The following is a 72,089-nucleotide window of genomic DNA, read 5'->3' as shown; positions in this document are numbered from 1 at the left end:
CCTTGTTGCTCACACTTCTAAACTTAATCCAGAGACTCTCAGGTTTTTCTGCAGTTTCATACTGGAGCTCTGAGCAGTCATACTGCTCTCTTACATACAATGCAACTCCCCCACCTTTTCTGCCCTGCCTGTCCTTCCGAACAGTTTATATCCATCCATGACAGTACTCTAGTCAGGTGAGTTATCCCACCAAGTCTCTGTTATTCCAATTACATCATAATTCCATGACTGTGCCAGGACTTCCAGTTCTCCTTGCTTGTTTCCCAGGCTTCTTGCATTTGTGTATAGGCACTTAAGATAACTCGCTGATCGTCCTGCTTTCTCAGTATGAGGCAGGAGTCCTCCCATCTTGTGCTCTCCTGCTCATGCTTCCTCCTGGAATCCTACTTCCTCACTTACCTCAGGGCTTTGGTCTCCTTCCCCCGGTGAACTTAGTTTAAAGCCCTCCTCACTAGGTTAGCCAGCCTGCTTGCAAAGATTCTCTTCCCTCTCTTCATTTGGTGGAGCCCGTCTCTGCCTAGCAATCCTTCTTCTTGGAACACCATCCAATAGTCAAAGAATCCAAAGCCTTCTCTCCAACACCACCTGTGACATCCGTTGACTTCCACAATTCAATGGTCTCTACCCGGGCCTTTTCCTTCCACAGGGAGGATGGACAAGAACACCACTTGCGCCTCAAACTCCTTTATCCTTCTTCCCAGTCGTGATTTTATAGACCTCTATCATATCCTCCCTTAGTCGTGTCTTTTCCAAGCTGAAAAGTCCCAGTCTTTGTAATCTCTCCTCATATAGAAGCTGTTCAATAACGCTAATCATTTTTGTTGCCTTTTTCTGAATCTTTTCCAATTCTAATATACCTTTTTTGAGATGGAGTGACCAGATCTGCCTGCAGTATTCCAGATGTGGGCATACCATGGATTTATATAGAGGCAATATGATATTTTCTGTCTTATTATCTATCCATTTCTTAATGGTTCCTAATATTCAGAGCTTCTGGTGGAGAGTACAGAACAGGGCAATTGTGGAGTAATCCACTCCTTTTTTCCAATCCTTGCTTCTGATAGTCAGAAGTTTAGGGTTGCCCTGAGCATATGTTGCGTCCCTGGTCATCTTGGCTAATAGCCATTGATCAACCTATTCCCCATGAACTTATCCAGTTCTTTTTTTGAACCCAGTTATAGTTTTGGCCATCACAACATTGCATGGCAATGAGGTCCACAGTTTAATTCTTCACTGTGTGAAAAAGTACTTCCTCTTCTTTGTATTAAACCTGCTGCCTATTAATTTTGTAGGCTGACTTCTGGTTTTGTATAACATACAAGGGTAAATAACACTTCTCTATTTATGTTTTCCATACCAGTCATGATTGTATAGCCCTCTAATAGTTTTAGTCTCTCCTCATATGGAAGACATTCTATAGGCTTGATCATTTGTATTGTCTTTCGCTGTATCTTTTCCAATTTCAATATAACTTTTCTGAGATGCGGTGAATAATGCTACCAAGAATTCTCTAAATTCCCAAGTCATGACTGACTCTACACAGAGGGAAATAGAAAAGGGATACAAGGGTTCCATTATCTTATTCTTTCTGCAATATATAATAAAAAAGGAAGAACAACGTTCATATTTACAGAAGTTTGTTGAGAAAAATGTAAAATGTATACCTGATAAATAAAATGAAGCTTCCCAGCTGCTCCATTATGGACGGATTACATTAAACTGAAATATATAGTAAGAACATTTTAATCTTTTTTAGTGTAGTGTCTTATTTATTGTCATTAGACATGGAACTAGGGTGTTAGTTAAGATACTATAAGCAGGAAATTCCAGTGTGGGATTTACCTGTGACTGTCAAAGGAAAAAGAATAAGCCAGGGGTCTCAAACTCAATTTATCTTAGGGCCAGTGCCAGTCCTCAAATCCTCCCTGCAGGCCAATGTCACTGAAGATGGTGTTCAGAAAAGAAAATGCTTACATTGTATTTTTTATTTCAAATTTCTTAGAAATAATAAAACTATCATACAACTTTATACAATTCTTCTCCTACCAGAGAGTTTTCAGTGTTTGCCAGACACCTGGCAACACTTCAGTTCTGTCAGTTTGTTGATTTTTGGCCTCAGTGACTGAGCAGTTGAAACCTTCAGGATTGCAGCAAGGTGTGCATCAGATAGTTGTGTTCGGATTTTGACTTGTTTATATTCACTGTGGAAAAAAGTGATGCTGCCTCCATGGCTGACTCTGCCTGGTGACTAGTGATGGTGTCTTTGTTCCTCTTAGAGTGACCAGATGTCCCGATTTTATAGGGACAGTCCTGATTTTTGGGGTCTTCTTCTTATATAGGCTCCTATTACCCCCCACCCCTGTCCTGATTTTTCACATTTGCTGTCTGGTCACCCTAGTCCCTCTTCCCCAGCCAATGGGCGCTGCGGGGGGCAGTGCCTGCAGCAGACAGCCAGCAGCATGGCTGCATGCATCTCTCCTCCGCGAGCCACAATGGGGAGGTTCTCGGGCTGCAGATGGCCCACGGGCCGGGACTTTAAGACCCCTGGTGTAGGTATTTGGCCAATGAATTATTCCATAGGGAATTACCTGCTGGAGTTGGCTCATCCACCCGTTACACAATGTAGGCTTAGTTAACTAACACATTTCAGCACCAACAGTTACTGATAAATCCCGTACACTGAGGATGTGGCTACACTACAACTGGTACAGTGGCACAGCTACAGCACTGCAGCTGTGCCACAGTAGCGGTGTAGTGTAGATGCTTCCTATATCAAAGGAAGGGCTCTTTTGGTCAATGTAGGTAACCCATCTTTCTGAGAGGTGGTAACTATGTAGATGGAAGAATCCTGCTGTTGACCTAGCTGTGTCTATACAGGGTGTTATATCAACCTAAATACAGTGCTCAGGGTGTGATATTTTTCACAGCCCTGAGTGATGTAGTTAGGTCAACCTAAGTTTTAGATGTAGACAAGGCCCAAGAAAGGGGATGAAGGAAAAATAAGAAACAAATATGAACCCCAATGCTTCCTCTGTGAAAGGAACAGATAATATGGCATTGCCATCTTCTGTAATACAATATGTCAATCTAAGTTCTTTGGCGGGAGCATGTTTAACGTCTTAATTTTTTTGCGAGAATAACCACTGTATTGACAGCAACAAAGAAGCATGCAAGAAGCGGTGAAAGGCACAGAGAGACAGGCCAGCAGTACTAAGAACAGTATTCAAGTTTAATCTAGCAATGTACTCAAAAAATAGCCAAGCCAGTTTGCTGCTGTGTCAATGCATGAGAACTGCAAATAGTAGTCACAGGTGCTATGTTCCATTTATTAGTATTATTAGCAAAACCATGTTCTCGGTCACACCAGTGTAAATCTTGTGGAGATGCACATGAAAGTTATTTCTGCAGCATGATTATCATGCAGAGCCCCCCCCACCCCCCGGTTCAGCAAAAATAGATGATCTTTGGCATTTTAGGGCCTTTATGATTTGTCCCTAAGAAATTGAAGAGAAAACACCTGTAACAAACAGTGCGAATGGTGAGGGGAGACTGGTTCGTGCACATATGCACCAGTGCCCTACAAAGAAAATCATTGGTGCGTTATATTTTTATCTCTGGAGAAAAGGACATTAAAATAGCAATCCAATATTTGTGTAGGCGGAGGGATAGCAGAGGAAAGGCAGCTGCATACAAGGGAACGTCTGCTCACCACAGCATGCAAATAGACTTCTGGTATTTCGATAGGACACAAGTGGAAGGAGGGAGAAGCAGCAGCAGTGAGACTGGTAGCAAAACAACAAAGGACGGGTCTCTCTGAAATATTACTGCCATCGCTAGTGTCAGGAGAAGCAGTACCCAATAGCCATTTTTTCCCAACAGATGGTATAGCCAGCTATGCATTAGAAATTACACTAAATGAGAATCATCTTACAGACTGCACAGCAAGGCCAGAATTTTCCAACCACTGCATGGGTGCCAATGGCCTGTTGGAATGCCTGCTGGATCTTAGAGCAAATTTGGGTGCCCGGGGGATTTTCAGCACCAATCACAGTCGTGGTCAAGTCCTGTGGGTTCCCAGGGTGCCCAGAGAAAACTGTGCTGGAGCACAGCTAAATGCCTGGGCACTTGCATTTTCAAGGGTGCTCAGAGGCCCTCACATGTCCACTGGGTCATGACTAAGGGTATGACTATACTGCAATTGGGAAGTGTGATTGCAGCATGTGTAGGCATATACAAGCTAGCTTTGATCGATGTAGTTTGTTACAGCTAGCAATGGCGGCAAGGGCTAGCCACCTGAGTACAATCCTGCCTGAGATCCTGGGTGTGTACTTAGGCAGCTAACCTGTGCCATTGTGGTTACACTGATGTTTTTTTCTAGCTGGATCAGTCAGAGCAGCTAGCATGTCTAGACATGCTGCAATTGCACCTCCAGTGTGAACATAACTTCTAGGGTAAGCCACTTTGGTTGCTCTGCATACAACACAACTGGGAGCCCCACTCCAGATTAAACACAAGACAGTATGAATATGGGAGACAGAGAAAAGCATGCAAGCATGAGCAAGAGAGAACATGTGCAAGCAGCAGCTAGGGGGATTGAGGGACAGGGCAGGGCTGAGGGGGTAGCAGGAGTGTTGCAGAATAATGGATGGGGAGGGGTCACAGTTCCTCTCATTCCCTCATAAAAACAGAAGAAATTATCTTGGGTAGGGCCAGTAGCTTCTCTGGGAGGCTTTTTTGCACCTTTAGCAACTGCTGTTTTCTTTGAGGGCTCTGTATAGGCAATTTGGCTCTGGTAGACGCAGAACTGCTTATTTGCTCACCCTTTCCTGCAGAGGATGGGGAACCATGATGTTTTGTGGTGATGGTGAGTGGAGGTATGAGAACGTTTGGTTTTGGAGAGATCTTGCAGACTGAGTGTTATGGATATTCCCTGCCCCTTCTGAGGGTGGAGCAGAAAATAAGGGTTCAGTCTGGATTTTGACCACATACCTTGGTGGAGGTGGTAGAGTAGGAGCTGGAGAGAGAGAACGAAATAGAATCATAGAGTTTAAGGCCAGAAGGGAACACTAGATAATCTAATCTGACCTCCTGTATGTCACAGGCTGCTAAATACCTCCCAGCTCAACAACTGGTACTGAAATAAAATATTACAGGCCACAGGAGACTAAACTATTGTGTGTCACTGTCACAAGGCAAGAACAGGAGGAACTGAGGTTTACCAGTTGCCACATTCTGATGAAGCTAGCCGTGCATGGGCAGGAAATTATGGAAGATGGCATAGTTGCAGGGGCTGCCTTAGCAGTACCTGATCTAAGAAGGATGCAGTAGATTCTGCTATCATCCCTAGAGACATTGGCATAGAACACATTGCATGGCATATCCTTCACAGAATCACACTGCACGTTCGGTGCTCACTGAAACGAGCAAGTGCCAGAAGACTGGAACAGCAGTATATTTTCCTGACATACTGTTACAAAAACAGAAAAATAAGTAGCTTGTAAATACTCTCATAACTGTTAAAATTGTGTGATTTGATCCTTTCTCAATAATTATTTCTAATATCTAAAAAGGGAATAGTCTGCAGCTCAGCAAAAATGTCTGTGTGGATTAGTTATCCTTGCTGCTCAGACAGATAGTGATAATTCATACTTCACAAATCTTCCAGTAGCTAGTCTCTAATAACTTTGGTAAGGGTAATAATTATCCTATAAAAATTACCTGGCACTTGAACTGGCAACCAGTTTTACCACCTGGAGGTGACTGTTAAGCAATCTGTGTCTATTGGCAAGCAACACTGCAAGTATAGCTTTGACAACTCCTTCACCAGAATGGGCATGTGAAATTGCATGGCAAAATCATCAAATTGATTACCCGTTTCTTTCTCCTGCCTATGTTTATCATGTCAGATAATGGGATAAATATAAAGCGTTTCCTTTAAGGCAACATCTTCTCTAGGTACATGTTGCAAACAGCAGTGGGTCATCAGTATCTTGTGATTGACTGTGTTAAAGGCTACTGAGTGGTTGAATAGACTAAACACTGAGATCTGGCTTTGATCCATAGTCATAAGGAGGACATTTATCATTATTACTAGAGCCATCTCTATGCCCTGTCCTGGTCTAAAGCCTGATTGTGAGAGGTCCAAGATGTGAGCAGATGCCACATGTTATTAGATTCTTGATAATTTTGCCTAGGAAGGTGAGGTTAATGACAGTTGATGAGATTGTCTGCATCCAATCTTGGTTTCTTGAGGACCAGACAGACTATCATGTTCTTTAGGGAGGTTCAAACATTTTCCAAAAGAGGCACTGAGCATTTCCATTATTTAGTGGAGCAATTGGTCTTTCCTGGTTTCTACTAGCCAGGAGGGGCAAGGATCTGTTTTTCAAATACTGACCTGGATGCCCCCCATTGCTACCAGCAGCTCCACGTACATGAGAGGGATGAATTTCGTTGGGGTGGTTGGATGGTTATGTTTCTCCATCCTGTTATGAGGAACTCTGTCCCAGTGAGCTCCTCCATATTCAGCTTTTTATTTCTGAGCAGTAGGATGAGATCTCTCTGCAGCAGTTGGAGCTGACCTTTGGATTATGGAATCCAAGTTGATAAAACAGCTCAATACTAAGAACAATTCTAGCAGTTGTAACGGTCTTGCTGCATCTTCAGTTCCCATATTTAAGGGCATCATTCCAATTTACTTGGATGAACATGGAAAAAGAGGGTACAGTCCAGGTGGACCCAACCATCTATGCACTTCCAGTGGTGGAGACCTGCATGCAGGAGTAGTGTTAACTGACGCAATCTGAAAATTCTCATCTTTACTTCCAGGTCAAAAGGAAGATACAACCAGTTCTCAGAATACTTGATATATTTTATTATTCATATACATTTATTAAGAAGCACACATTTACTTGGCACTTTACAAACTTAGTCCCCAATCCTGAAATAAAATACACATTGGCACATGCTCGGCAGTAATCCTCCAGAAATGTATTATTGCCTGTCGCGTCTAACTACTTAATTAAAAGGAATGTCAGACATTTCTGAAAAGACACTAGTAAGTTGTCAAATTCAACAAAGAAAGAAAATAATTTTAGGTAAGAAATAAAGTCTATGTAAATTATAACACCCATCCCACCCCTTCCAAATCACAGCTATGATCATTTTAAGTGATTTTTGTCTGGCATTTTAAAATGAAATGTGATTCTCTTGTTCATTCCCTGGCAATATTCCCTGAAATATTCCATTAAGTGTTTTCAATTACATACCAGTCCCAATAGAATCTCAGTAAGAGGTTTTAAAAAGGTATCTTATCCAGTACATTATCTAATGCAATTTGAATGCTATCAATGTTGCAATAAATAAAGATAAATTAAGTAATATAGGACAAAAGTGTTATAGCTTTGAATCAATAGACTGGGTAGAATGTGGATCTGTTCACATCAGTACGGTTCTATCTAAAGAAAGGTTTCAGAGCTTGGCATTGGAGTGAGTCTTTTATTTATACCTCATTTCCATTGGCTTATTCCTGCACAAAGTCTAGTGCAGGAATAAAAACAAAATGAAGCCTAAACTACATGTTTTACGTGAAAGCTTAGATGATTATATTTTTAAAACATATGGCGGTCCATTAGCTGTATTATGATACCAATTACTGCTTAAAGGCTCAGTCCTACAGGCTGCTGAAAAAAGGCTGGAGAGGCAAAATGCTAGAGCTGAGCACTCTGCTTTTCTGCTCCACGTCAGTGCAGAGTAATGCATGTGTGCGTGTGTTTGTGCACAGGCAATGGTAATTTTTGTTATTACAGTTGTTCCGGTCAGATTTTTCATTCTGAACAATTTATTGGACAAATTCAGGCCTCAAACCTGCAAATGCTTGCTCACGCACACAACTTTATTTGTGAAGATTCCCATTGATTTCAACCGGGCTCACTGCAATGAAGTTAAGTTTCCAAGTGCAGGGCCTTAGCTTTTCCCGCCCCCTCCCCCTTTTCACACTCTCGCCACAAAGAGCTAACAATATTTGTGCTTGGGAACCGTTCATAGTGAATACTCATTTGACTGCTTGGATAACTGGCATTTGCTGTGGGAGGTGTGACGGCCCATCTAAATCATACAGCACTGCTTCTATTCCCTGACCTGTGACCTAACCTTTATACATTACTTGTGCTTTCTCTTCTAACTATTGGAGAACAGTGTTCACCAGCCTTACCAATGGCACTGTTCTTCTCTCTTACATCCCTCACTTGCATGCTGCATGCTGAAAATCCTTTAGCCTTCACAGTAAAAAGTTATAAAAACCACCATCATTTTCAAATTCAATGACAGCCTGGCTGTCCGGAAGGGAGGTAAACAGAGGAAAGCTCCATCACTGTCCAGTTTGCTTGGTTGCAAGCTTCTTAGTTTGTTTTAACAAAGATTTATAACATACTGACTGGTTAAGGCGCACGAGTTCAGAAAAGCAAAGGATGGGGGAGGAGGAAACAAAAGCTGCTAATAGAAATGTAACATTACATTATGATAATTAGCATGAAATGTGAAGATTTTTATAAATAGCTTATCTGTTTTAATTATTCCTGAGACGTCTGTAGTATTAACGCATGGATAAAGAATGTTTAATTGGAAAATAAAGAGAGATCTACATTTATTTTTTCCCTGTGTATATCAAGGGAAGCCTCGGTATTAAACCTTGAACTTCCAAACTCTTGTTATAATTTAGAAACAAATAAATTAACCAAACATCTATTATACAAACCAAGCCTTGTCAAATCCCAGTTCTGATGGAGTAACTAGCCAGGGAGTGTTAATGCTGTGGAAAATATACTGTTTGCTTCATTAAAAAAATTTTCTTTGTCACTACCATTACCATAAATGCTGTAATAAAAAAAATGTAAGTTGCAGCTTTTTGTAAATGACATTTTCCTCCTTTCCCCCCTGCATGTTTCACAAATTTGAATTTCCCCAAAAGACAATAGTATGTATTAAGCAAGAATAAGATGATTATAGGATGACAGAATTTTTTTCCTTAATCCTTCTTGGGAGCCATTACAAAGCAGCATTATATCTATATTTCATCTTGCAGAAGGAAGGGAAAAAACATTCAGCTAAATGGATGGACACAGACTTACAAATTAAAAAAAGAGTGAAGGAGTAAAAACAAAAACTGATAAATGTGGCAGATAGAGAGGTAAACAGTTTCAACTCAGAACTGGAGCTCAGAATTTCTGGTCTGCTGCAGTTTCATGTTTATTAAAAGGGATTTATCCTGGAACCATCAGGGCCGAGCCTACTAGCTGTTCAGTTCTCCTTCATTTATCTTATTGATTTCCAAGTTATAAGGATTAGAGCAATCTAGTCATGCAGACCGCCTCCTGTAGACTCTGTTAACTACACAATCTGCTGACAATATGGAGCTTTCCCTATCTTCTCCCCATTTTGGTTGCACTATAATGAGCACACAGCCAATGCTAATCAAGCTCTCTCTCTCTCTTACATTAATGTTATCATTTCTTCTTTGAATTTCTTTTATGGAAAAAATATTGTAGAGAAAATCCTCAGGAAAGCAGAGCTTCACGTACAGACTAATGTATATGCTAACATATGTGGAGCCTATTCACAACTGGATACATAACTGCTAATCACAGAAGGGCAAATTCTGTCATCAGAGCCTCATATTTCTGGGTTTTGTTTTAGAAGTTTGCCTCCCTTTTGGTCTGCTAGACATAAAGTAATTTACACTTTTAAAAAAACCACAGTGAATTTTAGTGCTCTTGAAAGAAGCCAAACGTACATCACCTTTTTATCCAAGAACAGAGACAGCATTGGCAGAGGAAGTGCAAGCTTCCCCCATGTTGCCCCATTCAAATAGCTCAGCACTGACTGGAGGGACTGCCTCTAGTGGGGAGAGCATAGTTCACTCTCCACAACCATTTTATTACTTGATCCTGCTTCACTGAAATCAATGGGAGTTTTTCTATTGGTTTTAATGGGTGTGGGATCAGGCTTCTAGTCTTTGACCTCTGCTGATACAGCCAGTATATACCAATTATGGCCCTGATTCTTCAGTGAGCACTGGAACCTTGTGGCTGTGCAAAGCCCCACTGAAATCAATTACATCAATGGGGCTCTGTGCAGGTGCAGAGATCCTTCTGTGTGGTGTTCATTGCAGGACCAGGCACTTCCATGGCAATGTTTGTTATGCAGACATCTGCTCACTAGGAAACAGACAGAAGTTACCAGCTCATTTCATTTAGGCTATCAAGGATCCCTTAGACATAAAAGCTATCAGGGGCTGCTTCTGTCCTGTTCAAATTTTCCAAGTATTCCAGGACCTACCGGTATGTTTTATAAGTAGTACAGTATTTGTACAGGCTTTTTCCTTCCTTACTGACTGCTCAGATTTCTTTTCTGTATTATTCTTGTTAAAAACTAAATTTTTAAAAAGGAATTCAAGGTCATGATTTTTTAAATCAAAATACTGACCTACAGTAACTAGTAGATCTCCAGACACCTCTGCCTGTTGAGTATGATGAGGTAGTCTCCACTTGTCAGGGTTTTGTCTTAATCCTAAATCTGTCCTCCCTCTCGTTAGACTTTTATATGCATTACAAACAGGTAGCTCTAGCAATATGCTGTCAAAAACTTTTTACACACAATCTCTGAATCCAACATTAATTAAGTAGAACATAACTGCTGAAGAAATAATCTCCCACATTCCGATGTAACTAAAAACAGTACTTTTGCATCAGGCCCTAACATCCTGCAGAACTTAGGATACAGAACTCACTATATTATATCATATCTTCCAGGAACAATTTGTGTCTTTTATTGGCCAAGCAATGCATTCTGTTATATGTATTATTCTCTTTCTCAATGCATTTGCTTGTATTATAAACCTACACCAGTGCTGCTTTGACTATGAGGTACTGAACATGCTTTTAATTTCAATTTAATAAGAGAGGTATTATATGCAATGAAGTAGAACATTAAAAACACATTTACTGAAGCTATGTAATAGATACATCTCTTACACAGCTGTTATACCTCAATAAATATATTTTCAGATACCTTATTTATGTAGTATGCTTTCCCAAACTGAAGTACTGTGAAAAGAAATACTAGGCCCTAGTTTTCCAACATGCTTGGACCCACACATTTCCACGGACTATGTAGGATTAAAGCAATATACATCCTAGGAAGGTAAGAATGATAGAGCTCTAGGTGGTTTAGAAGGACTTAAAGATTACAGAAAATGAATGAAAGGGAACCCAGGAGTTAATAGATTATTACTTTTCATTTCCCTGTGCATAAATCTAGTGACATGATCTGGCATGTTTCAATGAGAAGGGGAATAGAATTTGCGTGTATTACTCATGGAGAAATAGGACCCCCCAAATTCTGTTATACCTTGTTTTTAAATTTGTGCAAGATCATGCCCCCTATATATCAGGTAAACAGCAACGAGCACTTAGTTGTGGGGTGGGAGGCAGCCAATCCTGCACCATTCTCCTCCCTGATGAACCCCAGGGAGGGAGTCATACAGGTCTAGCAACCCACCCATCAGATGAGGATGTGCATCATTCACTCTATTCCCAGTCCATGTGATCAAGGGCTAACCTAGCCTGACAGTATGCCTTTTGCACGTGATTAATGAGGCCAGGGCTAGTTCAAAGAAATCTGGGATGCTTGGAAAGCCATTCAGTTGGGTCCCGGTCTGCAAGTGGGAAGATTCAATATGTGATCTTCTCTCCAACAACCTATATCCTTCTGCTCTACCATTCTGAGTGTGTGTATATAGAGGGGAAGACTTTAGATCCAGAGGGTGTGACCCAATAGAGAACAGTGGTGCATGTATTTTCACCCACGGACCCTTAGTTATCACTGCAGCAACTTGTACCCCACACTAAATGGGACATGGATAGGGCCATCGTGACCTGGGGGACACCCTGTAGCTGCAGGTTTGGCCCTATTGTCAGGCATGGCCCTGCAGGAAGCAGGAGTATGCCCAAGAGGGGGCCAACAGAGGCATCCTCCCGCAATCATCAGCCGGGGGCACAGAACTCCTCCGACCCCGGGGCCGTGGCGGTGGGAGCACAGAACATGCCATTCCAAAAGTGGTCTAATTTAAATTCCTGCACACATCCCTGGCAGGAAGGGTTCCAGGGTAGGGTTGTCAGTGGAGTCCCTAGCAACATGGCTCCATGAAAAGTGTGCTGCTGTGGAGCCAAAATGAAGAGCAGGATTGGTGGAGCCAGGGCAGTGGCATAGGGGCCTGTATATCTGCCCAATTTCAGGTGAGCTGAGAATTTCAGCACCAGATCCCAACTTCTCCCATACATGGACAAACCTCTGAATTCTTTCATTTAGAGGAACCTACACAAAGGGAACCTTCTAGAGTTCACCTCTGGGCTAGTTCCCTGTGCGGTCATTGGAAGAGGTGAGCTGAACCTTAGTCTTCATACTCAATATTTATAAGGACATATCTCTATCATATTAAATCTCAGTTGAATGTAATAAGAAAGTTACTGTATGCACAATGAATGCTACTTGATCATTAGGACCTGGTTCTGCAATTTGCTTAGCAACATGTTAGGTGTTCAGTACTGTCATCTTTTAAAATCAATGGAAGCTGAGGACCCTCAACACGCAGAAGTAGCCACTTAGTACTTTCCAGGATCCACCTTCCAATATGTAATTACCCTTTTACATAGTGCCTTATTAACATTATTCTAGATATTGATAGCACTCAAGGAGAATGTTAATAACCTATTGGAATAAATAGTCCTTAATACTCAGGGATTCATTTATACCCCACTGGGTGCATGTTGGATTGTGCAATTGAGAACTGAGCTCAGTGGCTCCTTCTGAGAGGCAGCATATTCCACTGGTGTCTCACCAGACAGTGCCTGATGGTAGAGTTTTTTGTTTAAAAAAATCCATCAACAAAACTCTGTTAGGATAACTTCAAGGCTCAGTGGTCAAACACTCAAAAGTAAGGACATGGCAGACTTAAGGCTGCCTGTGAAAACTTAAGTCTGCCCCCTTGTGCATATGCATAACTGGCTTTAGTGATAGGACCACATTAATTTCTGAAACAAAAATATCACGTCAGACAATGTATTTTCTTGTGTAGCTTCTAAAGTGGGCAGTGACTGAGGCAACGGATCCAAAGGAGAAGACCTCACTATGCATTTTGTACAATAATGGCTTTCACAGACTCTGTTTGGCTGGCATACACAAACTTAGTAGGTAGCGCAGAGTGGAAGATGCTACACATGTGTACCTAATGTGATAAAAATCTGTGTTATATTATTTAATTGTATTATATATGCATAAGGGAGTAAAGTGAGGATTGTGCATGTAACCTTCATGTTGTTGTTTCCTAATTATTGAGTGCTTAGCTGTGCAACCCTAACATTCTCTTAGCATATTTTAATGGAATAATTACATATCCATTATCTAGCTTCATATATAGGTTAAAAATATTTCCAATGACTAGTATTTTTTACCAGTGCTTTAGGAAATTATATCCCTTTTTACCTCTGGGCTACTCGTGGTCTGTGAGCTTTTTTTTTTTTTAAATTATCTTGTTTCCTTTTAGCACACGGAGAAGCTATATCGTCTGTGAATGTGAGTGTGTGTATGTATAAACAAATACACAGAGGCCATACAGCATGACATATATGTTTGCATGTGTACATATATGTATACCCACACATAAGTGTGTATGCCTTTTTATATGTATAGTGTGTGTGCTTACACACACCTAGACACACATATGTATACAAGGACAAAATATTTGAAGCTAGCAGCCATTTATTTTAAACACACGTGTTTTCAGCATGCTTCTTTCAGTTACCACCCACACTGGTAAATATGCCTCCCCTCCCTGCTCTGCCCTGATAAAACTGCCCAGCCATCACTGACCTGCAATCTCAGCAAGCTGATGGGCAGATCTTGTTTCCGATGTGCATTTTGATGAGCCCTCAATACAAATCCAATCTGAGTTGCAGACTAGCTGATGCATGGCTGGCCTCCTGTTTTATTTAACTCACCATATTTTCCTCATTCCACATACCAAATTCTGTTTATGGGTTCTGTTCAGTCTAAATTGGAAAACAAAATATACTTTGGCTTATTTGATAAAGCTGGACACAGAGCAAGCGAAAAGGAAGAGTTGCACAAATTTTCAGCCATAATTTAGTCTACAGATGGTAACGATAGGTGGTGTCGGCTGTAAGAAATGAGTTGATCAGGAAGATTTGCTTGACTGAATTTTGATTTTGTTTCCAGCAGACCTCCTCACATGGCATTGTTTATGCAAATATCCCCTCTTTTCAAAAAGCGTCTGGCTTCAGAAAACCCCTGGCAGTAGAGCACAAAAGCTAAGTTGTACAGCAGCTAGAAGACCTGAAAAGGCAGGCTGAATGAAGCAATGGATGCAATATGCAGGCAGTTGGACAAACAGAAGAGCCATTCTTCTCTGGGTACCAGTGGTGTGTGGAAAAGGCAGCCTACCCTGGAGGCAGAAGAAAATGACCCTGAATAGGGGATAACTGCCCTGCTCCTATAGAGAAAAGAAAAGGCTAAAGAGACTAGAGCCAAGGATTATAGACACAAGTATGCTAAAGCTAACTGCTTTAACCTGTTTTTAAGACATCTTTAGAGGTGGCTAAGTTTGGGAGGGTAAAATGAAAAAGCAGCTAGAAAATAAGAGCAAATCTACTTCTCCCACCATTTGTCCTGAGGTAGGAAAAAGGAGATGGAGGAAGGGAAAAGAGCCACTGCTGCCTTCCACTAACATTCCACTTCTACATTCTGACCTCTAGAACTAAATGGGAAGAATTGTATTTATACTATTTGCTGAAATAAACAAATAAATGGGAGATATTTCCCTAGGTAACAGACATTTAGTTTGGTGGCATTCTGGAAATATATTTTTCTTTGTACTATGCACATAGCATAGCTAGCTAGCTCTATAGACATATATGCACACACTAGATCTATATATAGGCAGATGTATGCATGCCCTGTACCACATATATAAGCAGGTAATGTTAAGTAAACAGAAATACTATATTAAGCATAATGATATTACAAAGCACATAGCAATGAACACATAATTTTGCAAATTCTGAACATGTTTATTTTTCACACAGAAAGTAGTATATTTCTACTGAAATTCTAAGAACTTTGAAGCATCCAGCCATTTGCTGATTAGTAATCAATTCTATAGCATCCTGTTATTAGTTTTGCATTATCAAATGGCTGATGCCGTGAGACAAATTATTTTGTCTCTTTCTAAATATATAGTGTTATAGTTCACTTAAAAATTAAGTCTCTTTAAAAATATGATTGGAATTATTTTCCTAATATATGAATACTAGTATATGTATTTTCATAAAAGATGCATGTCAGTGTATATGTTTTCCTCAAAGATGCATATCAGTGTATGTGTGTCTAGCACACATACAAATTCTGAAATGTACATTATCAAATTGCACACATAACTGCATATTCCATGTATACCTGTATTGAATCTATTTTGTTTTGTGCTTTCAAAGTCTTTCTTACATTATAAAGAGGATATCTATTCTGTTAAGTGAAAATGTTGCCACATTGAGTAAATGAATAATGTATTTTTAATTTCAGTAGTTCTGGATGCTCATCTTTTAAATGAAAGAACATGTCTGGAATGGGTTCTTTTAAAAGGCATTTGTAGACTGCACAAACAGCCTTCAGAAAGCTTCTTGAATGTGGAATTTTGCAAAATCCAATTCAACCTTAGATCCTCCTCTTTTTAAGACAGAAAATCTAAGAAAACCAAAGTACAAGAGACACTGGCATCATCTGCATTTCAGTGGCCTGGCTTCAGCATAAAAAAATCTATCTTCTTCTCCCTCTTTTTTTTGTCCCCCACAAGAACAGTAACAGAGCTTTTTTTGGAAGTGTAGGGTTCGGAGGGAGGGGTTATTTGGCATCTGCCATCAGCCTGTGTTTTGCATACCAATAAAAAAAATTAATAAACTAATTTCAGGCATATATGACACAGTTCATGTGGAAGGCCCATTGTTAGGAGAGGAATAGTGTATTCTTATCAGTGGCTTTAAACAGCTATTCATCATTTCTAAAGGGCAATTATTTGGAATCTATTAAACTGGAATTCATAATACTCCTGCATACTGAATTTTAAATAGAAATCTGTATTTAGATGAAGGAATACATTAGTATAAGTCATTAGAGCACTGAAAATCCATGACTTGCTCATTTTTCACTCACTTGTTTTTTTGGTTTTTGCGGATAATATGAAGTGCCAAGGATGTGAGCATTTAAATAAAACAAAAATATGTGCCCTTGCATGTGAATACAGTTATAGCTAATTTATTCCCTTCTTTTTTATCAGACTATTTCAGTTATTACTAATTATTGCTGAGAAAATAAACCATCCACAATGGCCACCTCAAAAATCAAAGACACAGACAGCTGCATCTGTATTCATATATTAGGATGAGCAGAAACAAAGTAGCTAGCTATCTCCGACATTTGCTTAAGGGAACCTAAAAGGCAGCAAATGATAGAAATGTACAGTGATTCCTTGTTAGATTTTGTAAAATATACTTGTAATTCTAATGTTCTGGTTATTCAGTATTATTTATTAGAGCAATCAGCTATCAATGGACAAAAATAATGAAGCAAAAAAATATCCATTGTACAAAATGAGGAGAGGGCAGATGGGTGAGGAAGTGTTGACCAACTCAGTAAGTTCTAATAAATTTTTTAGCAGGAGGCCCACAACCAAAAAGAAGCAAGCAATAATCCAAGCTCTATGAAAAATAAACAAACAAACTAAATATTGTCACATGCTGCTCATGTTTTGGCAGTAAATGTGGTTTAAGAAAAGGCACAGCACATGGATAACTTGCAATCTGGTTTGGAACTTTGTGAACACAGACCATTCCAGCACACACTGTTAAACATCATTTTGATTTACACACACATACACACACACACAAAAGCAAAGACTAAATAAACTAAGTTGATTTATAGTAAACAATTAACCAATAGCCATGAGAACACAAGCTCTATAGCTGCTGCTGCTGTTCAGGATCCTGGTACCCATTAATACATAGCCACACTAAAAATAACTACACTGAAGTAACGGCTGTGCCTTGGTTTTACAACCATGTTGCTTCTTTACATCTGCACTCATGCATCTTTCTTTGTTTCCTTATTTCAGCTGAAAAAAACTACACACACACATTCTCTATATATAAACTAACATGGCTCCTGTGTGGTTGCACAAGAGGGAAAAAGAGAGCCCAGATACTTCCCCCTACCTAAACTGTGAATGGAACAGTTTCCAGTGGACCAAGGGGATACAGAAAGAGCATGCATGCGTTTTTCCTCCCATGTAGTTATTTTTAAGTTGGGTCACAGTATAAATTTATTCAAAGTATTGTGATACTCATTTATGTCATAGTCTAGACCTTTTTGGCTTCCTCTCCACTTCACCCAGTTTCCTAAACAAATCACTGACCCCCGATCACATCACACAGAATACTCTAGTGAGGAGATGGGGGCGGAGGGGGGAGAAGGGCTGGACCCTAGCAACAGCAGCCCTGTGTTGAAGAGGCATCACATTTCCCATAACAGTGGTCCAATAGTGACCTCATTAGAAAGAACAAAATCACTTATGGGAATGTAAAAATCTCTCTGAAACCAGGGAAGGTATGTTTTACCTTGCACTCCTTCAAGTTAAAACATAGCCAAATGGATTGTCATGTGTGCCATGTTTTAGCTCTCCGATAACTTGAGTACTATCCCGGGAAAAGAGAAATGAAACTCTTTCAATAGAAATTGTGGCACAATTAGTGAATGGTAATAGTAGCAGATACCATTGTAATGATAAATAGGAGCATAAACTGGAATTAAAATATACCACTTCTAGACTTTTGTCACTGTACAGTTAAAATGAGCTGTTTTGCATAAGCTATATAGAAAGGGTAAAATAAACCTTACTAGAGTTTATGCTGTAGAACAGGGATCAGCAACCTTTGGCACACAGTCCACCAAGGTAAGCCCCCGGCGGGCCGGGCCGGTTTGTTTACCTGCCGCGTCCGCAGGTTTGGCCAATCGCGGCTCCCACTGGCTGCGCTTCGCCATCCCAAGCTAATGGGGGCTGTGGGAAGCGGCGCGGGCCGAGGGATGTGCTGGCCGCCGCTTCCCGCAGCCCCCATTGACCTGAAGCGGCGAACTGTGGCCAGTGGGAGCTGCGATCGGCCAAACCCGCGGACACGGCAGGTAAATAAACTGGCCCGGCCCGCCAGGGGACTTACCCTGGCAAGCTGAGTGCCAAAGGTTGCCGATCCCTACTGTAGAATATAGCTCAACATAACGTTTTTTTCAAGATAGTGCAGGTGTAAAACTATTAATATTCTTTACCTTAGTTCTGGAATGCACAGCAGTATTTACTATTTGCAGGTGGAGATATGTACCCTGATAGCAGAGGTTGTGTCAGTAATTCCCTTGTAAACACCTGCTTTTGGAGGTTTATAATAATGTAGCCACATACATTTGCTCTTTGCTGGGACTTTCCATATTTTATCAGAAAATTTGAAGAGGTAACAGAGATTCTGCTAATAAGAATGGCTGGTACACACAGATGTAATGGCTTGTATGTACGTGGATGTTGGAAAGACTACATATACTGTCTGCTTTAGTGTTTAACCATTCTCACTATGCCTAAGCTGGCTGAAGTGCTTCTTCTGATCAACATATAGAAATCTATGTTTATAGAGTCAAAAGGCTTGAAGTCCTAGTCAACTCTCATTGAACTCAATGGTATTTTTTTCATTGACTTCACTGGAAGGTGGATGAGTCTCTTGAGAGCTGCTGCACAAAGCACCATCCAGTTCCCGTTGACACTCAGGGAATTATGCATGCTCAAAGGCTTGGAAATGAAAAATTCTAGGTTTTATTACATACTGGCTGGCTGTAAGCAGTTAGATAACAGCCACACATTATTACAGCATCCTGTATATGTTCATTCCCATAATCCCCTTCATGCTTTGTAGTGACTTCAAAGAGAAAAGAATTGTTCTAACAGCAAGATACACTTCGTCCAAAACATTCAGAAGTGGGCACTAATTTTGGGTGTCCAGCTCAAGACAGATAAATCTGTTTGAAATGTGGCACCCATGATCAGTGATCATATTGGACTATTAGGAGGTCAGTCTTTGCCTCCTGCAGGTGTACTATGTGTTCCCCTGCTTTGTACACACCAGCTAGCTATGAATGGTGGGATTTTACACCATTTGGAAATGGTAGTTTTCAGGCTTCTGGATATTTTATTCATTTGCTTCCTTTATAAGCCTGATCAGAGGGTTAAGAAAAGTGGATCACACTGAAACTGGGGAAGGAATTCAACACTAAAAACACAGGAGCAGCCATCTAGCCAGCTCTCCTATTCCAGGGGAAAACCTCTCTCTTAGTCACAGAAAAACAACAAAATTTAAAACAAAACGCCCCAGTTTGGGAGCTTCTTACCCAGAGCCCTGAGTTCAAGAACCACTTTCTTCTACTATCAGAGGGGTAGCCGTGTTAGTCTCGATCTGTAAAAAGCGACAAAGAGTCCTGTGGCACCTTATAGACTAACAGATGCATTGGAGCATAAGCTTTTGTGGGTGAATACCCACTTGCGTCTGACGAGTGGGTGAATACCCACTCACTTTCTTCTACTAGCTGCTTTTCTGACCCCACCCTGGAGCACGTGTTAGCCTGAATTGTTAATAACTCCTCATTTGTCAGGCAGAGTACAGGGTCTCTCTTTGCCATGTCCCACTAACGTTACATTTGTGGAGTTCATCTCAAAAACATCAAAGCCCATCTTGCCTAATCCACTTCATTTGAGTATCTAGTAAGCAGAGATCTCAATGAGTGCCAGGTGAGCACTCAGGCTCACAGGTAAAAGGTTGTATCTGACTCATGAGAAAAGGTGGCTATCAGTAACAACATGCAGAGTTACTAATCCTTGCCTGTCCCTCTTTAATTCTGTTTGATGCTTCTACAATAAATTGATGCTAATTTATAAACAGAGACTCTGTGTCTGAAAGTCTATTTATTTGGCATCCAAGTACCAAAGTGCTAAAGGATAATGTGTATCTCAATAGTTGGAGTATATGATGAATGGCTTGCATCTGCAAGCCACTGCCTTTTATTGGGTGGAACATGAATGTATTTTGCAGGCCCTGTAAGTTCTTTACAGTTGTGGCTGCTAGTACATCTCACTGTGTTGTTGGAGCTGAGAGGTGGGAAATCTCCTTCAGAAACAGTATTTAAACAACTGGAGTTGATGTCTATACACATTATATATAGCAAAACAAAAGACAAACCTAACTAGTTTAAAAGAATGTTGAGCTTGCAAAGTCAAACACTTGACAGTTAAGAAATGACAGTTAAGGTTGCCTGTGCAACCTCAATTTGGTCTCTTGTGCATCTTCATTAAATACTATTTTTACCTCAGGACTTCTGTCCCTGTCTGCTCCTTCCTCTGCTCCTTTTCCCTTTTCTTAACCTGTTCTCCTCTCCAACTTCAACTACCTGAAGGGGGGTTCCAAAGAGGATGGAGCTCGGCTGTTCTCAATGGTGGCAGATGACAGAACAAGGAGCAGTGGTCTCAAGTTGCAGTGGGGGAGGTCTAGGTTGGATATTAGGAAAAACTATTTCACTAGAAGGGTGGTGGAATCTCCATCTTTAGAGGTTTTTAAGGCCCAGCTTGACAAAGCCCTGGCTGGGATGATTTAGTTGGGGTTGCTCCTGCCTTGAGCAGGGGATTGGACTAAATGACCTCCTGAGGTCTCTTCCGACCCTGATATTCTATGATTCAGTGATCTTCCCTCTGCTCTTGCTTGCCTACTTCTTACCCCTCTGCATTCAAGTCTGGATACTTCCTTCCTCTTCCTTCTCACTGCCTAGATACAAGCAGGGGATGATGGAAAGCACAGGAGAGACAGCTTCCCTGCTCTCAGTTCCAGTGTTGGCCCATGGGAGCCCCTGGCAACTAGGAGTAGCAATTGCAGAAAAATCCTGCTGAGTCGCTGATCCCTAAAGCACACTCACTGGGATAGGCATGGAACTCTATGGGGGTGGAAGAATGTACTCAGTGTGGACAGAAGCTTTAGAGAATTTTGCTGCCAAACTCTGACAAGTCTCCTACGCATGATTTTCAGAGGCTTATAACTGCAACATTTCAAATCACTGCTCCAAAGCCTGGAGGCACGGGAGGTTCTCGGTTAAATGTCTGTAAGAATTTTCTAACATTAGCAAAACAACATGATCTCATTCTCAGAAATGGCTCAACTGTTTTTGCTGAAACTTCAGAAATAACTTCAGCCTGAAGCAGGCACCCATTCTGGAAAATTTCACCACAAATGGTTAAAGTTATAAGTAATGGAAACAGGATCTTATAAAGGAAACTGTTAGGCAGTCTAAACTAAAGCGAGCTTTGCCAGCTTTGCCTACAGTGAGGCCTCAGATTGTTAAGATAAATCCTCAATCCTACAAATGCTTGATTTTACATGGGAGTTGTCCTGCTGAAGTGAATGGGACAACTCACAAATTAGGAACATGTGTCAGTGGGGTCTTGATTCTTTTAAGGGCAGTCTTTTTAGCATCCATGGAAAGTGGCAGATTTCTCACACTAGAAAGTAAACATCTCTGATTATCGATAGATCAGGTGCCTCAGCCCTGAATGCTTTCCATGCCCACCAAAGGAGAACGAGACGAAGCTGTTTCTCAAGAGAATGAAGGAAAGCTTTTGGTTAGGCCAGCATTTTTCTAAACACATGCATGTATATGACAACACAAACTCCATTCCAATCTGTTCCACTACTGTGATATAGAAAAGTGCTCCGTTTTGTAATGGTTATGATTTTACACATATGAAAAGAAGTTTCAGCTGATAATTACAGAAATGTACAAAAATGAATGATATTGGAAGTAGGGAAAATAAGGTCCGGTGTTTCTTACCCTGTATATGATGTGAAGGCCCTGGCATCATATAAAGAGTTGCCACTGAGAGGGAGACATCTGAAATTTGCATGAAGAGCTGTCTGCAAAACAAATGAAAAGGGACAGATAAAATCCCACATTATTAGCTAATATAGCATATGAATTTCAGTGCGCAGTGTGCACATTATAGATAGTCATGGTTTATTGTTGCAGTGAATTAATAACATTGTCACAATGGATAACATCATATATGCCTCCTATCCAAATGATAGGAAAACAATTAGGGTTTCATAATAGCATGGTTATCCCATGGCTACTTTGGGATTAAAAAACCCCAACAAGTTGAAATTCTTTAGTGGCGAGTGGCATAACCTCAGCCTACCACTGTAGGAGACAGCTTTCAAAGCAAAAGCCTGCATTCATGGTAGATTTATGCACTGTGTGTGAGTCCCAGTTGTTTTTTTGTCTCCCTGACTGAACTTATTTATGCTGAAGAGTGGATAGTAAAAGCAAGCTCCTAATCTACTTGATATTTTCAGTGTTACTTCTAGTCCTTCTTAGAAAGAACAAGGTCTTGGTTTGCTGGTAAGCTAGCAGGGGAGGAGGGGGGCTGTTGTTAGAGGTGAGTCTAAGTAAGTCTAGAGGGAGTCTAAGTTGGTGTACTATATCATTGTCTGGCCTCCCTCAGTGTATACATTCCACTAGCTCCTTAGACTTAAATTAACTTAGATTTAGATTTGCTTAGATTCACACCTGCTTACTACTATGAAGCTCCTTTATACACACTTCTGAATTTGGTCCACTGAATCTGAGTCTACATTAATTTACAACTTCGTGATGTGTAACTGATGTTGGGTGTGTAACTTATACTCCTTTAAGCTCTTACATCAGTGTTAGTAAGTCTAAGGGTGTCTGAGCATAAGGTCTTCTGAGTAAATGAAAGGATATTTAATTAATGCCATTTTATCATCACCTCTGAATTTGATACAATGCCGGTATTGCACAGGATGCCTTGCAGTATGTGTATCGTTTAATTTCAAAAGTAGATAAACTGTATTCTTTTCCCTGGTGAACTATGAGAGTTATGCGCTTCCTATTGTCTTGTTTCTTTGTGGAAAAACCCAGGTTTCTATTCATAATTCCTATGAATATCTTAACTATATTACATTTACTAAACTACTGGTGGATATAACTGTATATGCAATACTGAATTTAAGACTATTCCCCATAGAAATCATTTTCCTTCATTGCACCATAGAAATAACAAATGCATCAAACACCTTTACTATTAAGGGTGCTTGCTGTCTCCAGGGACACATTTTTTGATTAACAATTTCCAAACTTTGTCAAGGAGTGCACATTCCCTTTGGTATTCCTTATTAAATTATTCATTGCTTTTCTTTCCAGCATACTTAAAATATTTCACTGATGTTTGAGGCAGCTCATATTCATATGAAGATATATGACCAATATAGATGGTCAAAAATGTAAACACATTCTGTAAATCAATCCCATGTAGTCCCTATGGATAGAATAAAATCTGTGGATTTTTGAATCTGAGTTTGTCTTTTGTGTTTTGTGCCCAGCATGCAAGACCTCCTGTGTACAGTGTGAAATGAAATACTTGTGTTATAGCTGACTTCTTATGAAAAATTAATGAAAACATCAAGCAATATACTCCACTTTATGCTTTTTTTAAAGATTTTGCACAGAAAGCAAATTGGACTGTCCATGAGCACGGTAGGGTTCTGAACAACACCCAGGTGTAATGTTTCAAGGATAGGCAGTCCCTTCATAGTACTGATAGATTTTTATTATTTTTACATAATCCTACTTTGTCTTTTGGTAGTAAACTATTTGATTTGCAGCAATTTGTTTTTTAATTGAAATAGACAGAGAGAATCAATAATGCTCTTCCCAAAGAAGCCAACTAAGTATGCATATTGTAGTGTATTCACCTAAACAAATAAAAGAAAGTGAACAGCTGCAGGCTTTCTTTTTGCCTCTCAGTGAGACTGTTACTAGCATACTCTTATTTTCCGTAGTTGTCTGAGAAGCGTGACTAAATATCTTTGCTATTATTTATTATTTGTAATATAATGGTGCATAGATTCTAATCAAGGCTTCAGGTGCTAGGTGCTGTACATACATATCATAAAAACAAAGGCAATCCTAGCCCCAAATATCTTAGTCTTTAATATTTTTCTTTATACTATATATAAATTAAAATACATAAAATCTCCTGTAGCATGGGGTGTTTGAAAGTCACAGATGTTATTGCAGGATTTCCTGTACTACCTATAAAGACCGCCATAAATACCACAGTAAAATTCATTAAGAAAAAGGCAACATTTTAAAGATCGTAATGCCAACCACTGTCCAGTAGGTCAGATTCAGGCCACATTTCCACCAGCTTCTGCAGATGAAGGGGGCCAAAGTGGAAAGTCAGCCTGATGGGAGGACTGGACATTGTGGCAGTGGAAAGCTGTTGTAATCTCGTATCCCTTCGGGAGCATCACAGTGCAAAATATGAGGGCTAATAGCTAGCAATATACGTGTGTGTGGAGCACTGGGCCAGGAGATGTGCTGAGCCAGCCCTGTTGCAGCCTCCACCAGGTAGACTTTTGTGAAGTCTTAGTCAAATTTTCAATCTGCCCACACCTATCAGTGCCAACAGTGGACCTTTTTTGCAGTGAATGCCTCCTTTGGTGACTCTAACCCAGTCAGATAAGTATTTATTATTATAGGGAGGGCTGGTAGTGCTGCCTTTATTTAAAGTTACCTAACACTTTTTATGACCCTATTTTCATTTGCTTATAACTATGCCAAACTGTAACTTTGGGATGAACTTTTCAATGCTAAGTGTCTGCCTCAGGATGCATTAGTATTAATAATGCTTCTTAAGTTTGACAGTTTCAGCTAAAATGGTCCAGGTATTTCTGAGAAGAAGGGAATACATTGTTCTGCCTATGTTAAAAACATCTTAAAACCATTTCACTGAGAGGTTCTCACACTCCCAGGCTTCAGAACAGGAATTTGGAATTTGGCAAGAGGGACACCCTGGTATCAGGGATATGCCTTTTGCCGTCCCTATGAAAAATTGCCCAAATTTGGCCAATTTATGAGCCTCTGAAAAATCTCAATCTGCACATGCTCAGTAAAGACTTGTTAGAGATTGGCTATTAGATTCTAGGAAGATGCCATCTGTACTGAGCATGCTCCAGCCCCTCACCTCTTCTGCATACTGAATGGACTGTACATGTGCCATCACGACAGAGTGACTGAGTGTGCTCTAGCCCAGGGCTGCAGGGGCTGAGCTAGACTTTCCTTGCAATTTCTCTTCCTGCCTGCTATGATATTGGACATGGGAACTGAGAGCAGGGAGACTGTCTCTCCTCACGTCTCAGTGGTCCCCCTCATGGTGCCCAGGAAGCAAGGGGAAGGAGGAGGAAATTGCTTGACTGGAATGGAGAGGAGAGAAGGGGGGAGGGGGCCAGGCCTGGATGGGCATGGAGAGGGGAATAGAAACAAGGAAAGGGCAGAGGTGAATAGGAGCAGAGGGAGAGGATGGGGGCAGTTGTGAGGAGGTGAGGGGACTAGAAGCACGGGTTGGGAAAGGGAGTTAGGAGCAGAGCAGTCAGGAGACCATGTAATTAAAAAAAAAGTGTCATCATTCATATGTGTAAGGGGGCTGAATTAAGGCTGCACAGACAGCCTTCAGTCTGACATTTTCTAACTGACTAGTGTTTGACGTTGCAACCCTATGTTTCTTTTAACCTAGTTATTGTATGAACTATACTGCATGAAATCAGTGTTAGCCAGTAACGTCAGGTCTAGGGGAAAAAATGCACCCACAGAACTCAATTCAAAAGTCAAAACTCAATGGTTCAGTAAATGTAGACACTAGTCTAGGATTCTTAGGTACTATGAAGATTGGTGCCTAGATAGATAAACAAGAGAGACAGAGATGACAGATTATAGAGAAAGAAAATACGTTTTCTGGTTCGCTGAAGCACAGAACAAATCCTCTCTCTGACTTACTCCCTCTTTCTGAGCCAGTCATAATGCGGCTTTTCAATAAAGCACAATGGAGTATAATACATGGGTCTTCTTTTGGCTTGCCAGGGAGAGTAGACCTCATTTATTTTATTTTACAAATCATTTGATATAATCATCATATCATCAATGGAATTGAACTTTTATGACTCAAAAATAGTCTCCTTCTTTGAAAATAAATGTCTTAGCCTCCGCATTTATCTTTCAGCAGGTGACTATTATCCAGTCACAACGTTCAATTTCATTGACATTATCTCCTAAATTGAATCATAAATGTGAGCGAGATCTGTAACATAATATGCAGACTTGGGTGTTGCTATGAATGAGGTGGAATTTCAGCTCCTGTCCTTTGGAGTCTGTTTTGTTTAAAAAAATCAGTGGATCATTTCCAAATGAACCCCTCCATCTTCCCTTAAAAGATGCCAAGCACAGTGTACTGTTCCATGGTAACTCAATCCCTCTCCCCTTGTGCACGTGAAAGCTATGCAACCGATTCCCAAAATGACATGCTAGCACTAGAAAAAGTTCAGAAAAGGGCAACTAAAATGATTAGGGGTTTAGAGAGGGTCCCATACGAGGAAAGATTAAAGAGGCTAGGACTCTTCAGCTTGGAAAAGAGAAGACTAAGGGGGGACATGATAGAGGTATATAAAATCATGAGTGATGTTGAGAAAGAGGATAAGGAAAAGTTATTTACTTATTCCCATAATACAAGAACTAGGGGTCACCAAATGAAATTAATAGGCAGCAGGTTTAAAACAAATAAAAGGAAGTTCTTCTTCACGCAGCGCACAGTCAACTTGTGGAACTCCTTAACTGAGGAGGTTGTGAAGGCTAGGACTATAACAATGTTTAAAAGGGGACTGGATAAATTCATGGTGGCTAAGTCTATAAATGGCTATTAGCCAGAATGGGTAAGAATGGTGTCCCTAGCCTCTGTTCGTTAGAGGATGGAGATGGATGGCAGGAGAGAGATCACTTGATCATTGCCTGTTAGATTCACTCCCTCTGGGGCACCTGGCATTGGCCACTGTCGGTAGACAGATACTGGGCTAGATGGACCTTTGGTCTGACCCGGTACGGCCTTTCTTATGTTATGTTCTTATGTTCTTATGCTATCCCTACCCTGTCCAAACCTGAAACAGTGCACATATAATTTAAAAGGAAAAGAAAACTATAAATATTTTCCAAAGCTAGAATCAAGAAGTCAATGCTGACTTGATTTAAATGCTGCCCATGTCTATGGAATATTGCTGCAGTCTTTACTCTGTTCACCAATATCTAGTAAATATGCACTACCATGCCATGTGCCGCATCTTCCTCCCCCTTCCTAATATTGTTATCTGAGAAAGAATCCAAATGCCTGCTCCTTGCCTTTGCCTTGGGTAACTATAAAAGGCCTTTGCTACCAGAGGCTGAAGACTGTAAACAAAACCTGACAGGTTGGTTGTTTCTTGTAAAGGTAGTTCCCAAAACTGTTCCTTGTAAAACGCTGCTAGCTCACCACTCCAAACTACAGAACATTGGCAAATACTAAGGACATCAAGCATGGAGGTGTCATAAGACCCGAAATGAATCTGTAACATTTTGATTTTAAAAGCTCAAGGACAGAACACTGCTTTCAGCTCTGATATGTTGGTGTCCTTACAGGTCCCAGACTGCTAGGAACCCCAGTGGGAATTCGGCATATGCAAAGTGAGAAGAACATCAGAGCTAAGATCCGCCATGACTACTGGAAAGCAAATTTTTTCCAGTGTATTATTAAGGTTTGTTTATCCTGTAATGCCCTTTGGATATTTCCTCCACATCTGGATTTTTGGTGCCATTTGTCCTGCTAACTCTGCTAGTAGTTTGTATCTGTAGGAGTCAGAGATTTTTTCTTTTCAGAATCTTTTTTTTTGTATCATAACACCAGCATACTCCTTTTCCTATCTTACATTTTAATAAACATGTTCCAGTACTGTAGCTTGATAATAAAATACAGGAGGGTCCTTAAAACATTTCAGCCTTAGAACCATAGATAGAGAAATTTACCTCAGTAATGGTGGTATAATGCCACATTACAAATTCTGAGTTAAGCTTATCTATTTGTATGCCTGAAAGCTGCAAGACAATTTGAGCCAGACTATGACCCAAGATTCACATGCGTGAGGAATCCTCTGTGTGCAGATTTTACCACTCGTGAATGGGGGGGGGAGCGGGAGAGGGGGGGATTAGATGCCTCTATGGCAGTATTCCAACATCCCTACAGAGGGATTTCTACAGCACCAGGATTTGGGCACACTCTAGATTTATGGTAGCTGTGTACATTACAGCACTGGCTCATGACTATTAAAAGTGTTTAAAAGAGGGAGGTGCTGCTATTATATATATAATCATATGTTGAAAATTAAAGATAATTCCTTGGGAGGGGGTCGGGGCGAGACTGTAGAAACCTCCTAGTCTGAGCATAAAGAATTACTCTATGCCAAAATGGCAAATAAAGCGATATATTTTCAATAGACGTTAACTTCCAGGTGGATTAGGAAGTCTGCTAATTGATACATATATGTTTATAAAAGATAAATAAATGCCTCATTTATAGGGCACACAGGACTATACTGTTTTTGCCCAGCAAGGCCAAGCCCACTATTGCTAAGAATGCTGTCAGATTAAATCAACCTGCAAATATATAAATGTGGTGTATCTTGTTACCATTGGTATAGTGTACCATTGTAGTCATTATCTCGAAGCTCTTTCATTCTGAGGAGCATCCGTGTTTAATTATATCCTTTTATGAGGCTTCATTTGTAGGCATCTCCCCTTTTCAGATTGGGCTTTGCCAAGTAAACTAAGTCATTATCTGAGAATGTCCTCAGTAATGCTGAACATTAAGCCTCTGTGCACAGTACTCCTGAACTGAGCACCACATTGATTCAAATCTCCTTTTTGCTTTCTCAGAGATAAACTGACAGATGCATATTCCCGCACTCAGACATTCCCCTTAATGGAAGCAAAGAACTGGGGGAAAGGGCGGGCCAGTACTGGGGATGGCAGAGGGCCCAGCTCTGTGGTAGCTCCTGTGCAGGGGCGGCACACTTATATAATTTTTGGTGATGCCCAGAACAGGTCCAAGTCCTGCCCTCCTGCCTAAGGCTCTGGGAGGGAGTGTGGTGCAGGCGGGGGTTTGAGGTGCAGGCTCTGCGATGGAGTTTGGGTGCTGGGTGCAGGCTCTGGGCTGGGGCAGAGGGTTGGAGTGCAGGAAGGGGTGCAGACTCTGGGAGGGAGTTTGGGTGCAGGAGGGGATTTGGGATGCAGGCTCTGGGAGGGGGGTTGGGTGCTGGGTGCGAGCTCTGGGCTGGGACAGAGGATTGGAGTGCAGGAGGGGGTGCGGGGCATGGTGCTGGGCCAGGGATGAGGAGTTTGGGATACAGCAGGCAGGCTGCCCCGGGGCTGGGACAGGGGGAGCACAGAGGAGGAATCCCCCCAGCCCTCTCCCCGAGGACAGCAGGGAGCTCCGGGGGAGGAGGGCCCTCCTGGTCCCCCCGGCACGACACTCACCCAAGCCCCCCCAGGCTGCTGCTCAGGAGGCCCAGCCAGAATAAGCCCACTCCCTCCTCCTTCCACAGGTGCAGCAGCTGCTTTAGCCTGCCCCGGCGCAGCTCCCTTATAGCCGGCAGCGGCTGGCAAAGGAGCACAGTGCGGAGCGGCAGGGGGCAGCCCCCAGCTGCCCAGGCAGGCAGGTATGCTCGGGGGCAGTGTGCGGGGGCGGCAGGTGGGGCCGAGGGAGAGACCCAGCCCCGAACACTGGTGGAGCCAGGCCCATACAACTCACCGCCCTGCTCCTGTGTGCCAATGTGATGGCCGCCATTTCCACAGAGATGACGGCTGAACCCCAGAACTCTAGAATTAAGAATATGAGTCTCTACAACTTGAGCTAAAGAATGATGCTGTCCAGCTGAGAGCTGTAACAGGCTCGTGCCATCTGGGGACCGGCCACAGAAAGAGAGAGCAGTAACCAGTGGTCTTAAATGGCGATTAAGACTGTGCTTGAGGTCTCTGCACAGGATGAATTGCATCCAGAAAGAAAAACAGGGATTGACATTTTTCATTTTTATCTTGTCCCGTTCTTTAGAAGTGCCTTTTCCAGCACAGCGCTGTACGGAACATACTAGCAAACAGATAAGGAATAATCCATATTGGTCTTTTTGTTACAAATTAGGATATGCCCGGTTAGCATTATCTTCAAGTTCAGTAGAGGTAAAGTGACCAATATGCCCACAGGGGGTTGAAAAAGAAGTAGAATAACCTAGTTGTAGATACATATTGCTAGCACTGCTTAGCAAGAGGAACTGCACCAAAAATCCAGACATGGTTTCCAAGGTCTGAAAAGTAAGATAAGAAAATTGTAATATTTAACGGCTCCTCAACGTTAAAGAAGCTTTGTTCCTATTTAGATTGTTTGCATAGAGTCTGGCCTAATGCTGAGGGTTTTGAAGGTAACTAAAGACTTAATTCTTAAGTCTGAAATAAAAAATGAAAACTCTGAATACAAAGATATCAAATCTGTATGACATATATATGTAGGAGGAGGTGCTGCTATTATAGAATTATTTTTAAACATTCTATAGTGTCTTCTTTGAATACAGGTCACTGTGACAGTCCATGACAGTATAAATGATGACTGAAATACTCCAAACAACTTGTGTTGCTTTATTTATTAAATAATAATAATAATAATAAAACTACTATCCCACATATTCTATTAATGTTTTTGTAAAGAAAGCATTCACAAGCCAGACTCCATACCATGACTTCAAATTGCACCATATGCTCATTTATAAAATAAGAAACTTTTGGGATAAATGAAACTCATAGATGGAAATCATCATTTCCAACTTGTGTTTCTTTTAAGGAACTCCCCAGGATAGTCCATACACCCATCATGCAACTCACTGGACACCTACGATACTGTACCATAAATTATTGCTTCCTCATAAAGGTCCTCTGTTTTGCGAACAAGGGCTCAGTATGTGGAATGACAGCTTGATTTTCCATTTTGACATTTGTTAAAAATGAGCTACGACATAATCAGGCATAGGAACTTTGTGTGTATTGTGTGGAAATCGTTTGAGCTCCCGGCCTTCAGCTCACACCTTTTCCCAAGACCCAGACTGAAAAGGGCTGCAGTGGCGGTGGGAATGGGTGGTGCTGTTAGGATTTCAAAGTAATGGAACTGATTTCACCCAGTTCACAGACAAAAATTTCACCACATTTTCTTTTTTTAACAAAGAATAACAATTTTTTAAAAACCCATAAGCGGTGACAAGAGGGTTAAATAAATCAATACAAATATAGATTGTACATTAGTTTATTTATCACAACTCACTATTAAATCATACATCATCCTAGTTATTAGGGACTTTTTTATACCATTTTAGGGCCTGATACAAAGTCCACTAAATTCACTGACTTCAGTGGTTTTGATTCAGGCCCTTAGATTCCAATTCCAAACAGCACTGTTCTTAGGCACATGCATAAATGCATCCCTAATCAGGAAAGCATCAAGTATTTGCTTAACTGCTCTTTCTGAATCAGGATGCTTTCCTGAATAGGCGCTTAGTAGCAACCTATTACAGGGGTCCAGTGCTTCAGCCCTTACTCACCTAAGTAAAAATAGTGTAAAATGTAATCAGAGGAATAAGAATACAGAGCTAATAGGCAGGCCACAAATGATCATTTTAATTATCCACTCTTTTGCTCTAGCCTGTTCTTAGGTCTCTGTAATGGTGGTATTGCATCTAAATTACTCCCCCCCCCCTTTTTTTTTTTTGGTGCTGATCCTATTAATTTCATAATACAGTATTGTCTTTGCAAAATGTCATCCCTAATGGCATGACAAGAATGACTTGCTTGTGTAAATGTGGCTTACATGTTGCAAATTACACAACTATCTTCATTTCAATGGCTTTCACCGTACAGAACCAGTGGCAAGCTGTTCCTCAAGGCAGCACAACCTGTTGCGATATGAGACCTGATTATGTCACTTGAGTGTTTTACGGTGATGGTTTGGAGGGCTATAGAATGGGAAACTTTCTGTCTTACTCGGTAATTGCTAGCTCAGATTAAGTCAATTACTGTCTCCCAAGTGTCTTAGCCTCAGGCCTGCTCTAACTTTTGCCTGGCAGCTCATGGCCCCAGAGAGCTATTCTGGTCACTAAGCATTGCTGGAGACTACCCGGCCATGCTCCTTACTCCAGGAGGTGGGATGGTGTAGAGGTCATTATGTAAGTCACAACATGTTTCTCTATCTGCCGGCTTACATGTAAATTAACACCTGGGCATTCCTCAACATCTGTAAAAATGACGATAATTATACTTCCCTATCACACAGGGTTGTTGTGAGAATAAAGGATGTTATGTCTGAGAGACCCTGTGGTGCTGGGGTTCATAAACTGTCTAGAAACCAGCAGTAGCTTCAGTAAATCAGAATACTAGGTATCATGAACTGTTGGCTAACTGTCTGGCAAGGTCCCAACAGAATAAAATGAAGCAGTAGGAAACAGCTTTATATTTTTAAATCTGAAAGTGAGCCTTTGAAATACTCCTCTGACCCCTTCATAAGGTGAAGTTTCATCACGCCACATCATGTGACCTTACAGGTTCATAACAGAATGTGGCTGACTCATAGTCTGGGAATTCTGAGTAGACATGGCCTTTGCAAAAATGGTGCTAAAAACTTGCCGTACAAGAAAAACAAGGAAAATTTGTTACTTGGCACGAATATCAGATGTTTGCCACTTTGTTCTTTTACAGTTAATCATCACAGGCAGACATATTTTGACTGAAGTTGCAGTGTAGCTGCACAGTGCTTACAAGGCAGATGCAGCAAATCTCTAGTTTTCATTGTTATACTAGACAGTTTGTGTAAAATTGTGATGCTCTATCTTTTCCCATGAAGACTGACCCTGAGGGGGGCCCAACCTTAGATACATGCATGAACAAGTGTTGTGTTTCTACCAACTTGTGGCCACATATTAGAGCAATAACAAATTATTAGCCCTTTCTCCAGCTCACTGGCTGGATTCACCAGATAAACCTAAAAAAGGACCTGCATGATTCTTAGGCAGCAACTCTACCAAGAGATGGAAGTTGTCTCATGCGGAAGTTGCTATTTGTATATCTCATATCAAGCAGACCCCATCTATTTAACGTCTGGGCATTCTGAATTGGAAAACAAGGTTTCTATGCCATTGTTTTCAACTGTTGAGATCACATAGTTTCTAATTCAGCTAATTAGTTATTGCCAACTGTGATTAAACACAGTTTTTCCAGAACAGTAAAGAGGTCAGTGTAGCTTAGGGAATTTTTAATAAGAGCCACAACCTTTTACTTCTAGGTCACTAGGTTCACTCTAAGCCAGGACAGTGGTGGCCAAAAGCTACTACTCTCTGATAGCCATTTATGGCCTACACAGGTTTCTTGGGGTACGTCTACACTACGGGACTATTCCGAATTTGCATAAACCGGTTTTGTAAAACAGATTTTATAAAATCGAGTGCGCGCGGCCACACTAAACACATTAAATCGGTGGTGTGCGTCCATGGTCCGTGGCTAGCGTCGATTTCTGGAGCGTTGCACTGTGGGTAGCTATTCCCTAGCTATCCCATAGTTCCCGCAGCCTCCCCCGCCCCTTGGAACTTCCGGGTTGAGATCCCAGTGCCTGATGGGGCAAAAATCATTGTCGCGGGTGGTTCTGGGTAAATGTCGTCAGTCACGCCTTCGTCTGGGAAAGCAACGGCAGACAAGCATTTCGCGACTTTTTCCCCTGGATTGCCCTGGCAGATGCCATAGCATGGCAATCATGGAGCTTGTTTTGCCGTTTGTGACTCTCACCGTATGTGTACTAGATGCCGCTCACAGAGGCGATTCAGCAGCGCTACACAGAAGCATGCTTTTGCTTTTGCATGACAGCAGAGATGGTTACTAGCCATATTGCACCATCCAAACCCTTCCATAAATTGGAACTGAGGATGATCATGGCTACCAGTCCTTTTGTACCATTTGCTGCTAGTGCCCTGGCCAATCAGCCAGCGCAAAAGCCAAGATTGGTTACTAGCCATATTGCACCTTCCATCGTTTTGTACCATTAGCTGCTGTCATAAGTGCCCCTGGCCGATCAGCCAGGGCGCAAAGCAAAATTGGGAATGACTCCTGAGTCAATCCCTCCTTTTGGTATCTAAAAATAGAATCAGTGCTGCCTAATATAGGCAAGTGTGCTAGAGAACCACCGTATTATAGAACCAGAGAGCACAGCTGCTCTGTGTCAGAGCCTGCAGAAATTATCTGTATGCTATTCACAGGGGTGCTCCTGTAACAACCCCACCTGTTGATTCCGTTCTTCCCCAGCCTTTCTTGGCTACCGTAGCATTGTCCCCACTTGTGTGATGAATTAATAAAGAATGCAGGAATAAGACACACTGACTTGTTAGTGAGAAATGAGTGGAAGGCAGCCTCCAGCTGCTATGATAGTCCAGACAGGACATTAAGCAGTGTGTAGGAGAGAAGCCCAGCATCCCACTGCTAGTCCAGGGGCAACTGAATCTTTTCTTTACACATGAAGGGTGGGGGCTGATGGAGCTCAGCCCCTGTTGCTATGATGAGGATGGTTACCAGCCATATTGCACCATCCATCCACCAGAAAAAATTAGGGCCAATAGGCTGATGACGAGGACGGTTACCAGTCCTTTTGTCCCATCAGCTGAAGCTGATCATGAGGATGGATTTCCAGCTTTTTGCACGATCAGCTGATGCTGATGATGAGGATGGATTTCCATCATATTGTACCATCAGCCGCCCATGGCGGGGGGGGAGCAAGGATGCTGGTGTTGAGTGCTGCACTATCGCGTCTATCTGCAGCATTCAGTAAAGATAGGGTGACATGTAAAAGAGTCAGAGGATTGTTTTACCTTTCGCTTCTGGGGGTGGGTGGGGGGTGGGTGAGTAGATTGCCAAGCTATGCCCTGACCCGCGGACAGTGTGTTTGACCCTAGAAGCATTTGGAGCTCAGCCAAGAATGCAAATAATTTTCGGAGGCTGCAGGAACTGTGGGATAGCTTCAGTCCTCCAGTCCATGAGCGTCCATTTGATTCTTTGGCTTTCCGTTACGCTTGTCACGCTGCAGTGCGCTGAGTCCCTGCTATGGCATCTGTCTGGAGATTTTTAAAAAAGGATTCTGAATTTCATCTTCTGTAACGGAGCGCTGATAGAACGGATTTGCCTGCCCTTACAGCGATCACATCCGCATGGTCCGTGCTGGAGCTCTTTTTTTAATTTGATTTCGGACTGCATCGCCACCCGTGCTGATCGGAGCTCCACGCTGGGCAAACAGGAAATATTCAAAAGTTCGCGGGGCTTTTCCTGTTTACCTGACCACTGCATCCGAGTTCAGATTGCGGTCCAGAGCGGTCACTGGTGCACTGTGGGATAGCTCCCGGAGGCCAATACCGTCGATCAGCGTCCACACTAACCCTAATCCGATATGTTAATACCGATACTGGCGTTACTCCTCTCGTTAGGGAGGAGTACAGAAACCGGTTTAAAGAGCCATTAAAATCGATATAAGGTGCCTCCTAGTGTGGACGGTTGTGGCGTTAAATCGGTTTTACACTCCTAAAACCGATTTAAACGCCTAGTGTAGACCAGGCCTTGGTCTCAGTCTTATCCCCAATGACTAGATGGCCACATCACAGTAACTACTACCACAACTGGCAGCCTGACTGGAAGCAGAGATGCTATGGGGGCAGAGGTGCTGGAACAATTTGTATAGTGCTGAGAGCCATTTAGCCAAACTGTAAACCCTGTATATGAATAAAACCACTTTAAGCCAGGGGGTGCAGTAGCACCCCAGCACCTATGTGGGTTGTGCTAGTCACAGGAGGAATCACTGAAGAATGAATGGCCCATGGAGACTGAGCTATTCACTCATACAGTCAGGTCTGAGACACTAAGGAAGCTACTGCTGCCCAGCTACCCAGTACCTGTTCTGCAGATATATAAAGAACTTCATTCTCCAACACTGTCAATTTTGCTCTTTTTGTGAGCATTAAAACATTTATGAGTCAAAGAGGGAATTTAATAGGTTAGTTTACACTTCCCATATGGATCTGAGACTTGACTCCTGACTCTTACCTAAACAATTTGCTACTAAGTGCTCTTCAGTCTCAGGCCCCCCTTTCCCCTACCCCCACCTCCCCAAAAACAAACTCTGAGTATATTTGAGAGGCAATTGGGAAATATATCTGTGTGACCCAGAAACTTCTTAGTGTCAACAGGCACAGAGCACAGAGGCGGTGTATGGGGGCTACAGAAATCACTCATGCCTGGTCAGGGGTGAAAGTAACATAAAAGACTTACAGGTATGGGGGCCCGGCTCCAGGCCCCAGGCAGATGTGGCAGGGCTGGGGGGGGGTCAGCCTCCCCCAGCTAGCCCTTCCATGCTGTCCAGTGTGCGCCTCCCGGGGCTCCAGACGCAGCTGCAGTAGTGTCGGCTGGGAGCCCCGAATCCTTTAAAATTGCCGGGCCCTGGGGCAGCTGTCCCTTCCCCCCCACATCGGTGGCCCTGGCATGGGCAAAAGGGGCAGCAATGTTAAAGCGCTTTAACTACGGCTGTGTGCAGTCTGGTAGTGGTGGCCACTTCTTGCTGTACCAGCCCCCTTTTACCTCTGTGTCTGGTATTACATTCTAGTTCACCGAAGAGTGTCATGTGAGTTCTCAAATAAAAGCCAGTGTGTCACACTGGTCATCAGTTTTATCACAAAATGTATGTATGGGTGTTGTGTAAAGAGGTATGTATGTACACTGAAAATTATGTTATTAAAGTCTGTGCCTAGGGACTGATCACCAGAAAAGATGAAAAACAGGTTTTCTATCTACAAGAAATGTTTATCTATCTCCCTGTTTACATGTAAATTAAGTATTGTATGGTTCACAATGGGCCTCCTCTCACCAGTCTGAACCTGTCTGAAGGATTATGAAAACTTCAGAGAGAGAAAAGTAAGTAGTGGGGGGGGGGGAAGGAACCCTATCTTGAAGTGCACATCCAAGGTTTGCTCTAGTATATTTCAGGGACAAAGATGACACCTTGGCAGTGGCATCTTTCAGCTAGGAAGTAAACACAGTGTGAGTTTGTTTCATGAAAGATGGGTCTCAACCGGGCCTGGTGAGATAAGCTTCTTTAGGCAGGAGGTTAACCTGTTAATTTGGTTTAGTCTCTAGACAGCATGTTATGATTTTATATGTATCCCTTTGTTTCTAATATTCTTACTCACTATCACTTGATTTTTTTGTTCTTAGATAATAAACTTATCCCTGTCTTCACTATAGATATAATATATAGCTATGTGCTGTGGTGTTAAGCAAAGCGGTGATCCTGAGCTGAATCTTACAAGCTGGTATGTACTGTTTCTTTGGGAACAGCAGGACTGGTAATTCTGGGAATGTTAGCACTTGGGGGTTGGTGTGTGGTTATCACTAAACTGGAGAGAGAGAGAGACCTGCAGAGGCCTGGAAGAGAGTACTTATGTTGCCAAAGGCTGGTGGTTTCAGAGAGCTGACAGAGCAGGCATAGATCAGACTTCCTCATGCAAAAGGCATGTGGAGGAGAGGTGCCTCATAACCCTGGGTACACCTGGTGAGCATCACAATCTGTATACCCTAAGAAAAAAAATCTCTATTCACTTTTATTTTTATTATAATTTTATTAATCTCTATTCACTTTTAAGTTTATTTAACTTTTATTTTCAGTACCACCACTGTAGGAGGTTTGTGATTAGAAATAATCACCTTTCAAAAATATGTCATCAAGAAACCCATTTTCAGAGTAGGAAATAAAGAGGGAAAAGTGAGTAAAGCATAAATCTTCATTAAACCCTTAATCTACACACACACACAAACACACACACACACAGAAAGTTGCATGACAGTACCCTTCAGCAGGAAATAGGGGAGAGGTGGCAAGGAAAGAAAGAGGAGTGTGATAAATTAAGTCTACCACCATGAATGAAGCATTCTTATCCAGGAGAGGCAGGCAGGGTCAGTAGTGATAAAAGGAAATCATTCAATACCTTATGCCACTCCTGCAAAAGAATCCTCTATTTGTGGCCTAATCCTACTGCCATTGAAGTCTACAGGAATTTTACCATTGAAGTCAATGGGAGGATTGGGTCTTCACTGCTTAGTAACTCTTTGCGCCAACTCTGAAAAAAAAAAAAACACCTGCATTCATCAAGTCTCACATGTGTGTGATTTTTTTTGTGTGTGTGCTTCCCCCAAGTGCTGCAGACCTGATGGAGGTCTCTGAGGGGAAACGATAGGGATGTCCTTTTGAATGATTGATGCACCCTCCAACTCCATCAACGGCTACAGTTATATTTCACCTGTGTGCTACATAGTAGAGGTTTTGGATATGTGAGTATTTGGAATAACAGAAATGTCTCAGGGATAAAACTAAACCTTGATATGTGTGACAGCATTACAGGTTGCAAGGATAAACCCTTGAAGCTCTGATCAGAAGATATGTGAATGCCAAAGCCTTGCCTGCATAAATGATGGAGGACCAAAGGTGGATATTTCAGTGGAGTAAGGTTGAATTTTCCTGTTTGTTATTTATCAAGTGGTTTGAGTGATATATTAATTTGATTTCTTCAGAGAGATGATTAATTGCTATTATTACTTATTTATATTGCTGTAGTGCCTAAGAGCCCTGTCATGGCCCAGGACCAGCATTGAGTTTGGCAGTGTACACACGCAGAGTAAAACTACAGTCACTGCACCAAAAAGCTTACAGGTAACTCAAAGTATTTGAAGTATTAAAATGGGTGAATTTTCTAAGGGCCAAATTCTCCAGAGTTGCTGAGCGCCTCCATCACCAGCTGATTTCAGTAGCACTGTGGGTGCGCAGTGTCTCTCAAGATTTGGCTCATTAATTATAGACTTTTAGTCCTTTTTAGAACAGTGTGAAACTTGAGAGTTTTACTTAGTGGTTCTTGGTTTGCCTCAGTTTCAGTCTATGTGGACATGGGTGTCTGGGTTTAGACAAACTCAAAATCTCAGACAAAGCTCAGATGAGACCAGCTGTCATATGGAAAGTGAAATATCTGAAAATCCTCGTGTTTTCACTACAAAATCATTAATCAGCCCAGATTTGATAGGAAAATGTCCCACATTAAATCAAAGAGTTTGTGAGCCTTACCTTCAAGGTACTATTAACTAGATTTATTGTTAAAACAGATTCATAAAAATAATTAAAAGTAGAGAAGGACTGACGAGTCATTGCTCAGATCCAGATTAAGGTAGGTTAGGACTCAAGGTTGAGTTTGAGCCCAAATCAGTGCTATGGCTTGTGGTGCAGAAACTGCAAGGGTCTTTTGTTTTTTGTGCATTGCACTTTCAGATAAGGATAATTCTCCCTCTGGACTTCAGAGCTCAGCCATTTTCTTTTTGGATATTCTGCAGCCTGTACAGCGGGGACATAGTCCATTTGCTCCCTCCTCAAGATTTTGTTTTTTCCTTGTTCTCTTAATATAAAATATAGATCTTTCCCAGTGAAAGTATATTGTTGCTCTGTATGTATAGAAACATATAAAGGGATTGAGTTCAGTTTTGAGGAGAGAAAATGATCGAGAGTCATTTTCAGTGTGTGGCAAATATAGATTAGTTTGACTATTGTTGTACTTCTGGCACTGTGCTATTTTCTTATTCAAAGAATTACTGTAGATCTATAAAAATGATAATCTGTGTTGTTCCATATAAACAAATCAATGTCAATGATCTGAGACAGTGCTTATGGCATTTTGTATGGTATCACTGGCTCATTTGTGTTTCCCATACACATAATAGTGGATACATGTGGACATTCAGACAGAAGATGGCCAATCTTCTGACACATACCAGACTAAAAGAATATAGATGTGAGGCTCTATTCTGATACACCTTTAAAAATTATGCCATAACTGTTCCCAATGTTCTTTGATGACAGATACGGACATTTCTTTCCACTTTCTTCCTAGTGGTCCAGTATTACTGTTTTACGTCCTTGAAGGGTGAGCTGTTTGATTGGATCATTTGATAGATCTAGTTTGTAGCAGATGATGGGTGTTTGATATTCTGGGATCAGAGAGAAGGGAAAGAGATTGCTACAGAGGAGGAATAGAGAAACATGGGGGAGATGCAGAAGAGGGAGGGAGGCAGAATAAGGGGAGAAAAGAGCAGAGACACATTAGAAGAAGAGAGAGGTCAGGAGAGTAGTAGGACTGCTCCTGAGCTTGTCACAGCAGGCCTGTTAAAGAAGCCTGCTATCCAGCCTACCCCATAAAGACAAAGCCACCTGAAAACGTGAAAATTAAAACTCATTTCCTTTCCACGAGGCAGCACATATACACATCTGAGTTCAGGCGTGTCCTTGGCCCAATGTAGTCAGGTAAGTGGAAAACAGTCTATTTGAATATAAAAGTATTGAGGGACTGGGATGAAAGGGACAATCAAAATGACAAGCTGCTCCAAACTAGAAATTACATTGTTCTCTACCTCTAGGGTGACCAGATGTCCTGATTTTATAGGGACAGTCCCAATTTTGGGGTCTTCTATTACTCCCCACCCCCATCCCGATTTTTCACATTTGCTGTCTGGTCACCCTATCTACCTCTAACAAGAATCAGTATCTTGAGTTAAATCAGTGGTTCTCAACATTCGGCCCATGGACCGCTTGCGGGCCATCAGCACACAGCTGCAGCCCATGTGCAGGGCCAGTGCAAGGATCTTTCGTGCCCTAGGCGAAAATTCCACCTTGGGCCCCCCCCCTGCACCCCTGCCCTGAGGCGCCCCCACCGCCCCAGCTCACCCCTGCTCCGCGCACGAGCACCCCAAGCACGCCGTGGCTGCTTCACTTCTCCTGCCTCCCAGGCTTGCGGCGCCTACGCTGATTGGCACTGCAAGCCTGGGAGGCAGGAGAAGTGAAGCAGCTCACCCCTGCCCTGCCTCCTCCCTGACCAGGCCATCGCTGCTTCACTTCTCCCGGCTCCCAGGCTTGCGGCGCCAATCAGTTTAGGCGCCGCAAGCCTGGGAGGCGGGAGAAGTGAAGCAGCCACGGCGTGCTCGGGGAGGAGGCGGGGCAGGGGTGAGCTGGGGCGGGGAGTTCCCCTGCGTGCTGCCCCCTCCCCTTACTTGCCGCAGGCAGCCCTCCCCGTGCTCCCCTGCCCCAGCTCCCTCCGCCTAAATGCCGGTGGCGACCAGGGTGGCCGAAGATCCGGCCACCGCGGTAGCTGCCGAAGAAAATGGCACCCCCCCAAATCCCAGCGCCCTAGGCGACCGCCTAGGTCGCCTAAATGGTTGCACCGGCCCTGCCCATGTGACAACCTCAGAGACATACAGCTAGTATTGGATGTGGCCCACATAACACATTGTGGGCTGCACATGTGGCCGACAATGGTAAATAGGTTGAGAACAACTGGGTTAAATATTTACAATTTCTCATAAGATGGTGCTGGGAGGTGACCCTTAAAAAAAAAAAAGCAAAGAAATTAAAACCAAAAAGATAATACATCCAAAAGACTGAAACACAAAGCAGCAAGTGAGTGAGAAGAGATTCAAGGTTGGTCTGATACTTCTTTCACATTCATGGGCATTATTTTTAAGTTATATGTTCTTCAGCAGGTAGAGACTGGAGCAGGGACTGTATCTTATACATTTGGAAAGTGCCCAGTACAACCAGGCCCTGCTCCCAGCGGCCCCAATTAAGTCATATTACGAATGGTAGCTTTAGTTTTGTATTTCCTGCACACGTCCAACAAATAAATGTACTTACATTTAAAAACACAACTTAAAATGATCTTTATAAGGCCAAATTCTGAAATTCTCTGTCCTTACTAAGGGAAAATTCCCATTGACTCAAGGGAGTAAGATCCGTGGCATTTGTCACACACTTTGATTACCTTCCATTTACCATCTGATCTGAAAATTAAAAGGTGGTCACCTACCAATTCTGTCCTTCTCCATTAATAAAGATCCCTTTGTTTTAAACAAAGCTAATGTTAATGTGTCCAGTTTAACTTATCAACCACAACAAAATCAGGTTTTTTTAGTACTTAAGAACCACAGAGTCAAAGTTTAAGGCCAGAAAGGACCACGAGACAATCTAGTCTGACCTCCTGTCTATCACAGGCCACCAACGCCATGCAACACCCATACAATAAACCCAACAACCAAAATTAGACCAAAGTATTACAGTCCACAGTAGTGTAGGCTATTATATGCCACTGGCAGAGAATAGGTGGAACCAGGATGCACCAGTGCCTGAGGCCCCTGCAATGGGAGGGAAATTATTAAGTGAGAAATACCCAAATAATTCTTGCAAGTGATCTGCACTCCCACGCCACAGAGGAAGGCAGCAACAACAACAAAAAACCCAGGGAACTGCTTTCACTTATGGCAACCAGTGAGACCCTGAGCATGTAAGCAAGAACCAGCCAGCCAAGCACCTGGGAGAAAGAATGCTCTGTGCCGCCTCGAAGCTCTACTCCCCATTTCCCCCATCCAATGTCCTATCTCCAGCCACGGCCATCTCTGATGCTTCTGAGGAAGGAGACCAACCCTCCAGCTCAGAATACATGGGGAGGATGGAAGGGGAATCCCTTCCTGATCCCTGAAGCATGAGCTTTTAGGAACATAGGACATAAATTCGAAGTGAGCCCAGGCCTGTTGAACTCTGCCCCTTAGCACCACAAACAACCCTGTCATAGTATTGCCATCCAGCTCTCTCAAAACTAATTCAGTTATTTGCCCCCACAAGCTCTAGTGGGAGACTGTTCCAGAACCTCACTGGTGTGATGGTTAGTAACCTCCTTCTAATTTTCTGCTTGAATTTGGTCATGGCCAATTTATATCCATTTGTTCTTGTGCCAATGTTATCCTTTGGCTTAAATAGCTCTTCACCCTCCCTGATGTATTTATTCAGAGCAATCATAACCCCTGTCAGCCTTCTTTTTGATAGGCTAAACAAACCAAGCTCTTCCAGTCTCCTCGCCATAAGACAGACCCTTCACTTTCCCTACTCATCCTAATAGCCTTTCCCTGCATCTTTTCCTGTTTGACTTCATCTTTCTTGAACAGGAGTGACCAGAATTGTACACAGTATTCCAAATGAGATTGTTCCAATGCCTTGTACACTGGCATTAGTACTTCTCTATCTCTACTGGAAAGTCCTTGCCTGATACACCTTAGGATCACATTTGCCTTTTTCACAGTTGCACCACATTGGTGGCTCATGGCCATCCTGTGATCAACCCAGACACACAGGTCTTTCTCCTCCTCTGTGGCTTCCAACTGATAAACCCCCAGATTATAGCAGAAACGCTTATTATTAAACTCTAAGCACATGACCTAGCACTTTGTACTATTGAATTTTATCCTATTTCTGTCACTCCAGTCTTTGAGTTCATCCAGATCTTTCTGTATAAAATTCCAGTCCTCCTCTGTATTGATGCCTCCCATCTTTGTATCATCAGCAAATTTCATTATCTCACCTAAAACATTTACATTTGTGTTCCAGCTTCATCCAGGTGATTAGTTCTAGAAATAGGGGCAAGTTTGCCAAACTTTATACCCCAACCACCCCCAGTGAAATTAATGGGAAAATAGCATTGTTAAATAGAATGAGGGGAAAGATTTGTCATCAGGACACCTTGAGAAGTCATTACATCCTGATTAATAATATGTGTAAGGTTATTGGAACATCTGGGTTTGGGGTCGGTGATCTTGTAAGATTAGGTTCTCCCATGATATTTCCAATACTCCCAGGTACTGGATCTCTACTTGTGATACATTTGTGAAAGTGATTTTGATCCCAGCTGAAGGCAGTCTCACAAAATGCAAAGATCTGAAGCCTTCACACACTTTTGGGGACGCATAACCCAAGAGAGAGACTAGTCGTGTTGTTCTTAAACACCCTTAGCATTAGCCAAGTTTTTTACCTTGGAGAACTAACTTTCCCCCATATTACAGAGACCCATATTACAGAAACAAAACACTCATGTTACAGCTAAGTTAACTGAGAGCTTGGGAAAAGCCAGTTCAGGAAAAGCTGCGAGTAGAATCCAGGGTTCTTTACTGCAGAACCAATGCTTATCCACTTTGCCACACACACTTTCAAAAAAGCATGTCAAATTAAGGGCTTCTGTAACCCACACAAACAGTGTGTCACCTTTTAGCAGGAAGACCACATGTATAGGTTGATGATTCTGCTACCACTTTTACACCAAGAAGTCAAGTAATTTAGAGAATTATGCTTTTACATCAGCGAGACCAGGTTCATTTCCCTCCCCCCAGATTACCCGATGATATGGGCACTGTTCCATTTGGTTGTTCTGACTGTAACCACTAGACCACAATCTATTCCCAGAGCCAGAAATAGCAATAAGAATCCTGGTGCCCAGTGCTCCATGCTGTCTCACACACACTTCTGTAACTTCCTGGCAATGTCTGTGTTGTGTCCCCATCTATAGGCTGCACCATGTAATGGATATTCCCTTGCATACTGTCATTTACTGCTATAGCTGGAGTGGGTGGAAGAGGTATATGCAGTAAATCAGAAGGTTGTGAGTTCTATCACTGCTGATGACACATGTAAGGATATATAGTGTACATATATGTATTAAAAGTTATTATAAGTATCCTGGAGAAATAGTTAGAATGGTTTTATATTGCAAAATGGTGTATTAGGAAGTGAATTTGGATGAGCTGGATGTTGTATTAGTATCTCTTTTACTGTTGCAATGGTAAATGGGGCTGTCCCTTTACGAACAGCGTTCATTTGAGAATGACCACAATAGGTGGGAGATTTTGTCCATGTGCCTAGACAGTGAAAGATCCTGTTGGTGTCAGGGCTAGGGTGACCAGACAGCAAATGTGAAAAATCGGGACGGGGTGGGGGGTAATAGGAGCCTATATAAGAAAAAGACTGAAAAAATCGGTACATCTTAAAAAATTGGCCCTATAAAATTGGGACATCTGGTCACTCTAGTCAGGGCCAAAAAGGTCAGAGCTTGATTTAATAAACATATATTTCCAGAATGCAAGTCTTATGCTCAAAGGGGGAACATTAGCTCACGTGGGGGACTGGATGCCTCAGAGCATTGCTAATGATCTATAGAATCTTTCACCTATAGGTCACCGGTCTGAGTCCTGTGCAACTTAGCTATGGGATATTTGGGAGCCCCTCTCCAAGATGAAATTGGTCATTTCCAGCTATCATGTCACAAACTGACCTCCCACATTAGGGACTCTCTTTTACCATGTATTTGTATGGTCCTAGCATACAGGGCCCTTATCTTGGTTGGGTCCTCTTTCAAGAGCTCTTGCAACAAGGGCCAAATTAATTTACTCAAAATTTGCAAGAGTTGGCAATACTCTCCCTGTCTGTCTTTTACACAAACACACAGCACAAAGGGCAGAAGACAGACCAAGAACCATATATAAAAAGATCAGGGTTTGGAGGTCAAGCTCATGCTTTTTGTGGCTCTGAATCATGATTTTTAAACTTTTGAGGTTGGCGAGACTGAGATTTGCACAGGATATAAATCAGAACAGAATCTGGGACAGGTTTTGCTAGCTATAGTTACAGCTTTGTAATCACTGTTTCTTACTCCTTTTACTCACACAAGTAAGGGTTGGCAGGCTCTGGTCTCAAGTTAGTTCATTTCCTTCTGCAAAACCTGCAGGGAGAATACAAAAAAATGTTTTCTGGTTGCTACAAAATAGACTTTTTAAAAGTTCAGTAATTTGACTGATGAATTAGAAAAAAAAATCACAATGAAACTAGACAATTAGAATCCCAAGGACTTTTTCAACCTATTACAGTATGTTTAATTAATTTAAAGTTGGGGCATGTACGGTTTGACAGAACCCTTTTATTTTAGTAGGGCAGTTTCCTGGGGCAGGGGAAGAAAAGAAAATATGAATGGCCTTAGCAAGCATAGACCTGTGGTTTGGATAAAATGACATGAACTTTCTCTGAAGTCCAAGAAAGTTTGATTCATTTTTGTTTCCTAATTTTTCACTGCACCTCTGCACTTCCAGCCTTTGGCTGCAAATGACAACAAAAATATCAAAATACCACAAACAAGCCTATTCTCACAGTATTTCTGGCTCAACCAAAACCAAGACATTCCTCCTTCCCTGACCACTGACTGACTGAAATTCAGTCTTTCAGGACCATCATTTAAGAGAAGTGCTAGTTAAAACCACCTAAGAAATGTTTACTTCCTCTTCCCGTTCTACTCCACCTAGATTTGTCATTTCTACGGTTGTATGAATGCTGAGAATAGAGACTTCATAAAGATTCCCGACAGGTGTAAAAACCAAATACTTTATTCCAGCACAGCTGTTTTCCTCCTCTTTCCATACAGCTATGTACAGTATGTGTTCTCTAATGTAGGGAAGTACTGTGGACACAGATCAAAGCTGCTAATAGAATCATGGACTAAACTAGGCTTAATAGGCTAACTACTCAAATGTGATTAAGGTTACAAGAAACCAATCCTTCTCCTTAATCAGGCCTGGCAGTTCCAGGTTAAAAACTGATTTTATAAGGCTATATACTCTTCTTCCATATTAGTCAAATTTCTATATTTTTCTGTTTCCACAAGCTGCAATTTGTACATTTCCTGACAGAGCCTTGCCAAGCCATCAAACAGACAAGTTGGCAACTTTAGGACTGAACAGCAGTTTCAGGGAAAAAAGAAGGATCTGGCCAACTTTTCAGCCTCCTTCCCCCTTTCCCTCTTCTAACAAGGTCACTGCTGTAGTTTTGTGGGATCGGATATTTATGTGGTCACCTCATGCTATTGCTAGTTTATGATGCCCCCAGTTGAACCTTTGTAGCCATGTTGGAAGTTGAGTCACACCAACATATAGAAGAGCTGTTAATCTGAATATTCAGTGCTTTCCCTCACAGCAAATACTGCATGGTCCATGTAATTATTGCATTCTTCAGAAGCATCACTACCTGTATTTCACATATATTTTCACTGAATAAATAAAAATTAGCCCATTTTCACGGTAACTAAAAATTGGGTGAGTGTACACATTTTAAAATATGACCAACATTGGCTAAGTTTAGGATATTTTAGGTAAATTTAGTATTTTACATTGGTTTTCATATATATGAAATACATCATAGTATTCACCTATTTGTTTATATGCCAGCAAGGAGCTTAGAGCAGTACAAGACTCACATTTAAGGCCTGTTTGGGTCCTGACAAGGTCACAATCTCAAAGATAGACATAGGGAAGACAATGTTTGTTAAAGGATATACTGTCCTTGGAACATCCTTTTTTTCCTGCCTGGGTTAGGTGGATGAAGCTAGATAACCGATCACAGATAAGGCCCCACTCTGCTTCCATTGAAGCTACTAATGGAATTCCCATCATTTGGGAGAGTGGGGAAGGGTAATATACATTATATGGTTTTAAGGGGTGATGCAGCTCCCACTTGGGCATATGTTCCTACATGTCCTCTGGACTCTGCCGTAATGCCCTTGGGCACTCCTGTTGTTGTAATGCCTCTTCACCCTCCAAATTGAGATACAGATTAAAAGTCAAAATATAGTCCTAAATCTTCAGCCAGTCTCTCTGATATAGTTATACGTGTTCACACTTTATATTTATATATAGTCTTGATCTTGTACCCATTGAAGTTAATAGGAGTTTTGTCACTGACTCCTATGGTGCAGGATCAGCCTCTACATGCATTCACGTGCACATGTAGACGATATCATTTTAAGCTTCCTGTTGGGATTCTGGCAATACACCATTTTTCTCTTCTTACTTCAAATGATACTTTCCAGGGTAAAATAGCACAGCAGCTATGTAAGGAAATGGATTCATGTACATAGGAGCAATGTCTTCTCCAACCCCTAAACCCTGATTTCCTTAACACAACTTCATGCAGACCTTATTCAGAAAATGATTTTGTATTCTTTGGATTATAGAAGCCAAAAAATAGTCTATAAGGCATAAGGCATATCTGAGCAGATGTAGTGTTACAAGGTGTCCCTGTCATGTTAATACCTAAGGAACCCAAGAAGTATGAGTTCATCACAAAGTAATCTAATATTCCAAGGATGATCAATGTTCATTTATGAATGCATGTATTATGCATATATCTCAGCCATCAGCTGATGGGCTATGCTCTTGTAAAGAAATCTACAGAAACTTACAAGCAGCTGCCCTTCCATCAGCCTTGAAAAGCAGAGGCAGCAGAGAGAGACATTTTACTAATGGAGCTATGTTTCTATTTTCTCTCCTTACCAAATAATTTTCCTTCTGCCCTTCATTTTTTTCAGCTACTTTGTAATTTTTAATAGATACAGTGGAATAAGATTTATGCTTCTGAAGACTATCTGAGAAAGCTGGATCAGAACCACGCTCTCCTATACCCATGCCCTTAGAATACATTTCTGATATTTTTGGCACACTGAACCTTTGTTCTACTAAATGAGCAAAAATATTATTTCTTCTTTAACTCTAAGCTCACCTGTTAAGTTGAGAAGCTGAAACAATTATTTATTTATACATTGCACATAACAGTAACAATATCTTTCAAGCAAAACATATACTACCTCTTCCCTATTGCATTGGCTCATGAAAAAACCCTCCATTTCCCATGGACAGCAATCCCTTACCTTTCTAAAGCATTAAAGACATCAGTTCTTTAAAATATTGCCTACCGTTTAAATCACTGAACTACAGATAAGCCAGAAATGTATCAAGATTTACTGCTCTCTGGATGTATATTCTTTCAAGCCTCCTTTAATCACCTTCTCCCCACTCCTGTTTTTGTCCCCTTTTCCCCTTTTCAGTATCTGCCGAATAAGGTTCCTGATTTCTGTCCCTGCAGAGGGCAACAAAGAGCTTTGGTGCTGGTTGTATGATTTGATTTGCACCCTAATGAAATACTGTAACCAATTATAGCATTCTCTTGCTATCAGACCTTTGTGAGCCCTTGACAACCAACCTGAATCATGTTAGCTACTCCAGGCAGACTGATCACTTCTCTAAATGCAGGCTAGTGCTTTGCTGCTGGTATATTTCACAGGCCTGATGGGCTGGCTAGCCAGTCTTCACATCAAAGGGTTGATTGTTCTGACTTATTGGTCATGTGTTTCTCAAGGAAACATACTAACCTTTTAGAAAAAAGGAATGCAGGAAACTTAGATTTGCAATCATTCAAACTAGCAGATAATGTTTTAGTCCAGCCCCCAATGCAGTTGGTGAAGTATTTAGCTTTTGAAATCGTAATTCAGTAAATCAGTTGTCCTTTGTAAAGAGGAAAATATTGACTTCGGATAAGCGCAGGATAATACTTAAAATTGTATTACAATTAGCCTGAAAAATGTATATAAACAATGGTTCAAGCTATACTGTGGTGTGCGTGTGTATATCTATCTATAGCGTGTGTATGTGTGAATAATATTCAACTCACCTGCTAAAAGGTTTCCAGCTTGATGTACCTATTATAATTTGTAGCACAGTTTCATGCCCGGAGGCTGATATTTTCCTGTTCTGTATCTCTTCGTTATTGTGAACTCATGACTGCACAACTAAACATTCAGACAGCAGGAGGAGCTGCATGTGTCCACATCTCAGTTAACTGAATCAGGCATATCAGTAAAAGATTATATTGGCAACTTCTACAGACAGGGAGAAAAATATCCAACTGCATGGTGAAAGGTGGAAGGTGAAAAAAAAAAGCATGAATGAGCTCTCATACAAAATATAACATTTTTAGTTTTACTCTACTATAAGGGCTTTGCTATAAAGTATCTAAAAACACTAACTTACTGCTGATCTTACACAATATCTACACTGTTGTTTTTCTTATAAACTTCATGAAAGAGGCAGAAGGAAGTCAGTTATTCATTCTGGATATGTGAACAGTGAAGCCTAACTGTTTCAGTTCATCCTTGTCCTGCCCCTTTATCTGCTCTCCTCTATGGAGAATGAAAATGAACAACAGAATAAACAGACAATGAAATCTGACCCTGGTGGGATGCAATGGCCCATTGTGTGAGAAGCCTATAGCCCAAACAATTTTGACAAAATAAGTCTTCATCACCTTTTCCAGGGAACCCTAACTACATACATTCTGGGACATCTGACTGAAGATAGCACTGGAAGCAAGAATCTGTCTTGTGTGCTTGCTCACCTGCTTTGCACACATCCTGTAGGGCATGGTTTCTCAGCTTGGGGGTCGCAATCCAAACGTAGGTTGCCACAAGGTTTCAAAGGGTTATGTGGCGTCTCTTGCAGCTATGGCCTCCGGCGCTGACTGGGCCCGGCTCCCTGCTTCAGGCATTACGACCTCTCAGGTTGCAGCACCACTCAGGTTTGGAACGGGTGCCCCTTTGTCATGATGGCAGGGGGCGGCCACACCAAATTTCAAAGTGTGGCAGTATGACCCCATGCACCAGGCCGCAAGGCAATGCTCACAGTTTTGGCACAGTTGGCCACCTGTTGGGGAGGTGGAGCCAAACCTGAGCAGTGCTGTGACCCTGGAGGTCAGAATGCCACCGCACAACCAACCCAAGCTCAGTCTCCATTAAGACCCCACATCTCCATCCAGTTTCTTTTGTTTGTGGCATCAAATTTGTTGGATACAATGGTGGTCTCCTACGTAAAAACTGAGAAGGTTCATTATGGCTCTACCTTGTGCCCAGTTATGATTTTAGAAAGCATTCTCAAACATTGATCTCTGTAGGGGCCCAGTCCATCTCCCACTGAAATCAATGAAAGTGCCCCATTGAGTTCAAGGGAAGTTGAATTGGGCCCTCAACCCACCAATGTATTACCTTTTCTAATTATCTAGATATCAGAGGTGAGATCAAAGAAAATTGGTATCTAAATTCATAGGCGCTGGAGCACCCATGGAAAAAAATTCATGAGTGCTTAGAATCTGCCGACAGCCAGCTCCACCCCATCCCCCACAGTGCTTCCTGCCTGCTGGTGGCCCCACCAATCAACTCCTCCTGCTCCTTCCCACCACCTCCCGCAATCAGCTATTCTGCTGTGTGCAGAAGGCACTGGGGGTGGGTGGGGGAGGAGCAGGGATGGGTGCGCTCGGGGTGGGGGTGGAACTGGGTGGCAAGAGGAGAACGGCAGAGCAGGGACAGGAGGAGGTGGGGCGAGGTGGGGGTTTAGGGGAAAGAGGTAGAGTAGGGGTGAGGCCCAGGGTGAAGCAGGGGTTGAGCACCCCCAGGACAAGGAGGAAGCTACCGCCTGTGTCTAAAATAACTCCTTTTTACCCTCTTTCTAAATTATTTACCTAATATGCACAATGGTGCTGTAGGTCACTACCAAGCAGATAACTGGTCCCTTCTCCAACCTGCTGACAGACTAAAGGCATGAAGGAAAATAGGCCAAAAAAAACCCTGCACAGAACATGTGTATTGTGGGATTTAATCATTAGAGCTTGACAGGTTCATGAAGAGGCAGTTACAGCCTTTTCAACCTCTGTAAGCAAGATACAGTATCCATTCTTCCAGTGCAGACTGTGCAGTATAACTGTCCTTCCCCTATGCAGCTATGCATTGTTCAAAAATAGCTGCTCTAGGACCTTCTCACACATGCAAGACGATTGGCCCCAAACCATCTGGGAACAAACTACCTACAATAAATTGGATTGGTCAAAACACATCCGTGTTTAAAAATTTATTCTGGAAAGCCACATCTTTAAATAGACCCTGAGCAATCTCTCAGACATCTCATTACCTAAAACAGATCTGGGGCAACACCTCCATAAATCCCAGAATAGCTTCTCAGCCACACCCAGACCAACGCTTAATGCTAACAAATTGGACCACAGCTTTTGCAACCACCTCAATCACACTCTGGGCTATGCACTCACAGGACACCCACACAAACATACTCTCCTATTGGCCTCTCTGTCTCAGTTTTCTCAGATCGCACTGTCAATTCTACTAGAGATGAGAAAATAGTGGGGGGGGGGAGAGGAGGGAATTGCAAATATTTATTCTAATTCAAAGTTCATTTCAATTTGAATATCTTTGCAAACCTTTCATGAACACCTTATGTGAACTTTTGAGAATTCAAGCTGTAATAGCATGAATATTTGCATTGCAGACATTTTTCTACCTCATTCATCCTACATGAATTTCTGTTGTCTATTCAATTTTAAAATCAATATTATCCATTAACCAACACAACACAAATTGTGGTATTTATTTCTAAATGTATAATTCACAGGTCATGAAGTATGTCAGACACACAAATCACATGGTATTGTTTCTGTTTCCTGATTGCATGACATTTATAACCAATCAAAATAATGTGAACTGTAAGTATTACAATTGACAACATAATTTAAAATTTACTCCTTATTGGCTAGTTATATTGACACCCTATCAGGGAACCAAGGGAATACTATGTGTGACATGTCACTAACCAACACAGCATGCATTGCGAATTGTCTATGAACAATTGTAAAATTAACAAGTTGAAATTTGAATGATGTTCTCAAAAAGAATTATTTTCTGATAAAAAACAAACCATTTTGAATAACAAATAAAACTAGCTGATTTTCATGATCTGTTCTTAGACACAAAAGAAAAATTAATGCAATAGTTTTTTCACCATTCTCCAGTCTCAGGTTTTTCCTATATTTTGCCTTTAAAATGAAAACATTGTTAAATCTGCATTGCAATTTTAAACAATGTACACCATTCAGCTGTTTGTCTCTTTAAACTATAGTAGCTGGATTGTTTCTAAATACATATTGTAGCCAGGACTTATTGATTACCTAGCATAACGTTACCAAGATGAACAGGGACATATGAATGGAGCCAGGCAAACACATAAGGATCCTATATCTCCAAAGGGTCTGGCAGCAAGCCGCAAGTCTAGCTATGACCAAATATTCTTCTGGCAGATACAGACGGTGCATTTCTATCTAATCCGTAGGCTTTGTTAGCTCCCACTGGAGTAAATCAACCTTTAAGCACATTTCTACTCTAGATGAAATGGTTCTGAGATATTCTATGATCCAACAAGCATGATGTTTTGCCTGATCTACTATTAGGATCATTTTAGCAGGAGGTTTTTTTTAACAGCAGGTGGCAGATTTAAATTCCATTTGGCTATCTGCCCTGGTCCTCTTGGAATTGTGCTTAAAGATCTGACTTTATCCAAAAGTATTATCCATGTATGAAGAAGAGAGAATTTGCTGTCTAAGGGTCAGGCTCTGTCTGGGAGGTGGTAAACAGTATGGAGCCCTAATACCCCAGGGAATTTCCAAGAGGCACTCCTCTTCTCAGGGCTCCAGCAAGGATAGGGTAAGTAAAGTGTGTTCCTTTCTCTAAATAAGGGGTACAGGGGCTGGTCAAATTCTAACTCTGTTTTATCATGGTACACCCCAATGTTCTGATGTATTTATCTAGCCAAATTATGTATGCTATAACAACCAGTAGGATTTTATAAAATTATTATTTGTAGAATTAACCGGTTACACCTTTACACAAAGCATCAATACCAAATTAGTAGTAGCTTTCATTTGTCTTTAAAACTGAATTGTAGTGCTCATAGAAGATTCTAGACAGACTACACTGGAGACTAAAGCCCAGATCCAGAAAGGATTTGAGGCTCCTCTATTTATCCACAGAGCAGATATAGGATGGGCAGTTGCATGATAAGCTTTTCCACATCAGCCCAATGTACTCCATTGGTAGTTTGTTCAATCTCCATTCCTCAAAGGTTTCTAAAGCACCAATCACCACAGTATCTAAGATAGATAAATGGATGCCCATTCAGCTGTTGGCCTCTATGTGAAGCTGTTAACAAGGACGACAGTTGCAACCAACAGCCATGGTGGCTTTTTTGTTGTAAACACTTGTCCACTGAGAACTGAAGGGCACCACAAGCTTCTTTTGTCCATGAAACAACTAACGGATGTTAACAATGTTCAGTTACTCTGTACCTGACCAGCTCTGGAACATATGTCAGATAACTTAGAGGTAAAAGGCTACATATTCCAGTGCCAAATACCTATCTCCTAAGACATTCATTTGACCCCTAGATACAAGTCTCAAGTTAAACTGGAATTTAAGGATTCATCTGAAAAACAACAAGGGGTAAAACTTTCAAAAGCACTTACATGACATAGACTCCTAAGTCCTAGTTTCAGAAGTGACTTAAGCACTTAGGGGCTAGGTTCACAAAGAAGCTTAGGTGCCTAGACAATCACTGGGGTTTCACAAAGCTTGAGTTCAATGCCTAGGCTCCCTATGCAATGAATGGGGAAAGCCAGGCATCTCAGAATGGGATTCATAAAGTCCAGCATAATAGGCATTTTCTCATCTAAAATACCTAACGTGAGATGCCAAGCCAAGGGGTGTGTGCTAAGCCCCATCCCCTCTCAAAGACAGGCACCTAAGTCCCCTTGTTTGGGATTCTCAGCTGAAAGCCCTCTAGTGGTGTTAGGCGCCTGCACTACTTAAGCAAAAAGGAGAGGAGGAGGAGAAGGAGATTTGAATTGGGATCTGCCACCTCTTAGGTGAGAGCTGAAACCTCTGGGCTATGGGATATTCTCGTATAGGGGTCCCTCAGTCTCTCCTGTTGAGGCTGTTCCACTGTGGATAAATAATGAAAGAATCATTGGGCCAGACACAGAGAGCAAGCATGAGAATGATTTTGTAGCCTGGTTAATAGCATCTAGGAGGTTGGACGCCCAGGATCCAGTCCCCCCCTGCTGCAGTGACTTTTTTTCCCAAAGTCACAGTGGAACAGCATCAACAGAAGAGAGAGGTGGAAGACTCTTATTCAAATCCCTTCCCCATCCACCTGAGGTGGGACTTGAACTGAGGGTCCCCCACCTCCCATATGAGACCTCTAACCACTGGGATAAAACTTATAAAGCAGCAGCACCTCCACCAACACCTCCTTCTCCACCTCCATTTTGTGTAAGCTCACCTATAGGGGTCTGATCTAGTAGGCAAGGTGTAAGCACCCTTACCTGATTGAGCACCACAGGCAAATTAGGCAGAGAAATTCCTATCTTCCCCCAGTTTGTGCATCACTGTGGTGCTGTACTGTGCATGCTTAGAGGCAGAAAAACAGGAACCCAGGGAACTTTACTGCAAAAATTTAGGCACAGGCAAATGTAGGCATCTACAGGGTCCAGAGGCAGCTGAGTGGGTTGTGAATTCCAGAGGGGGGGGCTGATTCTAGAATTTTAGATACCTAAAGTGGTAGTTAGATGCCTGCATAGGTGCTGGAACCAGTGGTGTTAGTGGTGCTGCTGCACCCCTGGCTTGAAGTGGTAGCCATCATATACAGGGTTTACAGTTTGGTTCAATGGCTCTCAGCACCCCCACCATACAAATTGTTCCAGCACCCCTGGGTGCCTGAGGCCTTTTATGAACCTAGCCCGTAGGCGCCTAAGTCATATTGAAAGCTAAAGTGAAACCTAAATGTTTTTGAGACTCTGGGCCTGAGGCACTTTTGAAAATTTTATTCCAAATGTTATTTTCTTTGTGTCATTTTAATTACTTTTTAATTGGTAGTGGTCTTTAGACTTCGGGCCTGATTTTCCACTACCTTGCACTTTGGGTAGCCATTTACACGTCTTTAAGAGGGGGTATAAAATGCTATATTTTCAGACTGGTTGAGCTTTTACCCTTATTTACACTAGTGTAAATTACTAGCCTAGGGAAAGCTGTGAAAATCAGGCCCTTAACTGAACTTGTTAGATGGTGCGAGTAATATGCAAAGTGTTTCAATGCTGCTTAGGACTGTTAGCTTGGAGAAGAAAATACATACCCATTCTGTTCCTTTCCCCAGTGTTCAGCAGTGAACTTCACATAGCATTGACCAAGATTTATGAATGGTATTTATTTTAATGCTGTTAGGTGACACCATTTCATATTTTCTCAAAGGGAGTCAATGTAATGTATTTTGAGTGAAAAACAAAAAAAATAATAAAAAAAGGGACAAGCTATTATTCTTGGCAAACAAAACTTTTTTTAAAAAATGAGGTCAAAGTAAAAAAAAACACACTACAGAAATCATTTAAGAATGAGGCATGGAGAAAGAGTTATCAGCAAAGCCTATGCCTAACATAATGTCTTGGACTTGAACACTACCTCAGCATGGGCTCTCACTGCTGACAGGACATGCTGTTATTCTTCACGACAAGCATTAAATATACAGAGGAAAGGGGTTACAACTGCTGTACTGAAGGAAAATTACTCCGTTTGCAAAAACAAAAATGGTTTCCCTGTAACAGAGAGCATTCTAATTTACAATTTGAAAGCACAATCTTATGCTATAGGTAAACCTGTGATTGCTAACAGAATCACCTCAGTTTTCTGAGAAAGAAAAAAACACTTTTCCTCCCTATTTTTCTTCCCCTCACCCCCAATCTTGTGTGTGCTACACTCTAATGAAAGGTCAGAGGTTAGGACTGTATTTTCCTCCAAACCATGAATGCTAAATAGCGCTAGCACGAACAGTTCAATGACCCCTGTGTGTTCTGAAGTTCCTGAAAAATGAAAACAAAACGTTAAGCTGGGTTTCAAATCAGACCCTTTCTGCTGAATATATACTTATGGAGAACATTAGGCCACTTACAAAAATCAGGCTGAACTGTGACTTCTGACCTACCTCCATTTCAAAATGGCTAGCTTTATTTCCAAAGCTGCCGCTGGGCTTGCAGGCCCAAGTTCTCTCATGTAATTCTCACTCGGTGCCTACCACTGTTCATGTGCAAGTTACATAAGCCAGAGCAATCTCTAGCACACATCAAGGGCCCTGTTCCAATTTAAAAGTAGATGGCTGGAGTAGGTGTTATTTGTCCCCTATGTCAAGCTGTGATTGCTCACATCTGGCAACAAGCTGAATAGGACTTTTGATTCAGGGTGAAGAAAGAAAAAGTTGGTGGTAAGAGTGAGAAGGAAGATGAAGCGGGAGATGAAATGAGATCTCTTTGTAGCCAGAAAAAAATCAAGTTAGAAGAGACCGGCTTAGTCATGTATATGTGCTGCAGTATTGCTGGATGGCCATGACTACAAATCCAAAAACGTAGCCCTCTGACATTTAAAATCCCCACATTCAAAAATAAACCAGTTGTTTGCTAAAAGCTTCTGACATATGAATACATCCTCATTTGTGGTAGGACAAATGTTTTTTAAGTTAGTATTAAACCATGGCAATGGTCTCTTGAATCTAATCTCGTCACTGTAGGCCAGACAACTTCTTTTCAAATCTCATTTTCGTGTTTTGTTTTTTCTCTCTCTCTCTCCTGGTCATTATCCCTAATGCAGATACAGAGCAGAGGTTTGATACTGCATTGTTGAGACCCAAAGATAACTGTCAATCTGCAACTGTGGATTGTGCGGCTACTAATACAGAGTTTGCCACTGCTTTTTCTTGAAGAGATTCTTCTTGGGTAAAAAGGACATACACTGCATTGGTTGCTATTTGAATATTTAATCTCATGCCCTGCTGCAGAACTGCATTAAAAAGCCATACAATGCTTATACAATACTGTGCAGAAAGAAAGGTATAGATGGATGCTAACAAAGCTTGCAAAGATAAGTAAGTTGCTATTTAAATATAATTCTACTTATGAAAATCCAGATACTTAGCAATTCACTTCAGGAATCTGAAAAGTGTGGGTTGAATACAGAGCTTTCAGGTATTTAAAGCCCTGGAATATGTGTTATAGTATTATAGTTCTCTGCTGGTGCAGCTAAAAGCAATGTGTAATTCAGTGGTACTACACTAGGGCCCCTTAAATGAAAAGACTAAGCACTAGGGGTCAGAAATCACCAGAGGTTCTTTCCCAAAAGCAGTAATTATTCAAAAGCTTCCTGAGCACTTGACTACAATTATTTTTAAGTATTTTAAAAAAATCTGATTTGCTAGGTAGAATCACCTGGCATCGTTTTTGTGACTATAGAGCTATCCTCTGTCTACTTCTGTAATTGTTTATTGTTTTTTTATGGAGATAGATTCACAATGGTTTCAAAGCAAATCTAAGAGAATCATTAGCACTAATTTGTAAATGAGAACATGTTTACTTGGAATGGTTTTAGAATGATTTGGGGGTACTTCTTTACCTTAGTGAATGATTTTTATGTTGAACTTTTCTGTGATATATGTATTATTTGCATGGTCTGGTCTATCTTGATGGATATTCCCACAAACAGAGTTGTTCAGAGAAGTAGTTCAGCTATACTTGTATGTGTGCATATGGTAATTCTTACTACAAAGTCAGCATTTGCCAACCATTTCCCTATCGTAGTATCTGCCCACGCTTACGAAGAAGAAAGAACTGCAGGATAGCAGATCCAGAGGAGTGGTAAATGTCAGTAATTGTGGATTTTTTAATGGTAGTAACACTAGGTGGATAGGTTAGCTATAGATATTTATTGTTCATTACACTCTGAAAATCAAAAGGGGAGTTATGGGAAGAAAAGAAGGGAACCTATAAGAGCTGCAGTTGATTGCACCTCGGAAGGCCATTAACTATGGCTTTAGACACCTTGATTTGAAAATTCTCCATTCTTAAGGCTCCCCTCTCTCCTTGAAGCCACTCCCTATTTTTAAATTTATCAGCAATTTCCAACAATCGGTCTAATTCAATTTTGACAGTGACCTCTAGGCTAGATTACATGCAAATTTACTCTTGAAAACCACTTATAGACTCCAGCTGCTGCACAACAAGAATATGGCAGTTTGACTTCTCAGAAGACATCATCCATGAGATTTAAGAATAATTAAGTTCCGAACAGCTTTGGCTACCTATAAACTAATGGGTGTACCTCATGATATATCATTAGCGCATAAATCCCTGAATAATATAGGATTCATCTACCTTCAATAAAGCATTTTGCCTTTTGGCCCAGCAGTGAGATTGACTTAACTAAATTTGTTGACCATCCCAAGATGTAATGCAGAGAGAATGGGAACCAGGATTTTTTCTGTTGAAGGCCTGCACTATAGGAATTCCGTCCCTCTGGATATTTGCTCTTCTAGGTCCCTGATTTCCTTCAAGATGGAATTTATTTTATTCCATTTTTTTTTTGTCATTTGGGGTTTCATTTGCATTTTATGCCAGGGCTGCTCTTCATTTTTGTTTCCAGTCTCTTCTGGACAAAGACAAAGGCTGATGCCTTGTGTCTTCATACATTTGTTAATTGCATTTGCTAAATCATCCAGAGGTCTTTGGTCATGGGTGCCAAAGATACTTAATTTATTATGATTATGTAATGTAGCATCATTGACACTGAACAGAATCAAGTAAAGTACAAATTCAGACACAGCTACAGAGTGGGGTTTTCTCAGGTTATTACCTCTATTGGCTTTTTTGAGATGATATGGGTGAGAGGTGAGTTGCATGTGAGGAAGGTTTCTCTCCCGAAAGACTAGTTAACTTTAACTTCTTTCTTGCTCCATGGGAACTGAATACACATAACATTCTACAGATAATTTTCTGAAGGCCAAAACTTGAACCTGGGTTTAGATAGTAAGGCATGCACATATCCCTTACTCCTACATACATGCACTCCTGACCAGTGCAGAGGCTTGCCTGGAAAGGGCTGAGGAGCTATTGAAGGGAACTGGGGAGGTCATACAAATGAGACCCCACAGTTCCAACTAAGTTTCCATGTACTTCTGCTCCACACAACCAACATTGCAGCTGCAGTAACTACAAGTATGCAGCAATGGGAAACCCCAAATAAGAAAACAAAGTTCTTCCGGTGCTGGACTGGGCGGGGCGATGTACTTTGCCCAACTCCCCGAGGAGAAGTGAGAGCACCTCGCTGACACTTGTTTGGGCTCTGCTGTGCATTTAAGATTCCCTGCAGCTATCAATCAGCTTCTTAGACCCAAGCCCTACCTCTGCTGATTTATGGAGGCTCTGCACAAGTGCAATGCCTTTCGAAAGTCATCCCCAAAGACTTGGAATGCCATGGATTCCACCATTTGGTCATCAAGTAAGCATCCACCATTGCAGCTGTGGAGCTCCAGCTGACTCTATGCTTTCTCAGCTAGGACAGATTTGGCCTTCAGTGCTCTGTGCAGATAGCATATATGTTTCCAACATTCTCATCTTGCTCTTGTCACATCTGCATCCTCCCTCAACTTGATGCAAATAAGAAAGGGAAATATTTTGTGTTTGCTTGCCCTGGGAATTGTATTGTACTGTAAAATTAACTCAACAGCACCAAACTTTCTCTTCAAGAAGAGGAAAATCCCACTGCTGTATGGTGGGAGTTTTCTGAATGACTCAGTGTCATTCCAATGTCTCAAGCTCTTTGGAGCAGGGATTGCCTGTTATGTGCATTGCCTAGGACAACATTGCCTCGACCCTGGAGTAGAACTCCAAGGCACTACCACAATACAAATAACAAAAATAACAATAAATCCCCATGAACTGCACAGGAATTTAACCCCAAATCCTAACACAGTATGTGTTTTAACTTTGTTTTTGAAAAACTATTGCTTGGGTGTCAAACCACACAAAGGGGATGTATGTTATAGGCCTTTCTGTCTATGAATTTTAAAAGATTATATGCCATAGTTATTCATGGAGAGGAAGGCTAGTCCAGAGGTTAGGGCATTAGACATGAGACCTGGGGTTCAAGTCACTGTTTTGCCACAAACTTCCTATGTGATCTTGGGCAAATCACTCACCCTCTTTGTGCCTTGGTTCCCCATCTGTAAAATGGGGGTGATAACACTTCCCTGCCTCACACTGGTGTTGAGGATAAATACATTAAAGATTATGAGGTGCCCAGAAACTATGGTGCTGCGAGCAACAGAAATACCTTAGGTAAATAAGCTAACCATTGTACAGGCCCTATTGACTTTAATAGGAGCTGTGCCAACCTCTGCTAGTGCTGAATTTGGTCCATACTCGCTAGGATTTAGGACATAGATTTAATTTCTCCACAGTATCCAGAGAATGAACTGACCAGGAAACTATTCCAACATCAACAAAGAGCAACCCAACCGTGTCATTCTGATTGTTCACACATATTTTACTTTGCTTTATCTCGGTGCTCTCCCAAAGCCGCTATCATGAGTTTACCAGATTGGAATAAAGCTCAGTCACATGCTTTTGTCTTAGAGATTACAGTACCTGACACTGTCTAAATCTAACACAAAACCATCTGCTGAAGTGCCACACGAATAATGGAAAGAGCAAAGCTGTTATTCTCAAATACAGTGTTTCAGCCACTATGGCCTATATGATTTTAAATATTTTTTTAATGGGGATTTGACTGCAGAATAGAAGGGCTTGGTTAATCACTGAATTGACAGCAACACAGTCATGCTGAGGAACTGGAAATCCAATAGGGTGAAAGACAAGAGATCATCCCCATTTCTCATTGCTTCTTGTGAGTAGATGGCATTCAAACTGAGGAACTGTAAGGACATCTTTAGGATGCTGGAAACTTTCTGGTTGCTACATTTACAAAAGAGAGGCTATCTTTCAGACAAGAATTTATGTCTCAGGAGATCTGCAAAAGTATAAATGGCAAGTAGATGCCTAATTCCCTCTGAAAATCAATGAGTCGGGTGCCTAATTAGCATTTCTGCCTTTGAAAATCTCCTCCTCAGTCACTTTTTGTGCATATACATGACCTGAGCTGCCATAATAATAGTTATGATTCCCATCTAATTGCATTTAACACCCATTTTTCTTCCTCTTCTAAGTTATTTTATTTTGGGGAGGGGGTGGTAGGTTATATTTCTTAATCAAGTGGAAGTTTCAAGTTGGTTTTAGCAGGAGAGAAAGTTTAGGGAAGTTCTATGTTAAGCTGCAAGATGTCATTTGTTTGTTTATGTTCTTTTTATAAGAAAGCTCATGCAGAGAGGAAAAAACAAGGACTAGACTATGTTACAGAATCAGGAGTAGGGAGATGAATGGGGCAGGGAGTGTGAATTCAAGGACTGAGCCTGTAGACAGACTCTTATGAAGTCTGATAGAAAGGAACTAATCTTTTCTCCTCCTAGAGATATCAAATTCACATCACCACAGGTATGTGGCCTGACTTCCACCAGTCTGTGTGAATGTTGGAGCACATTAGGCAATCTCTGCCTACTCTGCCCTGTTGAACTCCAAAACAAGCAGCTTACGGAAACATTTTTGTGATCCATATAGCCAAGGCAGGATTCAAATAATAATTTTACCTGACCCACATGGTTTACTGGAAGAAGGAAGGTCCCATAAACAAAGTGTTGAGTCCAGACCATGCATCATCTTCCTGCCTGTCTCCCTATTCTCCAGCTCATGAGCGTGAGCTAAGCAAATCTGAAAAAGAAAAAAAGGATCTTTTGTATTTTCTCTGAATTACTCATCAGCATGTGACTTTGCTGGAGATATAGCTTGAAACAGACCCTCCTTGAGCCTCTGGGATAACTCAGCATATAAAAGAGACGAAGGCTCACAAATTACAGCAACAAGGGATGAATTAAATCCCCTATTTAGCCTTAATTCTCCCAATCCAGCAAATACCTTGAGATACCACAACATTGTCAGGGCTCCCAGCCCATCTCTTCCTCTCATTCCTGACTCCACCTGTCTCCTGTCCCTCAAATCAATGCTCCCGCCACCGCGCCCAGCCGAGCTCTTCTTTTCTTTCTTCGGACTCTTTTATCTTAAATGACGCAGCCCTTTGTACTCTGGCATTTGGCCAGAAGCAATCAGCTATGTATTGCACCACGTTTCATTATTATTTATACTGCAGAGGAGTCTAGAGAGAGCCCCACCTGAGATTTCATCACCGCCATACTAGTCACTGTATAAGAGACAGACTTGGCCTACACTTAAAGGCTAGGTTGCCATGGCTATGGTGCTGAGGGGTGTGCAAAATTCACACCTCTGAGCACTGTAGCTATGCTGTCAGTGCTTAATTTGTGCCAGGGCTGGACTTGCTACATCAGTTATGAAAGTAAAAATATTGCTTGAGCCTCAGAACCTAATTTCTTGAGCCCTGGCACCTCTTTCATTACAAATTAAGCACTGTGTGCCCACCTAACTCCCAGTGTAGCAGCAGCTAACTATGCAGAAGAATTCTTCAGTTTACCTAGTGATAACCCCTCAGAGGGGTGGATTACCTACAGCAATGGAAAAACCCTTTCCATTGCGGTAGGAAATATCTACACAACAGCAGCATAGCTGCACCACCATCACAGCTATGCTGCTGTAAGACCCGTAGCATAGACCATGGCCACGGTGCTTGCCTGACAAGATTACAATTTAAATAAGAGACAAAAGGATGGGAAAATGGGCAAAGTGATTTGCCCAAGATTAGACACCAGGTCAGTGGCAGAGCCTTGAACAGAACCCAGGTTTGCTGATTCCCAGCCCTCTGGCCATAGCTCCACTATCTGACTCTCTACTACATCTGGATCACAAACATCCTGTCTTAATTCAAGACTAGCAGCAACAGTGACAAATGGCTATACCCCTCTGGCATGAAATACAGCCTATATATTACAGATTTCCTAATAAGGCAAACAGAGTAATATGGGCCCATATTGTCTGTCTTCGCAAAACATTTGTGCAGGTATAAAACCCACATTTGCATGGACAAATGGGCATTCATGCAACTAGGTGGGATAACTGTACAACCGCAGCTCAGCACTCCCCTTCCTCACCAACCCATAGTTGCTTCTCCTCTCTCAGCAGCAGATGGCTCCAGCTTTTCTACCTCTACAGCTGTCTTTCAGCTGTTCACAGATGGTGGGTAAAGCCAGAGCTTGCTGGAGCTGAAAAGGAGAAACAGCCAGCAATGAACAAGCAATTGAGTTGCAGCCCAGAGAAGAATCTTCATGGAACACACAGGTCAGTCCTTATGGGACAGAAAGGGTGGAAAGAGGGAACAGCCATGCCTGGGAGACAGATGCAACTATAGAGGGGTAGGGCGCTGAGACAGAAGCAAGTGTGGTAGGAGTAGCAGTCAAGCGTTGCAAGCTTCCACAGAGCTGTCACCATTCGCTTCTCAACTGTCAGATCAGCTTTCATCTTGGTATTCCTGCACTTCAGGGTGGGGGACAGTAACTCACAGAGTTCCAGGAAAGTTTCGCAGCCACTGGGAATCATCCCATACCTGCAACACTATGCGATCCCACCAGTCTGTGCTTGTTTGCCGGGCCCAGAATCAGCGTTCCACTGTATCAACCAGCCCCACTGCCGCCATGATGTCCCAATTGCCACAGCCTGTGCTATCAGGAACACCTGTGTCCATGTCCTCATCAAAATCCTCCTCGTGCTGACATCTCTTAGCCCGGTTCTACATATACTCCCGGATAATGTGCAAGGTGTTTACAACGCTCACAACAGCAGCGGTAATGGTGAGCTGAGCAGGCTGTGGTATGGTGTCTGCAGGAGAACAGAAGAGCAGAGTTGCCACAGAAGCGGTGGATGACAACGGTTAGGAGTCCTACTGCACCATCTGCTGATAACAGCACCCAGGACACAACACAACCGTAGCGGTGACGGTGAGCTGAGCGGGCTCCATGCTTGCCTTGGTATGGTGTCTGCATGGAAAAAAGGTGCAAAACGATTGTCTGGTGTTGCTTTCATGGAGGGAGGGGCGACTGACAACATGTACCCAAAACCACCAGCAATAATGTTTTTGCCCCATCAGGCACTGGGAGCTTAACCAGAAATCCAATGGGCGGCAGAGACTGTGGGAACTGTGGGATAGCTACCCACAGTGCACCACTCTGTAAGGCGATGCTAGCCACAATAGTGAGGATGCACTCCGCCAACTTAATGCACTTAGTGTGGACGTACGCAATCGACTGTATGAAATCAATTTCTAAAAATCGACTTCTATAAAATTGACCTAATTTCGTAGCATAGACATACCCATAGATGGTCATTCTCCAAGTAAATGATACTGAATAGTTGTTCCACACTTCTTTAAGATTTGAGATTACTGCATTGATTCAAAGTATGTTGAAAACATTGGTGAACTGCTGCACGTCTAACCAAAAAATATCATCCTTCCAGAATAGGCCAGTCTGAAAATGTGTGCCGTTGCTGAAACAGTCCCTGGCAATGTTTCTCTAATTCTGTGTTTTGGCTCTACTACATAACAAATCAACCCTACCCAACTTCATTGGGACAAGATGTTGTCGTCATACTATCTGTGAAGTGTCCAGTGTGCTGTTGGCCTAAATAAATATTTAAATGATACTCAGAATATTATGCTCATTACTTTGGGTTCCTGTTGTTAATTTCTGAACCAGTTCATTACCCACCAAGCAGGATCATGGTACTAAAATTCTATCAGTGAAATAGACATGCTCCAAAGTAGCACATGTGTCAGATACCATAGGGCCATGGAAGCACTTGTACACTTAACTGTGGCAAGCAAAATACACAGCAGAAAAATAATCTGTTTAAAGTCTAACTCAGTCAAGTCAACTGGGGCATGTACAACTGGCACTTTCCCAAATGCCACAGTGTGACAGACCCTTAACACAAGCGCACAAGCAAAGCAGCACACAAAAAGCCTCCCCCTTACCAGCACTGCCCACTCAAGAGCTTTTCTCCATTTCTGTCCCTGTGTTTCCATTAGTGCAAGGACCATTATAATTATAGTCAAAATGGGTGGGGGAGGAGGCATGGCCCCATCTGCAGCAGCCCACGGACAGGACAACCATCCTGGTGCATGGCACAGCACAGTCCCACTGCATGCTGGGACATTGGTGGAAGAGAGATTGACTGTGCCTAACGCAGGGCCCAGCTCCTCTTAGAGATTCTCACTGAGCAGCGTAATTCTGCATTGCTTCCTGCTCAGGCTGATGGCTAAATGCCACGGCTTGGTCCCAAGCCTGTTTTCTAGGCTCCAGTTTCATTCATCTGTGGTGCTAAGATTACTGGGATAGCAGTGGGAGGCTGACCTGGAAAGAATGAAAATGGTAGAATACAGTTGCCAAGATTCAGAAGAGGAACTTTTGAAACAATGTTTTGTTTTTAATGTCTATACATTAAATAAATCTTTCCAGTCAGACCAGGTTTTTTGAAGCACATGATTTTTAAAAGGAGTGCAATTAAAATTCCTTGTGTAAAGCTACTTTCCACCCTTCAAGCTAAAGCCAATGCATCTTAAAAAAGAAAAGAAAACCACAACCATGTGTGCACAGAGAATATCTGACAACCTGTTTTTAATAAATGAACATTTATGTATCTCTCAGTCCCTTTTTTCGAAAGTGTTCTCAGTCACATCATATCTGATCTCTTCACAAGGATTCCAACCAGTTGGGCATAGAAAAGAGGAAGGCTGATACCATTCCAGCCATTGCCACTCAGATCCTATTTTCAGAGCAACTCCTAATGGCCTAAATTCATTTTCTCAGTCCTCTTTTTTGGAGGGGAGGGGGAAAACCTTCATTGCTTTTCATGCAATGACCGGACAATCAGAATTATGAACTCCTGCCACCTTTACCCCCAAATTTGTCTCTATCTATTGTCTTTACGTTTTGGGTCTGTCTACATTGGATGGGACCCGCTCTGGTTCATGTCTTTAGCCAAGAACCTGAACTTGACATAGGTTCACAGATAGAGCTGGGCAGAAAACTGTTTTCCCATCCTGTGAGACTTTCAGAGAGTTCTAATTTCTTTCCCCACGCCACATCAGGATGAAAAGCTGAAGTCTCAAAAATGTTCACAAAATGACAAACTAAAAAAAAAAAATTAGTTTGGGTCAATTAAGAAGTTTACTTTGGATAATTTTGAAACAGTCCATGTTTAACTTTTTTCTTAAACAATTTAATGTAAATGTATTAAAATTTAAAAAAAAAAGGTATTTTGACTCCAAACCCAAAACTTTCTGTTTCAAAAATATCAAAATATTCTGTTTCAATGATTTTGAAACTTTTTATTTTTGAAAAAAAAAAACAAATTAGGAGATTCATCAGAAATTGTCCCATTTCACAAACAGTTTAAATTTAAAGAAAAAAAATGACTTGTTAAAAACTTTCCAACTCTATTATAACAGCCCCTTCTCCTTTAACCTTAAGATGAACGACGAGTTATCCCCAAATAGTTTGAAAGAGAAGAACCTTAAATAAAAAAACTTATTCTAAAACTGATTAAAACATTCTATTAAAATCATGTCTAGTTATTGCTTTGGTTAGCAATTTAGGCTGGGATTTTTAAAGGAACCTATGGGGTTTAGGTACTCAACTCACAATGAAACTTAATGGGAATCAGTCACGTTATGCTTCCTTGAAAATCTCAACTTTAGTCAGATGACACACAATATTGTAGTTAAGGAATTAAGTTAGTATTCATACAGGTGTTTGAGTCCCTTTAATTAAAAAAAATAAAAAAAATAAAACTAGGCTCATGCAAGGATAAAATTATAACATGATTAGGGGAAGTTATAGAACCTCATACTTAGCCAACCCGGCTGATCCCAAATACAAAGGTAATAGATCGAGATCAAAGTAGGAAGCAGAGGCCGATATGTGGCTGGTGGAACATAATCTTTTCCTTCTCAGGTTTAAAAAAATCCAGATTTCTAACCTGATCTAGGTTTGCTATGGAAGTTGTGGCACAAATCCAAAATGGTAGAAAACTGTAGAAGTAAGCCTGGAAGAAAAGATGATGGAATGTGAAATTTTGTCAACTTTTTAAAAGACCTGCTCTTCTGTCCAACCAACTCAATCTTAATAAAGATTTTTTCTATTACCTTTGGATTGGTTTGGTCGTATAGGAAAGCTTGGATTCTGGAAAAGCAAATATGTTGGTAAAAGTGCATAAGTATCTAAAGATAGGCCTAACTACGGAGGAGGACAAAGGAGTGGCTTTATGGATGTTTCCAGGGAGATTATCCCAAGTGTGACGGGCAGCACAGGAGAAAACACGAAGGTGCTTGTCTGAAAACACAACAAGTGGGTAATGGAGGCTTCATCCGTCTTGGGTAAACTCTCCAGGGCCGGGACTGTCTCTTACAACGTTGGTGGGGAAGGATAGCATTTGAGCATTGGCCTGCTTAACCCAGGGTTGTGAGTTCAATCCTTGAGGGGGCCACTTAGGGATCTAGGGCAAAATCAGTACTTGGTCCTACTAGTGAAGGCAGGAGGCTTTCAGGGTCCCTTCCAGTTCTATGAGATAGATATATATAAACTGAGGAATCAAATATGTTCTCATGTTTTCCTTAAAGAATTGCAAGACATCTTGCAAAATGAGACCTGAACCTCATAAATGACTCAACATGGACAGACCCTTTTACTTGCATGGAGGCCTATTAAAGTCAAATTATTGTCTGCTCAAAACAGCACATGTATATATATTCATATTCATCTAACATTATGCAGTCACCATTGGGGATGGAACACAGCATCTGTTTAACACTGCTCAGGTGCTAGCACAGATAGGCACACCTTGGAAATTCACAAGCATTCAGGACAGACTGTGAAGGAGAATACCATAGTCAAAGGAAACAATAAAGAGAATTTATGGAGACAGAATGTAATTACCTTAGAATTTGGCCATGACATCAGTGTTAACATACCCCTAACACTAGAAAGTGCCAGGGAATTTTGATGAATGAAAATAGTCAGAATTTCATTTGTTTGATCTTGTATGTCAGGTAGCATCTTCAGTGGCACAACCTCCACTAACTCCATACTAAGGCGTTGGCTCAGTACTGAGTCAGACGGAACAGTGCTGCCTACTAAAAGACCACTTCCTTCAATACCTGAGTTTTTCCTAGATGTTTTCCATCCAAGTACTGACCCAGCCTGATCCCGCTTAACTTGTGAGGTCTAATGAGATCACACATTTTATGAGAAAGTAAAAGAGCTTAATTGGCCTTAACTGAACACAATCAAACTTAGCAGTTAGAAGCAACTTGGTTCAATCCAAGTGGAAAGCAGTGTATGGTGGGGCTTTCTTTGCTTCTGGAGACTAATTAAGATTGTGGGACATTTATTTGCCTGAGAAATAAGAACTTTTCAACTTCATGGCCTAAGAGCCATGTTTTCAGGAAAATTTGGTAGACAGATTGGTCTTTCCCGTCTGTCAGGCTCCCAGGAAGGCGTCCATCTTGCCATACCCCAATGAACCAAAAGTTGACAACTTGGGCACAGAGATAGAGATGTTCTCACTTGAAAGAATATTTAGGAAGTAATTGTGAATGATATTTTTCCTTTGGCATTGTCCATGTTAATGTCATCTTAAAACAAAATAAAATACATGGGCCAAGTTTTTTAGAAAGGATTTGGGGAACCAGCCTGAGATTCCTTAAAAGGGGCCTGATTTTCTAAAAATATGATCATCCACCCTTTAAAATCATTTGAAGTGTCTCACGTTGGGCACTGAAAACCACGAGCCACTTTTGAAAATCATGACCATATATGTATATGTTTTGGGCAGCAGCTTAACAGCAAATGCTCCAGGCAATTATATGTGATTAAGTCTGGCAGGCAAAAGGGCAGTCACAGTTCAGAGCCATCACCTTCTAGGGTCAGAACCTTGAGTCAACAAAATGGTCACTGAAATAACATATTTGTAAAGTTCCACCAAAGCGAAACCTGGATGTCAGAGAGGGAAAATTCTGATTCTCATGGGAAAAAGTTTTGGTAAACATCTCTTCATGTTTCACAGTGAACACATTCCACCCACACAAAGACGGCTAAAGTCTCACTTACGGGCTTCCAAAATGACGTCACTTAAGAGCATAGCATAACCTCAATGTTTAGTAAAAAAATACAGGAAAAGCAGCTCCTCCCTTGTGGAAGAGGAAAAGAGCAAAAGCACAAGCAGCATTTCAAACACAAAAAGCCACCACACACCACCAAAGCAGCCACTAGAAAGTCGGTGCCTCTCTTTGGTGCCTATTTAAGAAGACTCAAACAAAGCCATGCAAAAGGATTTTTAAATAAATACCCAACTCCAGGCCAATAGTTCAGAGACCTGGGCTGTTTTCCTATGGTATTTCATAATATAAAACTGCAAAGTGCAGCATTTCTCCATATATAGGATCTAGCTAGCTCTTTTAGGGTTTTATACCATTTCCCATCACTGTAATATCTGAATGCCATCTACATACAATCAATGGCAATATCAAAGTCCTAGTGGACTGGGTTTTTTGAGGTGAGGTTAGATTTTATTAATTTCTGTTTTTGTTATTTATTTGGTTGGTTGGCTTTGGTTTGATAGGGGTATTTCAAAGTCATGAGTGTCATTCTCATGATGGTGATGCCTTTTACCAGGATCCAAGTATTGTCTAATATAAAAGAGGCCCATGTAATGTGATCGCAAGATCAGCTTTTCACCAGGCAGCTGATAAGCAATACCGATAGCAACTTACCCCATACTAATGCTGAAGAACCATTCCACAGAGCTGTTAGGGAATAGACAATATAATCAGAGCACAAATACAGATCCCAAAGAAATTACATCACCCAATCGAGGCAATAGTTACCTTGCAGCCCTATTTCTGACAGAAGGATCCATTTAATTAATAGGGATTATTTTCTTTAAGTTTTCATTGTTTGTAAGTACAGTCTTGTAGTCATAGTACCTCTATAGGCTAGTTCATGAGCATTAACATTGCTCAGATAATCTTGTTGGCGAGAATAGAAACAGCTATCATGTTACTTGAAAGAACTGAAGCTGTATTGTGCACCAGTCATTAGTCTCCTTGAATCTGCTCATAATGATGAATGCATCATTCTGCTTGCATGCAACTTTGGTAACAAACGGCACAGCCAAGACTTTTCCAGTTCTGTTATTCTGTTTTAAAAAACACTGACATTTTCTTAAACAGACATAATTTACAATTTTAAGTAACACAACAGTGCCTTGGTGTGTAAGGGCCAGCAAGCAAACAAGACTCCTTTCAGAAAGATTAGGAAAAAACAAACAGTCTCGTGCTCAGTGAGGTCACTACAGCTTAAGGCTACAAGGGTGCAGAACTAGGGCATTTCTGTGCTTTTTTTTTTTTTTTTGCTTTGAAATGTATATAATGCTCCCATTGCAGAGCCTCTGAGTGTATGTAGAGTAAAAACAGTACCTAACACCACAGTAGCATGTGGGAATAAATCTAGATACAGAGAGATCAACCTGATCCTGCTTTGGGCAAATCTCCCATTGACTTTAATGGTGCAGGATCAGACTTCTAAGTTCTGATCTTGCTCCCTAAGAAATCAGTGGGAGTCTTTTTGTTGATTTCATTGAGCTTTAGATCATGCAATTAATGCAATTTTATTATCAGAACTCCACCAGTCTGTTCTATACTCTGGGACTAACTTCCTGCAGATGATGATGGGATCTAAATTAGCTGTTACCACTCAAGAAAGAGATCTTGGAGTCACTGTGGACAGTTCTCAAAAAACATCCACTCAGTGTGTTGCGGCAGTCCAAAAAGCTAACAGAATGTTAGGAATCATTAGGAAAGGGATAGATAAGAAGACAGAAAAGATCATTTTTCCTCTATATAAATCCATGGTACATCCATATCTGAATACTGTGTGCAGATATGGTAGCCCCATTTCAAAAAAAGATATATTGGAATTGGAAAAGGTTTAGAAAAGGGCAACAAAAATTATTAGGAATGGAATAGATTCCCTATGAGGAGAGACTAATAAGATTCAGACTTTTCAGCTTGGAAAAGAGACGAATAAGGGGGGGATATGATAGAGGTCTATACAATCATCACTGGTGTGGAGAAAGTAAATAAGGAAGTGTTATTTACTCCTTCCCATGACACAGGAACTAGGGGTCATCAAATGAAATTAATAGGCAGCAGGCTTAAAACAAAGAAAAGGAAGTATTTTTTCACACAACATACAGTCAACCTGTGGACCTCCTTGCCAGAGGATGCTGTGAAGGTCTAGGCTATGACAGGGTTCAAAAAAGAACTAGATAAATCATGGAGGATGGGTCCATCAATGGCTATTAGCCAAGATGGGCAGGGATGGTGTCCTTTGCCTCTGTTTGCCAG

General features: G+C 41.5%; 1 long non-coding RNA gene across 1 annotated transcript; it reads right to left on the bottom strand.

Moving 5' to 3' along the window:
- Nucleotides 1-13,932: 13,932 nt before the first annotated feature.
- On the bottom strand, nt 13,933-49,274 carry LOC120396483. The gene is made up of 5 exons (XR_005593171.1): nt 49,112-49,274; nt 45,754-45,809; nt 22,027-22,109; nt 19,546-19,610; nt 13,933-14,105 (listed from the first exon to the last, which is right to left on the bottom strand). It is a non-coding gene; the product is annotated as an uncharacterized LOC120396483 (long non-coding RNA).
- Nucleotides 49,275-72,089: the final 22,815 nt, after the last annotated feature.

Source organism: Mauremys reevesii, linkage group 2 (assembly GCF_016161935.1).
Source record: "Mauremys reevesii isolate NIE-2019 linkage group 2, ASM1616193v1, whole genome shotgun sequence".
NCBI classification, from domain to species: Eukaryota; Metazoa; Chordata; order Testudines; family Geoemydidae; genus Mauremys; species Mauremys reevesii.
The sequence above is the reverse complement of the archived record's forward strand: the minus strand, read 5'-3'. Positions and strand labels throughout refer to the sequence as shown.